This window comes from Spermophilus citellus (assembly GCF_964194105.1).
Source record: "Spermophilus citellus genome assembly, chromosome: 4".
Lineage (NCBI taxonomy): Eukaryota > Metazoa > Chordata > Mammalia > Rodentia > Sciuridae > Spermophilus > Spermophilus citellus.
Genome location: NC_138185.1, coordinates 142,650,907 through 142,722,995, shown reverse-complemented (window position 1 = coordinate 142,722,995; position 72,089 = coordinate 142,650,907).

The following is a 72,089-nucleotide window of genomic DNA, read 5'->3' as shown; positions in this document are numbered from 1 at the left end:
CTTTTTTGAGGAATGTTGCAGTTGTTAATTTTTAAAGAAAGGGGAAGTAAAAACAAAGGTAAATTCAAACATGAGCAGCCCAGGTTTAATTCTGTGACTTAGTATGAGGTAAACTGTTCCTAATTCCAAAAGAATTGAAACATTCATGCCTTCTATTGATTTTAGTGAAGTTCCCACATGAGAATAACCTTAGATTTGGGGTTGAAAGTGTCTTCTTTTTGCAAAGAAGTTAAAATGAAAGTCTGGAGGAGTGAAAGTGAAAAAAATTGAATGAGTAGGTTTTATTCATTAGAAAGTTTGCTAAGTTAAAAGGAAGGAGTTATTCATTCACTTGACAAGTACTTCATTTAGAAGGCAATAGGAAACAACTACAACATTTTCATGGTAAAATGTGAGTTAAAATATATTCTACAAAACATTGATTCAAAGTAGCTAATGAAAAAGTACTGAGTTTGTCCCTAAAATCATGAGATCTCAGGGTTGGTCAAAACATTTAAGATAATCTAAGCTTCTAATTCATATGTTCTCTCTATTAACACCTCTTAAAAGTGATTGACCAATCTTGGCTTGCATCAGTCATAAAAGGAAGTCAACTACCCAATCTTCAGAGCATTCTAATTGAAAATTTTTCCTCACAACAATGCTGTTGTCCCTGAATTTTCACTCATTTGCTGATGCATTGCCTCCCATATATGGTACCTGAGATGGTTTTAGGTATTACACAAGACAACTTCTTTTTCTGAAATAGTATGTATTTCAGCATACATTGAATCAAACTCATGATTTCTCAGATTATTATCGTTTAGTATGAAGGGGAAAAATGAGTCCATGTGAGGCTGAATTGAAAAAATTATTGTAATGTTAAAATGTATGGGGATGTGAATATAACATGCACCTCTTTGTATAATGTTGGAACTGTGCTGTCAAGAGATTGGTCAGGAAGTCATCTGTGAATGAAATGAGGCAGACAGAAGAGCTAGAAGTCAGATGCAATAATGTGGCAGACATAACTCTGGCCTGGACCATGATGAAGGCTGCAGAAATGTTAAGAGAGAAGTGTGTTAGTGGGGTATCATGGAAAAGAATACCATCCTGCACCACAGAAGTCTCAGATCTTATTTTTACCTCTCTTCCAATTACTCCTCCTTATACTTATCTGGACCTCAGAATTCTTCATCTGTAGAATGAGGACAGTTTCCTACATGAACATCAAAACTTCTTTCAGTTTTGATGGCCTTTGATTACATAAATAGTCATTGTAAAGTTTTGGACTAGCTATTGAATGAAAATATGAGAAATGGGATAAATAAAGAATCAATGATGGGGCTGGGGATGTGGCTCAAGAGGTAGCGCGCTAGCCTGGCATGCATGTGGCCCGGGTTCGATTCTCAGCACCACATACAAACAAAGATGTTGTGCCCGCCGATAACTAAAAAATAAATATTAAAAAATTCTCTCTCTCTCTCTCTCTCACACACACACACACACACACACACACACACTCTCTCTCTCTCTTAAAAAAAAAGAATCAATGATGGCAGTGAGATTTAAAGAATGGGCAAGTAGTATCACTTGTAAAAATAAAAAGGTCAAGGGGGGCAGGATGGTTTCGAATCAGTGGCCAAGGAAAGATTGGTTTGGGTTGTTGCAATGGAGATGCCAATGACATCTCTTCATGATGTCTCACAGGTTCTTGGACACTTGGGAAAATATGAGGCTCCATCTTCTCAGATGTAAAATAGGAACGAGGTGGTATATAGCAGTTTGGAGGTCCCTTACATAGAGAGAGTAGGTAAAGGCATACGATGGAGAAGATTGTCAACAAAGGAAGGAAGGAAGGAAAATTGCAGAGTTAAGGGATTTACCATTTACTAAGAAGCTACTATATGTCAGACATGTTATTTACTTTATCTCATTTAAACCTCACAAAAATCTTGTGAGTTAAGTATAATTCTTTCTGTTTTACGTATGGAAAAATGATGCTCAATAAGGTTCAAATCATACAAATGTTAACACATAGTTCAGGTTTAAACCTATCTGTCTGATTCTCAGATCTATATGACACAAGTCCCCTGGTGGTAGAGATATGTGAAACATAGGCAATGAGGAAAAGAGATGAGGACCCTGAGTAGGAGTCCTCGGAGGGGTTGGAGGAGAGCGCTTGAATACCTGATGGTGTCAGATCAGTGCCACCAAAGAAGAAGAAATAGAAAGGAGTGGAAATCAAAGTGCACCAAAAATTAAATGGAGTGAAAACTCTACAAAAATTGAATTATGCAGATGGTAGTTATAATAGTAAATATATAGTGAGCACTTACTACATACCAGATTCTTTTCTAAGTGACTTACATGTTTTAACTCTTCTAATAACTGGTTTACTGAATGAGCTAGGCCCAGTTAGGGTTCAAGGCAGAAAACAATTTCATTCTCTTCCAGTTTCTTTCCCTCAGTTTTCCATGATGGCCCTTCAACAATATATTGGGCAGATATCCTAGCTTTTCTTGATCTTTTTTAGATATTGTATTAGAAATTATAATCCATACAATCTATATATTAATATAAGAGATAACGAGTAGTGGCAAATAGAAGGAAGATATTCTTTGATACTAAGTGGGAAGAAAAAGCAAGAAGGTGAATATAATATCTTACAAATTTGCAAAAATGGAAAATCACCAGTGGTGGTCAGCAGTCCAGAGGTGTGCAGATGGAGCAGCCCCCAGTGCTGACCAACAGCTTCCAGAGCATCCATGAGGTGCTAAGGAGTGAATCCAGTCCCTTCATGTCTACTGGAAAGATCATCACCTTCTGTCCAGACCCCATTCTTGCCAGTAAACTCGTGTACCAGAACACCAGAAGGAGTTTCTGTGAGCCCCACAGCCAGAATGTGGCCAGGACACCAGAAAGCTGGTAAGCTTCACCCCAAAGCAGTGGGGTTCAGGCCCCAGGGCATCACTGTACAGTTCTTTGGTGCACAGAGGAAGCTTGGTGGGAGGCCCTGCCCAAGTGTGGTCTACCGAAGGAAAATTTGTGATGGAGACTAGCCTGGGGAACACTGAAGGCCCCACTTCCACTTACATCAGCAGAATGGATAAAGTACACCTTGTTTATTCCCCTCCCTAAAAGGGGTGAAATGAAACAGTGATAGGGGGCCCTCTTATCCTGCAAATTCAGGAAATGGTTGACATGAAATGCATGAGTGCAAGAAAACCCTCATCATTCTGGCACCATGACCTTAGACTTTGAGCCTGTACACATGTGAGAAATAAATTCTTGTAGTTTGTAAGCCACCTAGTCTATGCCATTTTGTTAGAGTAGCTCAGACTAAGATACATTTCATTGCAGGACCCTATCCAGAGGGGCAGAGAATTTCTGGGACATGTTCTTTTCATAGTGAGATCAAGAGCCTCCAGAGCATGATAGAAAACACTCATGTTTCTAACTAAAGGTGTAGGCTTGGAACATTTACCTTCTCCCTTCCAAGTCACATGTCTATGCCACTTTGTTAGAGTAGCTCAGACTAAGATACAGCTCATAGATAGTAAGAAGCACCTGGTCCCTTCATATGTAGAGCTCTAACCAGCTCTTTTAAAACAAATCCTTGAGAAAAGGCTTGATACAGACTTGGGAGAAGAAGTGTGAGGATCTATTTGGAAAGAGTTGGTTAGAGCTGGTTATAGCTATGCATATGAAGGTACAGGGTTCATTGTCACTATCAAGCTAAGTTGGGGAAATGGCTCCAGAAAATATTGAGGATGTGGAACCTGGTACCTGACATTCACCTTGAAAAACTTCACAGGTTGGAGATGGATAGTGGGTTAAAGTGGTGGAATCCAGAAGCATGGATTCCAGGGACATGAATGAAAATCTCGTTCAACAGTATGTTTCCAAAAAAGGAAAAGTGAGGCTCATACACTTTTTGTAACTTATCCTCTTTAATTGGATTGTAGCAAAGATCTACCTAGAATCTGTATTTTTAGATCATAATATAATATATTTTTCCCACTGAACCAAAGGAGGAAGTCTTTCCTTATGTTTAAATAATCCTCTTTTTGTGATTTAGATCTTTGCTTTTTGTTCTGGTCTGGAAAAGACCAGAGTAGAAGAACAGCTGGTCACCATTTTAATTTGTGAACATTATAAACATAAAGTCTTCCAATTCTGCCTCAAGGTCTTTTAGAGCCTCAGGGACTGATTTAAATCCATTCAAACCACACATTATTTTGGTTCTGAATATCTTCTTCTGAAAGATCCCAATAAAGAACTCTTCTCACAGTCCATTCTTCAGTTTGTTCCTCTGTAGGGCTGGGGGGGAGACAGGCAAAGCCAGCTGGACTTTGAACTCATTGTTCCTATGGGAAGGAATATTTCAAACCTTATACTTAGAGTCCAAACTCTTTTCTCTGTAGGAGTTGTATTACTTAAGTAAAATAACATTCTTAACTCTGAGTATAGCATTCTTAAATAAGAACATATATCTTTCCTTTTTCTATTTTTGGAAATTTAAAATGTATTCAGTTATTAACCTTTGAAAACGTGCATCTTCCCACTTCATTGTCTGTCAGTCTAAGTCTTCCCTCCCCTTTGTCACAGTGTCTTTCCCTATAAGGATATATTCTGCTCCTTTAGTGCTTCATTTCTCATGCTTCAACATTAGTGCCCCTTCTGTGCCTGTCTTTAAAGGCTTGCAAATGTGCATGTGCATACCCCACATTCACACGTGTAACACCGACAAAAGAACAAAATCTGTCTTCTGAGAAAAATTCTAACTCTTCTCAGGTACTGTAGGTGTCTCATTTCATATTCCTGGTTGAAAATATAAGAGGAGCCCAGAATTGTAATCTTGCATTATGCTTCAGAGCAGACCTTCTTAAAAGTACAATTCTTTCCCCAAAGGAAATGAGAGAGCTATTTAAAACAAGCAATCAATCCATTTAGAACTCACCACAATCTGAAGAACATTTCTTACAGTGATGAATAGAAGGGAAAGAGGCAAAGAATTTTTTAAAAAATGGATTTAAAAGGAGATTTTGGACCCATCAGCATTCACTGAGTCCAAACATAGAAATTCAATTCAATTTGTCATGTAAAGAAAAGATTAATCACCTGCAGAAATCTTGAATCAGTGTGCTGCCTTCAAAGTTGTTAAATGAGAATAACTTTTAATTACCACTATCTGCTCAGTATTCAACTTTTCTACGTCATTTGATTATCTTGCTGTAGCACAAGTCATCTTAAATTCCCATTCCTCTCTATCCCCAAATCAAGTCCATAGCTATCTGGTAACAATTTTTGAAAAGGGTTCAGAACAATCCCTCCTTTTGAAAAGTCAGCACTTTGTAGGCAATTAACTAGTTCAAATAGAAGCATAAGTATTATTCCAGTGATTTGATTATTGCTTTTCTTTTTTTCTTTATTCTTTATAATATACCTTTATTTGGGTATATTATATGTAAAACAATCATCTTCTATAAATACTATTTAAGAAATGTCATTTTCCATGTGCAATCTACCTATTTTATCTTCTAGCTATTTTTAAACTGGATCTAATTCGGCCATTGTCTCTAGGACTACATTTCTGTGGGTATTTTGGTGTAATTTTTTCTGTTTGATAGTTGTGTCTTCTAATAATATCAACTCAATGAGGATTGGGGAGAAACGGCTTTCTCTATTGCACAGACTTTACTAAGACTACCAATTGAGATGTCTTGGCTCTCTCTGGCCTAGGCAAAAATACGTTATCAAAACCTTTTACCTAGAATTTGACATGAGAAGTGTAACAAAACAAAACCAGAAACAGACAAACAAAAATACAACCTGAATATGGTAGGCACTTGTTCATCTCTGAGGAGACTATCCATCTGTCCCTGTTCCCTGGACTCCACAATGTTGTTTTGACCCCTTGCTCAAACTATTCCTTTAGTTTTCTTTATAATTAAGTGATCTACTCAATATCCTTCAAATAAATTTTGTTTTCTGCTCAAAGGTTTTTAAAAGTAAAACTGAACACTTTTCATTGATACATCATGAAATTCCTTTTTTTCCTGCTAAATATTATCCTCTTCATCATATCCTCTTCAAACTTTTCATAAAACTGGCATTCAACTTTCCATATTAACATTTCTTCAGAATTTGCATAGCACTCACATGCTATTTTCCAGATCCCAAAACTGGTTCTCCTTGCACAGAGATCTCTAGGCTTTTGCATCAAGATAAGCAGCCAAATGTTAAGCCAATAAAAAACTTGAGCTAGGCATGGTAGTATACACCTATAACCCAGTTAATTGGGAGACTGAGACAGTAAAATTAAGGTTAGCCTCACCAATTTAGCAAGACCTGTCTCAAAATACCATCTGAGAAAAGGATCGTCAATTTAGTTTAGTGGTAAAGTGCTTGCCTAGTATGCACAGGGGAAGAGTTGGGGGGTAGGGGTAGAAATTGAGCCACAGTGCATCTACACTTGCACTTTTTATCAACATAAACCAAAGACAACTTACTGGTTAGACAAATTCTGAATCACTGCCATCAAATGTAAATTATCCATAGGAAAACAATTATCAGAGTTCCCTCCAGCTCAGAGAGCAAGAGATAAAGTATAGTAGGGACAAGCAAAATATAGACAGTGTTTAGTGCACAAAATTTATTCTTTGATTCATACTGCCAGTATAGGCTAGCAAATGATTCTAGTGATCTTACATAACAATTAATTTCTTACTCAGACTCCATCTTTAACACAGGTTAGCAGGTATTTCTTTGTAGTATAATCTCTTAAAGACTCATGTTGGTAGAGACATCTTGTTGATGAGCAATTTTTCTACTTATATTTCATTGCAAAGTAAATAACATGGACATACTATCTTTAAATAGGGTAGGGAAATGAAATTTTTCCATCTGCCTGGAAAAGGCATACATAGTTGATACTACTAATGATTGTACTCTAGATGATTTCTTCTTGATCTGTATTTTCATCCCCTCACTATTCTCAGCATTCTTCATCTTAGAATTTTCTACTTCTTTCTTTCCAGCTACTTTCTCTAGGTCTCATATTAGATGTAGTCAGCCATTACTTGACCTCCATCAAGACATTAATTGATAAGGACACATTGAATTGATAGAACCTCTTGATTTACATGGTATTTCTATATGAACTAGCTCCTTTGACCCTCATAAGTCCACTCAGAGACACAAGTGGGGCAGAGAGTATTAATTCTACTTTATATAATAACCAAACTGGAGCATAAGAAAGCAAAGTTCCAGACTCAATTTCACAATGATAGAGCTGTAAATAAAGCATCATATCTTTCCACCCTATACCTGTTGTTGTTGTAGTAGTTGTGTGTATGTTGTATAGTTAGCAAATAGGGCATGTGACCTGTATCAATTATTACATTATAAAATTTGTCTCCAAAAAGATATAAATTCTTTTCAGAAACAAAGAAATGAAGCTATACTGATAATCAGAGCAACGCCTCCAACAGATTATGCCTAGTGGAGGGAGGCCTTGTCCCCTGTCCTTTTACAAATCACAAATGTGGCCACCTACTTTTCTACCTACTTCTGTGAATAGCTTGAAGCAGGGTGTCAGTACATAGTGTGTATCTTACTGTCAACTGACTATAAAGATGAGGGAGGGCCATATAGATTAGAACTGCTTTAAAGCAAAGCAAATAATCCTTTTGATGTTGCTAGAAAAATGAGAGATTAATTTCAATGCATAGTATTTTTTTGTCTTTATATCAAAAGAATAGCAAGGCATACACCTTTCATATCAACTTCTCAGGTTGGGAAATTGACCTAAGGCAGGTCAATTTAATTTCTAATTTGCTAGGACCTAGTTTATTGCAAAATTCATGGTAATTCTGTATTCTGGAATTTCCTGATCCAGACAGGTGTCAGTGATCTTGAGTTTTGGATTTGAACACCTAGCTTCTGTCATCAGGAGAAAGTGAAGCAGTTTGGCTGTGGACTAGGATTTGGCTTCCTCTTGCCATTCACTTGTCTTGTCAGCCTGGCAAAAGCATGAATTGTACTACAGCACACTGTAGACAGTACAGAAACTTTGAGGTAACAGAAAGAGAACAGTGGAAGTATATTGAAAACCATACACACGCGCACGCGCACGCGCGCGCACACACACACACACACACACACACACACACAAACCCAAAAAAACAACCCTTAAAACAGATGAAAATGTGAAATCATCTAACAACATTTACCCCTGACTATCAATCACTGCCAATCACTATTAAACTTTTCCAATAACTCAGGTTCTTGTTCCACATCTCCCTAGGAAGGGCCATCCATCTCATGGGCATGCAGCACACCTGCAGGCAGGCCTTTTCTGGCATTTGCCTACAGGAAGGTCATTAAAAAGCAGCACAAATTAGGGCAGCTCCCCCAGCAGCAGCAATTAACCTTCAGGAACCTGGCAGGCATAGGTATATTTTAGGACTGCAGAAACCATTAACCTTCTCATTATTTACAGGAATGAACAGTAGGAGGAAAAAATGAGATTTCTTTCTCCATTTCTCTTTCCACTTCTCCCTTCTTCATCTCTCCCCTGAGACACTCCCCTCTGTCTCCTTCATCCCATGGCCAGCTGTTTTGAGATGTATGGAGTGACCTCCTCACACTACAAACATGACATCATGTGGGCATGGTGACAGTCTATAAACCCTCAATGCAGGCAGCTGTAGGATGGTGCGTACAAATGATTAAGTGAGGTCTTTTCTGCTCTAGGTCCACCCTGAGAGGTGTAGTCCAGGAGGACTTGGTGTTGGTCCTGACACCTCTTGGCTTTGTTTCATGTGGTGACAGGTGCCACTGATGCCTGTCATACATACAGTGCTCCTGTAGGTGCCTCATGAATGCCCATCCATCTCCTTGCTGTCCTTCCCCTCCTGGCTCTCTAGAAAAGAAGGAAGCCCGCCCTCTCTGCAGGGGAGAGCAAACAGCAACTTGGCTCATTCGTCATTGCTTATGTCAGGTGCAAGCTGTGGACAAATGTTCAGAGACTGACATAGCACCCGTCACAAGCTATAAATGAGGCCCCTTTTCTTATTAGCTAGGGATTTTTGATTGGGAAGAAAATAATATCTACCTCATTTAAAAATGTTAATATTCAAGAAATAGCATCTTATCTTAAATATTTGTTAGACCAATGTCTATGAGCTAACTTACATTTGAATTCTAATGTTCAAAAAAGAGAATCTTTGGCTTTCATTTCACTTCACTTTCAATTAATATTGCAACAGTGAAGAAGCATGGTTCTTGAAATTCTTTTTTTTGGGGGGTATCAAATTCTGAAATTCTAATACCAAGTGTCATTGATGTATAGTCATTTAAGAGAGTGAGAAAGTCAAATTGTTTAATTTTATTAATGAAAAATGCTATTATTATATAGTTTTAAAATAATCCCTAGGTTTTTAGGAAAGAATATGAAAATCTCATCTGGCAATGTTTGTGATTGTCACAGGAAGACACCTATGAAGAAATTCTAAGGAAACAACTGATTCAGGATTTGATGTGGCTTCTGGCAAAGTGAAGAGATGCCAGAATTGCCCCAGCCTCTGAGGAAGTCTCTTTAATTTAAATGTGCATGCTGAGATGCAGCTGTGCGGACCAATGCATATTTATTGGACCTGGATAGGAGGCAAATGCGTAACTAATTAAACTATCCTGGTGTCAGCTACTCTGGCCAACATTCCCTTTGGAAAAAAAAAAATCACTGTTTAAAATGTATTTTGGAAGTAACAAGTTACCTCTCAAATTGATCTGTAAATACTATCTGTGAAAGTATGCTAAGGTAATTATATTCTAACTAGAAAACATAGGGTTTAAGAGATGACTTTAATTTAGAGGTGACTTTATGAAAGTTTACAAAATGGAGAACTCCGATCAACTATCTCTGCCCTTATGTTGAGACTGTCTTCTTCCCATTTTATGAGATTAAGAGAACACATGGTCTAGTAAAAGTATAGAATGGCATGTTAGAGCTCATCTAGTCTGCCTGTTCCTTTTATCGCTGAGGCAGAAGTGCCCTGGATATGAACTAAGTAAGCTTCTCTGGGTCCCAGTGGAGATGTCCTCCACTGCTTTGCACTACTGTTACTTAGCTGATGAAGAACTCAATTACACTCATCTTAACACACACACACACACACCACACACACACAGTTTAACAAAGAAAGTTCTTGAAATTTCCTTCTTTACAAAAAGCTACAAATGGATTTAACCAAGAAGAGGCAATGAATGGGACTGGATAGCATCAGAATGCTGGAATTTTACTCTGTACAGTTTCCAAGGCATTTATTCCATTGCACTATGCACATTTTGAATTTTTATTATCTATTGACTAAGTATACATTGATAAATATAGGTTATGGAGAAAATTCAAGTTTGGGGGATTTCTGAAGCAAAGCACTCTTCTCTGTCTTGCCCAGATCCTGAACTAATCAAGAAATAAATGAGAAGTGAGGAATGGCATACTGAAAGATCACCTTAATACTGATAATATTCAAGCAATATATTTCAGAGTATGTTGAAGTGGGCTAGCTGGGCTGATTTCCAAAATCCAACAGATTCACTAGTCACAAGCCATGACTGACTGATTTATGGAAGGTGGAACCTATTGTGGGACTCTATGTTGGTAAGGTCTATGTTGGCGAGCAATCCTGCTTCCTAAGCCAGGGGGAACAGGGCAACCTCAGATTTTCCAATCTGTTAAGTAAACCATTCCCCCTCAGTCTCTCTCCCCTGATGATGAAATGAATAGGGACTACAGGCTGAGGAACTATCTATCTGCCTTTGGGCAAGAGTGGGAACAGAGGAAAAAGGAAGCATTTAGACTCATTAAAGTGATAGAAAGTGAAAAAATTAATACACAATTTCTGATATTTGAATAAAGATTTTGTAGCCTTGAAAAATTTGAATAGAGTTAACATGAGAGCGAATAAAAGGATTATTATTCTTTTGGCATGGAAAGCATCAAGCCTAAAACATTTTTCTAGTCACAAGTATTTATTGAATATCAACTATGCATTAGAGGCTGTTCTAGGCACTGGGAATGCAGTAGTTAATAAAATTGACCAATATTGCTGACTGGGTAGACTGAGACCTAGCAGATTCACCATACTGCATGCTTTAGTAAGGTACTCAAAACACAGGCATAGTACTAAACACCTATGACCAGTAAACAGTTAAAGGATCATCACCAGGCCATAATCAAGTTGGAATGAACTACATCAAGCGCATCGATACTGACTTCAGACTTGAAGGCCAGTGAAAGGAGTAGTAACCAAGTGAAAAACAGACTGGACAGCAGAGACCAGAGAGGCCCCAATAACCCCTACAGAGACCTGGCAAACTCTCTCCCCCACCACACACCTAGATATCATTTTATGAAGAAAAAGGATAAGGTAGAAAAATCTGCATGTGCTGAATTTCCAAGAAAGAATACTTGAACCAATCCTGATGAAGAGTAAATTATCTGTGAACTGAATGTTTAAACTAAAAGGAAGCTTTATACTAGACAAACTAAATTATCTTTGTTTAGATTAAATTTATTTCTTTAACCCTCAGATGTTCTGTTAGGGAGATCATAAGGGCAAACAGAACATCTATGGAGAATGCGAACTGCATTTCCTTTGCCGGATTACAGTGTGGGAAATTTACTGCTGTGGAATAAATATTTGTGGTCCCCCCAACCCCCAGTTCACATGTTGGAATCCTTATTCCCAATGTAAAGGGACTAGGAGTTTGAGAATTACTTGGTCATGCAGGTGGAACCCTCATGATTGAAAAGAGATGTGAAAGGGACTGCTTCCTCTCTCTGTTCTCCACCATATGAGGACAAATGGAGAAGACAACCATCTGCAAACCAGGAAGAAGGTACCTCACCAAGAACCCAACAATTCTGACATCTTGATCTCAGACTACCAGCCTCCAGAGAAATATTTACTTGTTTAAACTACTCAGCCTTGAAGTTTTGGTATGGCTGCCCAAGCAGATTGACAGTCACATAATTAGCAAAGTTAGTTGGATGACTCACTGCCAACCCTCATTCTTGGATGAATTCTGAGACAAAAGAGATTCTTCCCTTCATTTTTTAAGTTGGTGGTCTTTATTAAATTTCATCTACTAGAGAGGAGTGATTTGTCAATGACTCTTATTATATATGTACCTTCGTGGTACCAGAAAAAGAAATAGTAGTATAGATACAATCCTAGAACATAGGACTGCATATTGTTTAAGATACTGAAGTTTGAGTTCACTTCTGAGCAAGTGCAAAGGTAACTCAATGGCAGAGAAATGAAGATCCTAGCTTCTCAGTTGGGTTGGACCAAGAAATTCCTATGGAGTTATGTTTATTTGGTCCAATGTCTACTTAATCTTTCTACAATGTCTTCAGTCCTTTCCCTTCATATCCTGAGTTCCACCACCAATTTTATCAGTTTGCATTTCTGAATGTTAGAAATGACCTCCAAATCCCAAACCCAGTGGTCTCTTTGAATAAGTCATCCATTATTTTCACATTGTATCTTGTTCTGGAGGCTTGTGGATGGCTGATACTCTGCTTCTTCAAGATTCTGAGAGTACAGTGCTAGTTCTTTCTACATTTGTAAAAATTCTTTTTTTTTTTGGTCTTTGTTGTGGGCTTGTGTTCCTCCAAAATTCATGTGTTGCAGCCCTACCCCATAGAATGGATCATATTTGGAGACAGGGTCCTTTAAAAAGCAGCTAAATCAAAGTGAGGTCATCAGGGTTGGGATTTAACATAATATTACTGGATGTCCTTATAAGAAGAGGAAATTAGGACACAGACATTTATGGAGGGAAGACCATGTAAAGACACTGGCTACCTACAAACTCAGGAGAAAAATCATAGAAGAAACCAACTCTATTAACATCTTGATTTTGACTGGTAACCTCCAAAACTGTGAGAAAATAAATTTCTGTTTGTATCTACTCTTTTGGCAGCCCTTAAAATCTAATAGTTTCCTTCATATTTATCTTCTTTGCTCATCTCTTACATGTAGGCATTTTCCAAACTTCAGTTCCTTCCTCAGTCTTCATATTTAGCTTTGTTAATTTTAGATACCTCTACATATATGATTATAATCTTCATGAAAGTGATCCTCAACCATATGAAATAGCTATTTTTGTAAGTTAACTATTTGGCTCAACCTAATATGTTTCTACTCTAAACTTTCTCTGAAGTTCTGAACCTGCATCTCCCCACCTCCCTTTAATACATATCAACAAGATTATAACAGAGGAACCTCTCAAATAACCCATACAAAATAGAAATCACCAGCTTCTTACAAAACCTCTAGGCTTAAAACCATCGGCTTAGCTTTGGTTCATCTCTTTCTAGCTCAGTGTTCCACACCCTGGTTACCACTTGTGTGGCCTTGTCTACCTTCCCACTTTCAAAGGACAGCTATTTGGGGGGAAGTGCTGAGGATCCTTCTAACACTTTGCAAGTTAAAGTGTGGTTCTTGAACCTGCAACATCATCATTACCTTAAAGCCTATTAGAAATGAAGACGTGCAGTCCCCACTTAGACTTATATAATCAGAATCTGTTTTTCCTTTTTTTTTTTTAATCCCTAGGTGCTTCTTATTCAAATTAAAGTTTGAGAAGTAGTACATTAGAATATTGTGGTGTCCATGGGGATTCTTCTAACTTTCCAGATAGATTATATCAATTTATTTTCCCACTTGCAGTAGGATAATAAAAGAAAACACAACTCACCATAGTGAGTTCATCAATAGAAGAACATTACTCTTAATTTTAAACAGCTGCACTTTTGATAGACGAACAATCATATTTTAGTTATAATGATATTTATCCCTCAGATTAGTGTTGAGTTTTTTTTTTTAATTAATATTTGCCCATGACTTCTCTGTGGTTTTGGTAGTTGCTTTTTCTGATTTAATTATCTGAGTACCCTTAAAATTTTCATTATTCTTTTCTTTATTATTTCAATGAGGACAACTGCTAGGACCTTTTGTTAACTGAATTTGAAATGAGGGATTCTCAATATTCCTGAGAGCCATGTTTTTTATCATGTAGGATTTGAAAAAAAAGTTGTTTTCTTCCCAAATGGATATAGCCAGCTATACAAGTCACAGTACTTGCTTAATTTATGACCACAATTTGAGGAAATTAGTGGATAATGATGATTTTATAGTGAGTGCTCCCCCTTACCCCGTCTAATATACAGTAGGGATGATTCTGAACTGAGTTGCAGAGCAGAAAATGTAATAAAGCATATCCCAACCAGCAACCTCTTCTCTAAGCCTAGTAGCTGCAACACACACACACACACACACACACACACACACACACACACACACTCTGTGGAGCCAGGTTGATCACTAGGAAATCATGCCCTTTCTTACCATTCAGAATGATTAGTGGCGATCTGGGCAACCTGGGAGGTGGCTTGACAAGGTTACTTAGGTCAAAGCAGGATAACAAGCAACAGAAGAAAGAGCTATACACTATTACAAAAAATAAATAAACAGCCCTGATCATGCTCCTAAAGCCTGCAGCTTCACTCCGCAGTTGAGTAAGCTGTACTTGTCTTCCTTGTTTCTCTTTGTTTATGAGGACTTCCAAGTCCTTGCTGGTTGATGGTATAATTTGCTTAGCCAGACAAGCAGGTACTGTACACAATAAGTTCTTCTAAATAAAGGGGGTGATTAATCAAGGAAAATCAAACTGTGAGCCCTAGTACCACTCCTTCCTGGCTGGTCTCAGACTCCCTGCTTGTTTATTTAGTGTCACCCATAGTCTGTCATGGCTGACCTAAAACTATCAGGAACAGCCACAATGGCAGCCAAGCATAAACAAAAACCTGAACTGAAGGTGCAGAGGGACTGCCATTCCACAGATAAGATCTATTGCTGTAATAGCCCTTGATTATGAAGACCAAAGGAGAAAAAACACCAAATATACAGACACTTTTCTGTTTATTTATACATGAAGAGGGAGGGGGAAGCAAATCATTTACAAAGAGAAGGGAAAAAAAGGGAATAAGGTTTCATTACATGTCAGTGTTTCTCAGTTTATAAAACAAGATTTTGTGATAGCAGGGGGTTGCTTCTGGTTTCCTTTGTTTGTGTATTGACATTTTGCAATGCTTAAAAAAAATAGCTTGCTGGGGCCAGAGATTTTTAAAAATTTTTTAAAAGCATAAATAAAGAGGAATTGAGGCGGGGAAACCTACTAGACTGTTACCTAGGGAAAGAATGTTTTCTCTTCTGTATAACTATTCCAGCTGAGCTATAGGCTTAGGTCAAAACTGAGTAGTTTGTTAGATGATTTTTGGAGTAACATGTTATGAAATTAAGCTTTTCAGATGGATAGGGTCACTTAATTATTACAGTTGTTCATTATGCGTGTTTTATATGCAGGGAGGAGTCTTTGGTGACATCCTGCCTTCTGTGTTGGTCATGGTACTCTTCCTGTGGTAGAACTCACTCATATTTTCAATTAGATTATTTAATTTTATAAAGTCTGTGAGTTACTGGGAAGTAAAGTCAGCTGGAGATGCTTTCTGTCAGAATGTGAGTGATGTAGACATCAGCTTCAGAGTCAATCTGCTCATGGCCTCAAGATGAAACATGGAAAGATTACTTTCACCCTAAAAGAAGCCCACAAGTTCTAGAAAGCAATGGAAATGGATCTCTTCATTGTTGTTTGTAGGTGCTACACTACTGTTGCTCATGTTCAAGGGGTCAAATTTATCCATTTAATGGAGAAGTGTGCTTGTCCTAGTAGCATTCCAATTTATAAAATGTGTAAGAGAGGAAGGGCAAGATGTTTCCAATAGGATACTGGTATTGAGGAATACTGCTTTATTGTTCTCTGTTGGTCAATTACTAGGACAAATGGCTGCAAGACTTCTCTCCAATCTATTTTCTTGCAGCCCATGCAGTATTACATTTCACTTGAAGAGTAAAGCTCTAATGCTTTATCACATTCCAATGCTCAAAAGGGAAATTGCTGGTAAGGTACTTAACACTAAATGCATCCATTTTGGGATACTGACATTGCGTGGGACAACAGATAAATTTCAACACATCACACTTGTACTCTAAGGAATTGGGAATTTACTCTCCGAGGCACTGTGGAAACAAAACTATGCCTTGGGAGGGCACAAAACGAGGGCTGGTGTTATCAAGATACTGCACTGAAAAGGTGAAATGTTCTAGCAACTACTGCAAAAATCCCAGTTGTGTTCACTTATATCACTGGTGCAAAGTTCATTTTCTTTTCTCTATTGAATGTTTTGTGGTAGAGAAAAACATTTGGGAAAGGCTGACATTAGCAATAATATAGGGTACACCCATAGTCACACAAAGGTGACTTCTGGGACTAACTAAGCTCAGTAGTTAGCACTCAACATCAAATTCAGTTCATTTTTCTGAAAACTTCTGTAAATTTATATTTCTACTTGAGCAGTCTGCTGATGATTTAGGATGCAAAGTCTTGAAGATGCTTCTGAAGTACAATTCTGTTTTGCTGTGCCTTTGTGAAATACAGGAGATGGCATTCTTTTGCTCTGGGTTTCTCCCCTTTATTATATGGCTCCCCACTCTACCCTATAGGTATTACTTGTACATGGTGGATATTTATGATTGGGATGCTTTTGTATACACAGATTATTAACCACATCCAGGCCATTTTTAGAGTAATGTGAGGAACAGAATCAAGTGGCTTATTATCATATGCATTGGTTATGCTCTAATTTTCAGTATCTGTAAAATTTTTTCTTCTATAATTTTTTAAGTTGACAGATGATTCACATAAAAATTCACCCTTGAAGTGTTCAGTCTGGTGGCCTTTAGGATAGTCACAAAGTTTTGGAACCACCATTATATAATTCCAGAACGTGTTTGTTTTCTCCCCCCACAAAAATCCTGTATCCATTAGCGGTCAATCCCTATTCTCCCTCTTTCTAGCCCCTAGCAATGCTAATCAACTATCTTTATAAATTTTCTTATTCTGGACAATTCATGTAAATGGAATCATGTAGTCTCCAGCCTTTTTTGTCTCACTTCTTTCATGTAGCATGATATTTTTTTCAAGGTTCATACATGTTGCAGCATAAATAACTATTACATTAATTTTGTGACTAAATAATATTCCATTATATAGATATAGACCATTTTGCTTATTTATTCATCAGATAATGAATGATGGATTGTTTTCACTTTTTGGCTACTGTGAAAAATATTGCTATGAATATTAATTTGCCAGTTTTTGTTTAAGACTCCACTTTCAATTATCTGGTATATAACTAGAAGTGTCATTACAAGTGTAATAATATGGTAACTCTATGTTTAACTTTTTAAGGAATTTTCAGTCTGTATTCCAAAAAAACTAAAATATGTTTTCATAACTGAATAAATTATAATTAACATTTGACAACTTTATTTCTATCAATCTATCTGTACTTTGTTGTAACTTTAACTCTGCTACACTAAATATTCTTAGAGAAAACCTTCATTTTTTTATATGGAATGAGTGGGTTTAATTTAGCTTAATCATTTACTCATTCCTGTGTCCATTAAACTTTTTCTGATTCAAAACTTTTACCATGCTGTTGCAATTAGTGTTAAAAAAACAAATGCCAAATAGAATTGCATTGATAACTAATATGCAGAACAGGTAATTATTTAGTCAATATTATATAATTGATTATATATACATTAATAGTTATTAGTAAGAAAAATATCTTGATGATTTATTAATTTTGGTTCTTTTTATTCTTGTGATTTTTTGTTTAAATAATATCCTGTTTCTTGAAATGAAATGTCAATTTTGTAAAAGATTACCTGAGCCCATATCCCTGCCATGAAATGTTCTATTTCATCTAAGTATATTAATGAAAATTAAACACCTTTTAATTTATAGTGAGGACAGAAGTCTTTGAAATAAAAGAAAATATCATAATTAAAAGCAAGTAATTATTAACATCAAGAGTAGAATAGCACATTAATCATTTTACTAATTGTTCTCTAAGCATGCAACAAATTATTAACTAATTGATTTTTTAACGTGTTAGATGAAATTATGTTGTTGGGACTAGTAAAATTTTGGAGGCTATATACCTTTTAAAGCATATTCAACAGATTTTCAGAGTACAAAAATACTGGAAATTAATCCTCCTGTTCATATTTCCACTAAAGGAGAAATGTTCTTTATTTTGGGTCTTTTGATTGTGTAATCATGTTATTTTTAATAAATTAAGAATGGGCTGTGGTTGAGGGAAGAATGGGCCAGATTGTCTGCTAAATTTAGGAAATTGGCTCTCTCCTAGCTTTATACTTAGGTCCCATTTGCTCAGCTCCCCAAATTTATAGTCAGTTTAGATGCTCTGTTCTTATGTACTGTTTAGTGATGAGAATGGAATTAAAAACCCACAAGAAATTGAATGAAGAAAAGAATCCTCTGGGAGAGACAACCAGGTGCATTTTAAAAAATATTAAGTTTCAGAAACATCAATAACAAGACATTTCTAAAGGTAAATAATATCAGACAGGAAGCCAACAAGCACCATTATGGTCAGTGGTCAGATTAGATACATATTCTCCAGTAAGGACCTTGTGGCACCAGGGAAACCAACACAGACTCTGTTAAGATGTTTGAGATTGTTTTTCATCTAGGAGAGTGTCTCATATAAAAGATCTACTGGAGTGTTTGAGACCACAGGTAGAGTGTGGACTTTCAGGTTTAAAAGGTTTGATTGTTATGTGAAAGTCTGATATACTTTTGTGGAGTAGCAGATTAATTTATATGAAGCAAATTAACAATGTAGATCTTCATAGCAAACTTAGGACAGACAATGAAGTCTTCCTAGGAAGAACTTGAAACTTTTTGTATGTAAAAATAATTAAGAATTGATTCCATTTTTAAAAGGGCATTATTCATTGCTCTGCTTGTATATGATTGATATTTATTATAATGTCATCATTATTTTTATTTCAGAGATGAAGTCTCTGAACAATTAGATAATTCTTTTGTTTTTGTTGTGAGTCACAGATGTAATAGAAAATAACTCTAGTAAACTTAAGCAGTCGTGGGAAATTTATTATAAAGACACTAGGACATCTCCTGGAAATCAGTAGTGGGGAAGAATTTGGGCTTCGAAAGGAGTTTAAGTAAGGAACTAGAAGGTTATATTTTTCTGTCTCTGAGAACTGGTTTCTTCTGAATAACAAGTGGGAATTTTCTCCCCACATTCCTAAGCCTATACCGCATAGGGCCAGACAACCTAAAAAAGTAGTACATATTAGTTCAAAATATAATTTTCAAGAAAGGGACTTCACTTGGCTGAAATTGAAGCAAGTACATACTCCTGGTCTAATCAACCATGGCCAAGGGGATGAGATTATAAATAAAATGGCAGCTGATATGTCTGCCATATAGATGGGGTGGCAGTGGATATAGGATGCTTGGCAATGTAATGTAGTATGTTGTATGTGATGTGGACAGAAATTGATCCAGGTGTATGTTAGCTAGAATGCATTTCAAGTAAATCACACAGAATGAAAGCATGAGCAGAAAACTATTTGTCCCAATCCCAAACAACAGGAAGCAAACAAGCACTATTATCTTCAGTGCTTAGGTTTAGAGACATCTTCTCCAGTAAGGAGCTTGTGGCACCAGGGAAACCAACACAGATTCTGTTAAGAGGTTTGAGATTATTATTCATTTACGAGAGTGTCTCACATAAAAGACTTATTATAAAGGGCTATATTGTGCTACTGTCCGAGGAAAAACCTTGTATATGATTATTTAAAAAAGAAAACAAATATTGACTATGTGTATTTTTTTTCCTTCAAAGTACAAATCAAAGGATGCATTCTTAAGGGAGAGCATGGTAGATATTGTTTACTTAATCTTTTGAATACATACTCCAACCAGGGGGTAAAATCAATTGCTTTTTAGTTGTCTTTATTAAAAGTCTTGTGAGGTCTTCAACAAAGAGCTGTAGGTTCAAGAAATTTCAGAGCCAAGTAACTATTTATTCAAGGGCAATGTATAAAAGTGCAATTGAACATAGCAATTGGGAGATTGTTGGAGGGACTGTCAAAATACTTAAAGTGCACAATGTTGTCTTTTCCCTGCACCCTTGAGGAATAAAACTCACATACGCTTTGTTCTAGAGGTACACATATTAGAGATATTTAGTATTTTAAAAATACTCAAATAAAAGGCCATAATGTGAATTAACTGTTTTCAGGAATGTATTGCTTTAGGATTTTGATATTTCTTGAAAATAAAAGACAAATTCTAGTTTTCCCTTTTTTTTTTTGGTCTATTCTGCCCTTATTATTTTATACATGTGTTTAGATGTATCCAATTTTAAACATGTAATTATCTACTTGAAAAAACAAAACAAAACAAGAAACCAAACCAAACACATATGATTTTACAACAAAATTATGGTATAAGGTGATTGCTGCTAATTTAAAAGGAGTATTTAGTATTTAGAAGGTAGATGCTTCAAAGAAGGGAATGAGGAATCGTCTATTGGCAAGTTGGAAATAAGAAAATGTCTTCATGGAGGAAAGTGCTTCTAAAATTGTAAGGTGGAATAAGTTATAGGGAAAGGAAAAATCATGATCAAACTCATTGAATGAGGAAGGAATGTTCTGAACACTGGTTTAAAACCAGTAATATGTACCAAAGATACTGCTAGGAGGATAAGACAGGAGTATTAAGAGTTCAAAGCCAGCCTCAGCAAAAGAGAGGTGCTAAGCAACTCAGTGAGACCCTGTCTCTAAATAAAACACAAAATAGGGCTGGGATGTGGCTCAGTGGTCAAGTGGTCAAGTGTTAAATCCCCAGTACAAAAAAAAAAAAATACTGCCAGGAGATATACAAATATTTTAAATTGGTGATAATAGTGAATATTTGATTGGAATATGGATAATCATAAAGAGTGCAGTATGGCATACCTTTGCATGGCAGTTTGGAATATTAAAAATGACTGTGCAAACCGAGGCCATGCAGAGTGATCTTAATAATCAATGAGAAAAATTATAATTGTTTAGTTCCTTATAGAAATTTTTGTCAAAAGAATAAAAGTTGTCTTAGTTTTAGTCACAAATATAGGGTGAAATAAAAAAAATGAATATATATGAGAGATATTAAGAATTTAAAAATGCATTAATTTTGGGGTAAAAATCTTCTAAGTAGTTTTTAGAATATTTTTCTTCTGGTATGATTTAAATGAAGAGAGTGAGAGGGTTTTTTTTCCCCTATGTATGCATTGGCATATTGTCATACTCCTTTTAAAGTTTTGATCAGCTTCCAAAATTTTATCCTTAGAGCTTGCAATGTCACAAAATATCTCTGAGAGTTTTTTTTTAACGTGAAGTTGTTTGCTGGCCTCACTTCCTCTGGGACATCTTCATCCTTTTTTGTCAAAAACACTTCCTTCATGTATGCTGATAAGTTCACCTTCATAAAGTTCCTCTGGTGGTATATTCTGTAGCCATGTACAGTGGATTTAATCTTTGTTTCCCCTCTAAATTTGTATGTTGAAATCTTTGCTCCCAGCGTGGTGGTATTAGGAGGCACAGCCTCTTAGAGGTAATTGTGTCTTTATGGCGGAGCCCTTATGAATGAAATTAATTCTCTTTTAAGAGAGACCTAGACAACTCTCTCACCCTCTGTTATGGAATGTTCTGCAAAACTCATGTATTGAAAGCCTGATCTCCAATGCAGAAAGGTTCAGAGGTGGGAATTTTAGGCAATGATTGTATCATAAGGGCCTAAGATCATCAGAGGATCAATCCATTTAGTGGATTAATAATTTGAATGGGACTATCAAGTAGTAAATGTAGATAGACAGGTAGACTTGGCTGGACAAAGTAGGTAGGTAACTGGGAGTGTGCACTTAGGGACTAGATCTTGTCCAGTTTCCTACCCCCATACCTCCTATCTGATTTCCAGTTGCCTTGTGCCGAGCAGCCTTCCTCCTCAGTATCCATCTGACATGATGTTCTGCCTCATCTTGGGTCCAGAGCAATGGAATTACCCAATCATTGACTGAGACCTCTGAAACTGTGAGCCAAGCTGGAGGGCCCTCCCTACCTTCATCATGGATCCATTCCTGCATATTCTGCTGGCCATCACCAACCTTCCTTTGAACAGGGTTATATATTCCTGCATCCCCCCAGTCCTTGAGCCTGGAGGAAATTTCCAGAATGTTTTGTCCATTTGGCTGATTTACATTTGCTCACCTTGGATATTCTAGATAATTTCTGATATTGTAAGATTTGTCTAGAGACCAGACTAGTGGAGCCAGAGGGAAAGGGAAGGAGCAAAGGATCATTTTGTAATAGTCTTAAACACTGGGCAGAGTCCTTTGGAACAAATTGAGTATGCAGTGGAGAGCCATTGAAGGCTTTTAATCAGATGAATAAAATGATCAAAGTTATATTTTAGAAAAGTCAATCCCACACAGTACAAAACCGGTTTGGAAGGAGAGAGGTCTATTAGAAAATGATTGTATAAATCCAGCCTAGAATTAATAAGAGCCTGACCCATGGTTGTGGGGATGGGTAGGAAAAGAGGGGCAGAAAGAGGAAGCATGGTCCCAAACCCTCCCACAGTCCCATTGCATAGTAGGTGATCATTAACTGCTGAGGTATGAGGCATATCCAGGACAATAGCTCAATTTATAACTGTTTCCAATAGTGAAAGAATGCTTATTAGATTATCCCATCACTGTTCTCCATCCTACTAGGAGGACATATTTAGCTGGTGTGTTCTTGGCAACTTTACAGGACAGGGTTGCTGTCTCGAGTACATCTGTATCCAATACAGACTGCACAAGACCTTTTTATTTTCATTTCCTGGTATAGGGTTCTTGACACTTTCTCCCTAGCTCCCCTTACTCCAGCTCCTCCCATTCATTATTCAGAGTTTGCCTGAAGCATCAAGACTGGAGGGAGAAATCTTAAGATTAGATGCTGTGAGAGCACCAAATTATGAAACTAAGAGGTAGTTGGTTGTGGCTAAGTTTTCTGTTACAGGATTCACTCCATTGCACTTTAGGAAAAAATGTCATGCTGAGCTGCTCTTTTAGAAACTTCAGCGCTTACCTGCTGTCATTCCTCTCAGCCAAATTCTAATGACCCCATAAAGAATAAAACAGGTGCAACTGAAAGCACTCAGGGATTCAATACTTAGACTCTCCCAGAAATTTTGCTGCCAAAGGAAAAATCTTAAAGAAATGGGTCACAAGGTAAGGTAGGGTGAATGTATGGCCAGCAAGCTGCTCAGCACAAGGCAAGTGAAGGGAAACTGTTTAATGAGAACAGGCTTGTGTGGATCAGATGCCAAGCATTTGGAAGACTCAGAGGGTCTGCATGACATTGCATGGAGTGACATTATCTGGTTGGAGAGTTTTAGTAATGAAAATGTAAATGTTGCTACTGCAGAAACCCTGGAGACTCTACAGAACCAGCAGTTGTGAGTCCTTATATGAGCCAGGCCTCCAGACCTCAGGCTGTTACAAGGCATGTTAAATTGGAAGCAAGTAAGGGTGTGTGTGGGGGGGTGGGGGGCATGTGATTTGTGTTAAGTGCAAATCTTCAGAGCACTTGGTAATATCATGGCATTGGGAAGGCACATAGATGTTTAGTAAACATTGTTGATTGTCGCAGTGACAAGACAGGCTGTCAAGCTTTGCCTTAGAACTACTTCTATACATAAAGTCCCTGCTGTTACTGTGGGTTGTCAAGAGCTAGAATGGATTCTTGGTTAAAATATTTCTATATGTTTAGAAATATTTTAGACATCTAGGTAACTAAGTGGTCGTTTTATGCTTTAATTTCCTAGACTTTATAAATTATTTTTTAGTTATTAAATTCCATTTTAAAGGATCTTGAATCCTATCTACTCACCATCTTTGAATTTCCCAGGTCCTGTGGCAACAGGATATAGATAAAGAAAAGTCTTTAAGATAAACAATTAGCATTTAAGTTGACCCTTAGTTTTCTGGTGAAGCCACCGCCCGCCCCCCCAGCTCATTTTGGATTGTGATAACCTAATCCACATGAATAATGGTAAAAATTGTTAGCATTTTTGTCATTTTATCTACAAGGGAAGTGGAAATCAGTGAATTTAAGAACTTGCTTGAGATCATCTGGTTACTAAGTGATGTAGCTCTGATCCTCTGACTTCAAATCCTTGCTTTATCAATTTTGGTATCACATTATGGGATGAATTGTTGATCCTTTTTCATTTTTGAAATTTTATTGCTTTGGAAGATTTCAGTTAGTTTTGTCTCCAGTAGTGTACATATTTTTTCTCCAAAAGGGATTTTATACTTCTTCAGAGCAGGAGCAATGCTTTATAATTCTTTAAATCTCTCATAGCAAATGATATTGTGCCTATAAGAGTTTAGCCAAGGTTTTTAGTTGGCTCAGCTGTCTCTTCTGGTTCCTTTATTCCTTCCTATTTCCCTTTATAGTCAATCAGTACTCACTTATTGGGTGACTGTCTCCTTTTTATCACAAATCTATTAACTTCTGGTCTGTGAGGCTGTTCGTTTGAAAGTGCTCTGAGTATAAAAAGAATTATCTTCATAGACATTTGAAAAGTACACATACATTTAATACAAATGCATACGTAGCCTTGCCAACCAGTTCCTTTTTGTGGGCATGGCCCTTCATTATAGCACAGTAGAAAAATGACAAAAAAGTAAGATGAGGAAGAATCACATAGCCTGGCTAATGATGGATTCTTCTTAAAAACAAAACAAAACAAAAAACCCCTGAGGTTACTATAATCATAATTTGTCTATGTCAGCATCTTGAGTCCAGAAGTTGATCTTTGGGTACTCTGATGAATTCTGGCTGCTTTGTAACCGTGAACCCCATGGCTTGCTAACTCCTAAAGTGCAAAGCAGTCAAAAAGAGTGTGGGGTTTCTTTATACCTATTTTGACTAAATGCGTGGCCATTCTTTCCCTCAGGCCCTCATTTGTAAAATGGAAAAATACTAACACAGGTCACAGGATTGTCTCATAGCCTGCTTTAAAAATAAAATATATAAAAAAGAGTGTGATTTTATTCTTCCTTATGGCTGAGTAAAACCCCATTGTGTATATACACATCACATTCTCTTATCTGTTTAAGGACACTGAAGCTGGTTCCATAATGTGGCTATTGTGAATGGCACTGCTATAAACATTAGAATGCATGTATTATTATAGTTTCTTGATTTCAGTTCTTTTGGATAAATATCAATTAATGGAATAGCTGGGTTATATGGTGGTTCCTTTCCTAATTTTTGAGGAATCTCCATACTGATATCTATAATGGTTATACTACTTTGCAATCCTACTTGCCTACCTACATACAATGTATAAGTGTTCCTTTATCCCCACATCCTTTCCAGATTTTCATTCATATATATATATATATATATATATATATATATATATATATATATATATATATAAATAAAATTATTTTGGTAATGGGGATCCAACTCAGGGACACCTGACCACTGAGCCACATCCCAGCTCTATTTTGTATTTCATTTCTAGTCAGGGTCTCACTGAGTTGCTTAGTACCTCGTTTTTGCGAGGGGGATTAAGGGAGAGAAAAGAAGGCAGGGAAAGGGGAAGAATGTGGGAATAAAATCAACCAAATGATGCTGTATGTTGAATACATCACAGTTAATTCCACTTTTATGTATAATTATAATGCCCCAATGGGAAATGTGTGTGTGTGTGTGTGTGTGTGTGTGTGTGTAAAATAAATAGAAAGAAGAACAGAAAAGTAGAAGAAGGGGATCAAGGGGAGAGAGAAAGGGAAGGAAAAGGGAATGAATTAAAGCAAATTATGTTATGTTCATGAATACATCACAATGAACCCCATTATTATATACAATTATAAGGCACTAATAAAACAAAAAATACTAAGAAAAAAGAAAATGAAACATTAGCAAGGTTATATATGGCACACATTAATGAAGTCATGGCAGAGAAATAGCACTTGACATGCTTACCATGCCCTGTGTGCTTCAGGCTTCAGCTTCTGATGCTCATTTCCTATTGATGTTTATTCCTCTATCCTATTTACAAATGGCATGAATTTATTTGCTTACATTTTTCACCTGTAGTTTTAGAAAACTAGAAAAATAATTTATTGAGTCTATTTTCTCTCTTTTTTGGTTTGCAATTTTCATCACTACACTTCATAGTTAGGGGTTTACAAATAGCCAGTGATTTTTTTTTTTCTAGACTGAAGGTCAGCAGATAGATCTCAGTTATGCTTGAAGTGTGAATTTAGTACAAATTTTCAAAAGCAATAGAGAGCTGTGTAGAATATGAATGGTGTCTAATTCACAGTAAAGACAACTTTGAAATCACTTATTTTAAAACTAACATGTTATGGCAGTACCTCTTCCAATATATTCTAATGGGTAGATAGTATCATTTTTATTAGGAGGGTCTGCTGGGCTTTTCAACCATGTAGGCTTTTATTCAATTATACAGTTATATTCTCATTTGTACCTTTATCATTTGCCTAAAGGGCTTCACTATAAATAAATATATATTAACCTGTGATGGGGAACAAGAACCACTTCATGTTATTTTTTTGGAGAGAATCAAATTTTAGAAATTATGTCTCTTTTCTTGGAGGGGTTTAAGGACAATAGCTAGATATACTAAAATACTATATACTATTTGAAAAATGAGCTTAGTATTGGTAGAAATTTTTTTCTTTAAATTTTCTTTGGTTTAGGATAAAAATCACATTTAGGCCTAGTCTGATAAGCTATTGTTTTGGAGGACCTCTTGGTGCTTCAAAGCATCACTACCAAGAAATTTGTTATTGCTCATCCACTTTTCAGGAAAGGAAAGAGACAGAATATTTAGATTAGGAAATCACATGACCAAAGGGGTCGTTTGAATTCAAGCATTCATAATCAGATATGAAAACATACGTCCTTCTCTCTACATCTTTATTTATGTAATATTTTTTTTAATCCAGCAAGTTTATTCTTAAAAATGACTGAGACTTCAGGATGAGTAAAATAATTTCCTATATCTCCGGGGAAAGGAGATTGCAGATTGAGGATTTGGCTCCTTCCACTTCAAAAAGACATATAAATTAATTACATTTTGTCAAATGCTGAGGTCCTTTCTGAAAGTCTCATTCTAATGATAAATTAAGTTCTATGTGGAGGAAAGAAATGGGATGAAGGATTTTCTGGATAAAGTCAAGGATAAAGGAGGTGGAAATGAAGAGAGGGGCCTTAAGAAGACTTGGGAGGAGTTGGGGGTAGAATGAGTGGACACATGTCTTCCATCTCTGAATGTTATTTACTAGGCAGCCTGTGATCAAAAGTTACTGTGGGCTAGGAGTCTAGGAGAAGAACTACTGTGAGGCTAAACACTCAAGTACCTGGAGTCTGTATATAGCAGGGAATTAGAACCTGTTCCAGAATGGAAACCCAAGGAGGATCCATCCTTGCCAAAATATTTTCCTGTCATCACAGAAATGGAATCAGTAACTTTTGGGGTGAATCTATGCTTAGCATATCTTTGGAACCTGGAAGAATATACTTATTTGCACACCAGGAGACTTCGAATCCCCAACAGGACCAGTGGAAGTAGAGAAGCTCTTGTCCTCCTACTTTATTGCTGGACTGAAGCAGTTCACACCACCAAAGCTAGGGGGAGCTAGCTGTGAAATCCTTGTCACATTTGAAATGTGAAAACCCTTGGTCCCATTTCTTAATTAACAACATAGGAATGTTATAACTGAAGTTTCTAATATACTTTGTTGATTTTCATAGTAACGTATGCTTTTCCTTTGTCCATGTTTTATTTGGTTATGCATTAAATCATTACTGAAATTCAGTTTTGTTTACAAAAATCATGCTAATTTTTATATTCTTTCCTCTCTTTTTTTACATTAGACTATCCTTGGAAATAATTAATAATGCAGTTCTCATAATCATCTATGTCAAATAGAACATTGACCATAATATTCTATTTTACTTTAGAAGTTAACACATGGTTATTTTATTTTTAGTTTCTTCAAGGATATTAAGAATAATTTACATAAAAAATAATGCCTGTGTTGTCTTTATCTACTTTGAATTATATTCTTAATCTTTTCCATGCATTTTAGGTAACAAATTTAGAATTACATTAAACAATACCAAATAGAAGAATGAAGATAATATAAAGGCTATCATCGTCATAAAGGTAAAATATCACTGAAAAGTGATTTTCAATTTCCTAATAATTTTATATCTAAAAGAAAGTAAAATCTTCAAATCAACTAGGAAACCTTCTAAAATTCATTTCATTTCAAGAAATACTCCTACATCAACTTTCTTCTCCAGCTCCACTTCCACAGGCCTCCCTTGGAAATACTAACATACACCTGCTAATGGCATCAAGAAGCCTCTACTCTTCCATTCTGTCCTGAATTCCCCTGGTGCTACAGATTGCACAGAGGGACTGTGAAGTGGGAATGGAAGAGCAGAAACCTACAGCATCATCATCTTTCAATTATATGCAGTGTAAAAGTCTTATCAATCCACACGTTCTTCCTTATGTTATATTTAGGGCTGGAAATTCCTTGACAAAATTGTTTTTGGCTTATTTAGAAAACTGGCATAAAAAATGAAGAGCTAAATGTTCATCATCCTTCATGGGCTGTTATTTGCTTCTTACAGAGCTGCTATCTAATCAGGGCAGGAAATCTGCTAAAGAGATATTTGTTTCTGTTAATAGATTGACCTTTCCTTGAATTACCCCTCTAAGGAGAAATACCAAACCTGAAGCAGACTCAAATGTGTTGCCAGAAAATTAGGTCTGACTCAGGGTGATTAAATGAATCCAATTCAAATTTATTGTCCTATCTCCAGGTCTATCTTCTTTTAACTCCTCCCTTCTCACCACAGTGCCCCTCCCCCAAAAAAAGTCGTTTTAATTTCTCACTTTTCTTCTTCAAATTCAGTCCATCAGCAAGTTGAAGTCATGTTACAAATCCATTCACTTATCCTTTATCACCAATACCACCATCCTACTCCAAGCCAAAACTATCTCTCACTTTCATTTCTGAATTGGCCTCCTAATCTCTCTTCTTGCTTTTCCTCTTGCTCTTCTTCAATCTATTCTCCAATGGAAACAGCCAGCATGATCTTTTTTCCCCTTGCCCAGAATCCCCCAAAAGTTTCCTATTGAATTTGGCATAAAAATCCCAACTTACTGTGGCCAAAGGTCCATGAATGATTTGACTTCTGTATACCTCTCCAACCCTTTCAATTTTATAGATTATTTTCTATGTGCTAGTGAATCAAGATACACTCTCCCTCAAAAACATTTATGTTTCAGGAGATGGAGGCCTACTATAAACAGAGAGTAAAAAGACTAAATACAGTGTGCTAGAGAGAGTCCCACTTGGATTGATCCATGAAGAAAGGCCTCATTTATAAGGTGGCATTTAAGTGAAAATCTGAAAGACAAGATGAAATCCACCATGGGAATATCAGAAAGAAATACAAAAGGAACTATTGGAAGGTTTTCTGTGGACCTATTTTGCATTTTTGAAAGATGATTCTGGCTCCTATGAAGAGAATATGGTTAAAGAAAGCAGAGTAGAAACAGGAAGTCCAGTGAGGAAGCTAGAGCAGTGGTCAAGGCAAGAGATGATCATAAGTTGGTCTATGATGGTGAATAGAAAGGGTGGACAGATTCAGGGTAAGTGTCCAAGCCAACAGGACATGTTGATTGGTGAGATGTGGGGTATGAGGACCAAGAGAAAGTGAGTAAAACTCCTATCCTTTTGGCTTGGATGATGGGTGGGGGTGATGTGGAAGAATGAGATGGAGAAAATGGAGAAGGTGAGGGTGAAAACAAAGAACCTTCATTTTTGCCCACGGGCTCACCATGCAGCAGTTTCTGGTATGCACACACATGTTGGTTTCTCCAGCTTCAGGCCTTTTGCACATGGCATTTCCTTTCAATTAGAATATCCCTCTTATGTGTAGGTATGGTAATTCCTCATCATTCAGACCCCAGTTGAAATGCCACCTATTCATCTCTGACCACTTGCCCAAATTCCATCATTCTCTGATAATTTTTAATTATTTTATTTGTAGATGTTAAAATTTTTTACTTGATTTTCCCACTACGGTAAAATTCCTTGAAGGCAGAAATACCTCCATTTTGCTTACCACCAAATTCAACCCATCTAGTAGAAAATGGTATATAATTTGGAATCAATCAATACTTTTTAAATTGCATCATGTAAATCATTATATTATGTAGACTATGTAGATCATTGTGTGAGCTTACTAATTGCATGTAAATACCCATGAATTGTTTGATTTCAATTGGATAGGGTTATATTACGTGACTCCTTTGCTTTGTATGCTGATAGAAAGTTTTGAACAAGTAGACTATTGATTTCTTAGAAAATAGATTGCCTTTCTACCACCTTTAAATTCCCACTAACCAACTCAGAATGACCAGGATGAGGCTTACTTTTCTAAGCCTCAGTTTCATAATCTGTAAAACAAATATAAATATAGCCTCTGATTTAACAAGTTTTTGTAACAAAGGGATAACCCACATAAAGCACATAGCACATTTCCTAGTATATTGTAAATGATTAATATGACTATTGTGATTATTATTAGTGTTCATTGTTGAAATAGGACATTTGTGATGATACCTAAGGACCTTATATATGAGCAAACAGGTTAAGATTTGTCCTTAACTGTTCATAAGTAAAAATCATTATGTCAATCCAAGTCTGCATTCTAAACACTATTTTACAAGGAGCTGGCATTTAACTTCATGGTTTTTGCTATGATTTGAGTAGATTTAATTAAAGGCCTGTTTTCTTAAGTTTCATACTTTAAAAGGTTTTAATGGAATTAGCCTTCTAGAAACTATAAAAATGTAAAAGAGCAAAATATTTGACTCTTCAGATATGTACAAGCAATAGTAAACAATCAGATCTACTAAATAGATTCAAAGTAGTATTCAACGTTTGTTAAATATCCTTCTACTTCCACTATGAAAAGCATGTCAGAATTCCACATAGCAGGTTGCTATCATGAGTCATTTATTTTCCTCACTAAATGTGTATAGTTTCGATGTTATGATGTCATCATGAATTAAGGTGTCAATATGCTTAAGGACCCAGCACTGAAGAAACATTTTTATATTTAAAGGTTTGTGCAATTTTAAATAAGGCAGAGCTACACAATATCATAGCATGCTTCATGAGAAAAAGATGCTAAATTTCCTTGACCTACTTTCATCTTCATGTTTAGGAAACAGTGCCTAAGAAGTAAACAAAGTAGTTGCCTCACACAAGAGATGATTATTGTTTGAATTTATGATTCATGCCTTGAGCAAAATTTTGTTTGTGGCCTCATTTGCAACCATAATTTACAACTTTACCAGAGATATGCTGTGTATTTGGAAGGTAATATATCAGACTTGCTTTGTACTGGAACAGTTTTCTAGCTCTGGGTATAGTATTTTCTGTGTTTCTGTTAGCTATAAAATTTCTAGGCATAACATTTATTGTAGCAAATATGGAAATTTTTTAAAAATTGTATTCCCCTTAGGAATGTCTTATTGTATTTATATTCTTATTATGGCGAAATCCGACTAGTGTTTAAAGGAGTTGTTAATCCTGCAAATATCTGGTTGCAAATGTAGGAAGATTTAACCTTTGTGGATTTTTAAAAAATAAAGATTGCATCATTTTTGCATTTTGTGTACTTCTCATCCAAGAAGCTAATAAACACTATGTGACTCAGACACAATGTTTGTGTGTGTCCTTAAAAATCTAGATTTTTTTCCTATTGCAAATAATAAGTAGACTGTGATATTATAAAATGAGTTTTGCCTGTTCTCTTTGATCTATGAGTTAGTAAAGAATTTCCTACAGTATTCATTGGAAGTTCTGTTGTCCATTTTAATTTCAATCATCTTAAGCATTGCACCTAGAATAGTGGGAATTTTATAAATAATAAAAAAAATCTGTTCCAAGTTGCAGAGATGCTCAACTTAATGTAATATATTTTCTAGCACCAACTTATTTCTTTGTATCTTCCTATTTTATAATTTTTATTAGGATGCTCTTTTGTAAAAGAGTAATGCTTATTCCCCCAACTACATTAAATTAAAATTCCATTAATTTTGAAAATTCTCAGGTTGCTTGATTTTAAAAATAGCAACTTTAGAATAAATACAATCCTAATATAATTTTAAATTACTAAAATTACAATTCTATGTTGATAATATAAGTTTAAAGCACAGTTAAAAATAGAAAGTATTTCCGTAGTCTTTCCTGTCTTCTGATATACTTAGTGAGAAAGGAAGTTAAAAGCCTGAAGGAAGTTTAAAACTTTGGGGAAAAGCCTAATAATGAACATTATAGCTTCACATGCTTGATGCTACATGTGCTTACATCATGAAAAATAGATCAACCTAGAGTCAGACTCCTCCAGAAGTTTTTCCCTCATCAAGTTCTTAGCAGAGTTTTTCTTGACATAAAGGTAAGTAGACTGGATAGTCTACTGAGGAAGAAAGCAATCACTTTTATTGACAGGTGCAGTAGGGAGGGAGAAGTAGGGTAATGCCTTTAGTCACGATGCTGGGACTTCAAACAGAATTCAAATTCTGTTTAGTAGTATGCAGGCTCAAGAATCATTTCAGCACTATTACTTTTTTCTTTTCTTCCCCAGTAATTATTCATTCAGCTATTATAACTAACCACAGTAATTTTCTTAGAACAAAGGAGAACATGGCAACAATAGCTTTAAAAATGACGAAGTTTAAATGCCCAAGGTCAGAGTGTAACATTTTGATTTCCATAAGTATTTCAAATGCTACAGGCTTTATGTAATAATTTTAATGTGAAAAATATGCAGGCCACGCTTCACTGCTCTTTGCATATACTGCGAAGAGGGAAAAAAAAACCCTTAAAAATTGCTTAGCTTTAATTGAGCAAAAGGATTCACATGTGATCTGAACTTGTGGCTCATAATTCCTCTAGACAGCTTCGGTTGCCGTGTGATGATCCTAATTAAATTACGTAACGGCACTGAACTAGCTAAGCTAAAGGGCCTGTTCTTTCATATCACCTGGTGGCTTAACTCTTAGCAGGATTCTGGGTTTGGGGCTTTGGTCTTCACCAGGATCTTGTTTTTCATTGTTAAGGTTAGGAAAACCCCATTATTGATGGAATCCGCTTTGAAAGCTTCGGCCTGAAGGTGGCAGCATTGTAAGGTTTTGAAAGTCGTGAGCTCTGAGGACTTGCTCTAGCAGCCTCACCCCCACGACTCACCCCCACCCCCACCTCATCAGACCGAGCTAACATCATTACACACTCATGTCAGGTAAAACTAAAGTGGGGAGAAATGTCATAGCCAAAAAATTAGGCTTTGTTCACTTTGGTCTGTGTTTCATTATATTTCTGATAATATGGTACATTTGTAATTCTGACTTGAGATTCAGCTAAGGGAGGCTTCTTGGTAGTCAGGCATTAACCCATTGCAAACCATGCTCCTTCAAGATAGGCATTTTACCAGGTACAAGAAGGGAAAGTACACTTTGGGTGAACAGTTGATTTAACTTAATCACTCTTATTTTAATCTCTTGGGAGCAAGTTATAAGACTTGAGAGTCCATGTTAAATCACTTCCTGAGTTCCCTCACACAACTCTGTCCTTACAAAGGTTGCTCTCCCTCCCTTCCTTCCTTTCATCTTTCCATCCTTCTGTTTCTGTGCATGGTCAGCTGTTTAGTTATTATATGATTCTTTTCTACTCTGGCCAAAGCAGAAAAATAAACAAAGATTTATAAAAGTTGATATATCTGATTTAAATGTCAATATTTATTTGGCTTATGATAGTATATTGCTTTATGCAATACTAATATAATTTAAGATTATATCAGAATAATATATAATACGTGCATATATAGTAGTTCTTCCTTATCTGAGTGGAATATGTTCTAAGACCTCCACATGGGTGCCTGAAACCACACTCTGTACTGAACCCTGTGTATGCTATGTTTTTTCCTATGTATACATAGTTATGATACAGTTTAATTTACAAATTAGGAACAATAAGGAATTAATGACAGTAACTAATAATAAAATAAAACAATCATAATAATGCACGGTAATGAAAGTTATTTAAATCTTATTGTTTACTTTTGAAATTTTGCATTTGTGTTTTCTAACCATGTGGACTGCTAGCAACTGAAAACCCGGAAAACAAAACTGTAGATAAGGAGGAATAATGTATACAGATCCTAGCATGGATTTTATTGATTGTGATGTTTTTCATAAGATCCATAGAGATCTTACAGTCTTGTCTTACACACTTCTCTTCTCTGAAAGTTACGCTCCAGAAACTTCCCCAGGTGATAATGGAAACGGTATAGGGCAAGTACATTGGTTTTAGGCCTTGTATGTTGTCTTTCGTTAACTGAATCCTTAGGGAAAATTGTTTCTGAGGTCAAAATTGACAAAATTGTTTAAGTATTATTGAAAATATAAAACAAAATTGTTTCCTCAATAAATATAATTAGCTATATATATTGTACTTTCCAAGAGCAAGCACTGATGTTGGGACCAGCTCTTTAAATAAAATAGGACCTCTGTGGTCTCTGGAGGGAACATGCATAAAGCAAAGTAAATGATTTTCTGTCAACACTAAGTAGACAGGTGCTTACATTGAACAGCATTCTAATATGTCTCTGAATATTTATGTCTTCTTTTTCAAATGCATTGCCCATGAATGTCACAGCTGTCAAACGTCTGTACACAAGAAGATAAAAAATGAAATTAATAAAAGGCAGATCAACATTTCATTTGTTTGGAACACTTCCCCCCTGCTTCTTTTTTTGTTTTCTTTTTTCTTCTTTTCTTTTTCTTTCTTTTTTAAAAATTTTAACTCAGTTATGTTTTAGGATTTGGACACATCTGCATTTTCTAAAAGGCCAAGGGAAATGTGAGTTGACTAGTTGTGTTTGGGGCTGGAACCAGGGCCTGTCTCAGTATTTAAACACCAAAATAATCAATGGAATTAATGACCGAGAGAACCAAGGCCTGAGGATTTTTCTAGCCAGTTCCTCTGTCCATGTGCTTGGTTTGTGTGGGTGCCACAAACGAGATTCTGACAGGTTGTCACTGCCCTAACCTGAAACTCAAGTTTGTGAGGTGAGAGGCTCTTAAATCTTTCTGCTTCTGTAGTGCAGTTTTAACTTAACAGAGGTAGTGCCAAAACAAGCCATCATGTGCCCTCAGAGTTTCAGAGGAACTTGGTTTTCAGAGCAACGATGACTAAATAGAATTGGTGGTAGATAAACGCAATGGAAAAAAGGACCATTTAGTTGTCAGATCCCTGTCTCTGCTTCTCTTGGTTACTAAAAGAGTGTGTGTTGGGATGAAGTTGGTGGTCATTGGATGAATGTTTATTCATGAGAAGCAACAAAATTTGAGGTATCTGGTTATTGTTTATTACTAAGTAGCTCTCAGCAAAAATATTCATTACTCACCTCTCTTCCTCCCAGCTACTTCCACATCCACTCTGAAGTGTCTGAATGAACTCTCTGTTGCAAAGAAAGAATACAATTTAAATATTGAACTCGGAATTTAAGCTTAGGGATACTTTGCACTTGTTTGGCTCTCAATGAGAATTGTTATAAAATAAAAACTTTCTCTAAACTGTCAAATAGCTGTTGTAAAAGTCTCAGGTTAGTAAGACTTACAAATTAGTGCCCAAATTTTAGTGATCTAATTGGCTTTTATTGATAATCACAGATATGAACCAGATGTAATGAATAGTGGTTAAATTTACATTTGATTTGGAGAATATGCTGGTTGCTCTGATTTTGTTATATTTATGAAAGTAAAAACAAAAAACCCCATATAGATTCAGTTCTGATTTAAAGTGGGTTACTGGACGTTTTTTTCTTTTAAGAAGATTTAAGTTCACTTGGCAACATTCTGATTAAATAAATATTTGAGTATAGTTATATTAGGAGTTCTAAAAAATAGTTTGTTACATGGTTCAGTTCAAGTGAATTTGTTCGATACAGTACAATTGATAATGGGTCACTTCAATAAAATACCAACTATTTCAACACAGTAATTTAATCTTTTATCAGTAAAATTCAGGAGTTATCATATGGACATAGATTTTAAGGATTTTTCAGAGGTCATTGCTGATGCTATGGCTGGAGCTTAGAATTTCTCTCCATCTGTCATTGAAACTCTAGTCCTTTGTTAAGATCCAACACAAACATAACTTTTTCCAAGTCCTCCCTGATTTTCCTTGAACAAAAGTATTTTTTCTCTCCTTTCTTGTTACCTAAGGTTTTGTATATTCTTTGATTATTATATTCTGCTTCAGGTTTTAACTAGTTGTTGATGTGTTTCTTTCTTCCAGTGTATGTATCATGGACTCTTCCAGAGCAGGGGCTTTCTCTGTGTTCTGAGGATTCTAGTACTCTTGTTTGCAGATTATTTTAAAATGTTGTGGCTTTCACTGTTGGTTTCATTTTTATTGTTGCTGCTTTTTTGTTTTGTTTTGTTTTGTTTGTCTGTCGGTTTTGGTTGGAGATGGTCATTTGGCAGGGAGAAATGTAGTTATAAAATATCATCTAAAAGCTTGCTATTGAAAACCTTCTAGGGCATTTCATAACTATACATAGACTATCTGCAAAATGTGCAATCATTACCAGCGGTTCACTCTTAAGTTCACATTTCAAATAGATTGCATCTGTTTCTAATCAGGTAACTGAATGATTAGCAGGAGAAAACATATGATTAGAAAGCATGCAACCCTTGCTGATATGTATTATTTTTAAAGTTCTCCAAAGCTAAGGTCAATAAAGAATAGTATATGCAGCAAGAAGAGCTAGATTAGAGGAAGAGTTTAAGCTGTCAACCCTTTTGTGAGCTGTTATGAAAACAGAACTAATTTAACTGTTGGATTGAGGCACTTGGAGCTGACATGAAAACTAAGGGACGCGAAAATAACTGGAAAGAATGGTGACTAGAAAAATTACGAGAGTTGTAGTTTAAGAAAATAAAGAAAAAAGTTTGTTGAACGTTAATGAACAGATGCTTTCATTGCTTTTAATGGAGCCATACTTTTCACTCCAAGAAAGCTAGTGAGAATAACAGGGGAAAGACCCCAAATTTGATAAAGGAAAATAAACAGAGATTATTACAAATAAGAAATGTTGTAAGACTCTTGGTTTACTTTCATTCCTAATGGGGAAGAAAAAATGACTTTCTTGAGGTAATATATCATCTTAGGCTCAGACTTATCTCTTACCTTAATACATCAAACTGAACTACCTCTCTTTTTGAACAGTTTTTACACTGTTGAGCTTGACGTTCACAGAAGGAAAGAACAAAAAGCTCTATTCTTTACTGATTCGAACCAGACACAACCTACTTCAAAACTGCATGTCCTTTAGTTAATTACTCTCCCTTTGAATTCTATCAGATGTCCCATTTTCTTCGAGTTACAGAGAGTCTGTGACAGGGGAAAAAAAAAGTATGGTGACTTGCTTTGTGAATTGACTTGGTGTATTTTTCCAAAATTTATTACAGAAATTGGCTATACTTTCTTATGGACCATCTCTATCAATGTAGTAAAGGCTAATTGGCTTAACAGAACTTTATACCTATACTACTATCCTAAAATAAGGGAAACATGGTTTGATATAAAAGTTCACTGTGTGCACAGTGTCTTATAACACTATTTTATTGTTATTGTCATTGCTATTATTATTATTATTGTTGAATTGGGACATGAAACCCAGGTGAGACATAGAGTTGCAAGTTCAAAAGAACCTAAAGCCAAATAGCCTTTGGGAAATTCTAGGGAATTTTGGAGGGCATAGACCTTCCAAGAGTCATGGAATAGAGACCTTGAGACAACTTTAACTAAATGTAAAGGACATATTGGCCTTACCTGGTATTTGGCTAATCTTTGCCATAATATATATATATATTTTTTATCTTCTGTTTTTTTATAAGCCTACAGTTTAACTAATGCCATAGTTGATGAAATTAATTCAAATAATTACAAATTATAGTTTTCATGAAGTTTACTTTTCTAATTAAACTCAAAGAATTGATAACAAAAGTCTACACAAATTTTTAAAACAAAATTTTAGTTATGGTTCTATATTTTGTTTGAAATGGTACTCTTTTTTAGAATTATAGTGCCTAATTTTAAAAATATAACTTTAAATTTATTGATTCTTGTTATTTCCATCCCAAATTATTTCAATTGCAGCTTTTTCCAATTAAGCTCTATGTTCCTGTGCAAATAGAAGAGTTAGTTGTCTATTTCCTATCAAGATTTTCATAGGCTTGGACACCAGGTTATATTAAGTCCTCAGTTTCCATGCCCCAGCTCAAATAATTCCACATCCCTCCAGCTTTTCCCAGGGATCTTGTTTTTCATAACAAGTTCAAAGTCTCTGAACACATAAAAATCTCACAAGCAGAGTCTTCTATATATTTACTTTCTCTTCTTTTCTTGGTGGTAGGAATAGAGACTAAGAAATGCATCTTTAAAAGTCCTGGTAAAACAGAGCAAGTAGTATTTTACTTTTACCTTTAAAGTGATAGATTTTCTTCATAGTTTATCTTTTGCTCATGACATCCTATAAAACCTCTTTTCTAAAATCCAGACTTCAAATTTATGTCAATCAATTCACACTCTGGAAAACAGACCAGTTCACCACTCAGATCAATCTCTAAGCACATAAGATTCCAGGCAACAAGCACTTGTCTTTATAGAACAACTTAGTTTAAGCAATTAACAATCAAGACCTATACACATAAACACACTATAATTAACTGTTTAATAGTGTAGGCTTGCTTTTCAAATTTTTCCCTTTGAGTGTAGTCAAGGTGAATTACTGGATTTTTCCATCACTAAATGCTGCAGCAGCCCAGTCTTTTGCAAGTCTCCTGTCTCCACATATTTTCCTATACCCACTATATTTGACAGTAAAACTGCCAAGCTCCATTATTTCCAACTGGCAGCAATTTAATACATAGTTGAGTCAGTTATTTAACTAAATAAATTGCTTAAAGTTAACTCTATTTGTAAGACCACAAGGTGTTTCTAAAATGTGCTGCCCTTTTATATCATAAACCTGGATTAGGTTTACAACCCCATTTCCCCTCAGCAGTTTATAAATCAAACAAAGAACATAGAACAATGCATAAAAATCCCTGTGAAACCACCCTCAGAGTTTTTGTTAATGACAAAAGCATACTGGGAGCTGGATTGACTCTGAACAGTAGAGAATAAAAGTTTGGTTTAAAGTAACCAGACTTTGTAAGGATTATCCAAGCTCCTTTAAGAGTTATCAACTTTGAAATTAGAGTGAATCCAACATAATTTTCCTATGCATATATATGAAAACATCACAGTGAATCCCACCATCATGTACATCCACAAGAATGGAGTCCTAATTAGAATAAGATATGCTCCATGCTTGTATGATTATATCAAAGTGGATTCCACTGCCATGTATAGCTAAAAAGAACCACCACCACCAACAAAAAAATTTTGTGAAGTCACAAGCCATGCATTTGATGCTTTCAGTACAGGAATGGCAGGACATGCTAAATGGCTTTGGGCATACCTCCTGTCTCTTTTGATCCTGCTCATTAACAAATAATCTGCCAAATGTTCTTAGAAATATGTAGGAGAATAAATATTAACTTCCTTATGATGTCTCTCCATAGGTGTACATGAAATATAACTTAAAAATACACATACACACAACAACAACACACAAGGCCCCAAAATGAGTGTCATTAATCTGACCCAGCTCTTGTATTTTCCTTTCCCAATCAGTTGGGGTAGGGGTCTCAGACAGATTAAATATAACCATTAGTTTAACTGAAGATGTATTTTTTTAAGAGTAGAAAAAAACTGACAATTGAGCATTTTCTCTTTGAGTCCATGACTACCTCTCTTCTAAAAGAGGACAAATTAGTTTTTATGACTTACTTCAAGATTTGTGTTTAGATAGAAAAAATGGTATAAATTGTTCTGTCTGCAAAGAGTAAAAACCATAGATTAGAAACCATTTTCATATTTAAATGTATGTAATTTAGAATTTAGAATTCTAATCATGACAGTGTTTTTAGGGAAATTTATTTGCTAATTGCATCTTCCAGGCCATTTAGAGCAGAGTCTGGCATTTCTGGACTTGCTATTTTCTGAATGGATAAGAACTGCAGAGTTGATAGCCCCAGCCACCAGGCACTGTCAACTCTTCCATATTTATACTAATTGAAGAGACAATCTCAATGGCCTTTGTAGTTGTCCCTGGAGGGACATGGTTACATTCATGTACATTTGGATATAAATATGTTGTACTCTTGAGAGAATTAAAGGTGATCTCATCTTGTCTCTACTCACCAGAGCTTAGAAAGACCATCACTTTCTCCACTTGTCTGCCCTCCATCTCACTTCTTTCCTTGTTTCTCTTCATGGCGGGTTAGACTGATCTTTGGGAAACTGAGCTCCAATTTAAAAAAAGAGCTGCATAGTTTATTTCTGAAGTTCACATTTAGGAATACAGACTTTCAAGGAATGAACATTTCTTGAAAAAAAAATTATGTCGAGGCAGGACAGATTCCTCAAGGGAAATGAAGGCTCCAGCTGTTATTTGCCAGTAAACTTCTCTGTTGTGTTGTGGGCCATGGCTGGGGATAAGCTGTTTCTTAAGTCAGAAGAGATAATGAAAATTCATCAGAGAGATTAAGACAGAAGTACCACAGGTTGTTTCAATTTCAGGTTACATTGGTGAGAGTTGAAAAAAAAAATCACAAAGCAGAAAACATCTATAGCTGATCAAGACTGTACAGATTAAAGAGTGAATCATTTATTATATATAAGAGGGATAAAAATAAAAATAATTATGACAATAAAAATTTTTAAAACTGGGTTAATTAATAATCCTGATTTTTCAGAATATTTACCAAACCATGAATATACCAAATAGAGCCGTCTGTCTGAGATGTATCTTCTTTTAACCTATCTTGAGTCTTCACAGAGAGTTAAAGAAGTGAAAAATTGTCAGAAACTAAAACTGGAAACAGTAAGGTAAACAAACGATAATACCTAACTCCATAAAATTTTTGACCCAATATAAGTTATCTCCATGAATTATCTCATTGCCTTGAGAGGATGATGCTTGCAAAGGAGAGAAATTAGCACAGAAAGTAGTACATGTTAGAGATATTTGACAAAATTGGACATGTAATATGAAGAAATGCTTTGGATCTCAGAGTAGCTGGATCACAGTTCCATTTGTTAAGTTTTAGTATAACTGAAGTAAGCAATATTCATAGAGTAGACTGATCCCTAAGAAGATATACATGAAAATCGTAATTGGGAGCCACCAGGAGGTGAAAAAGTCTGGGACCTCAAAGTTGTACCCCTCTGTTGTCTCCTTCCTCTGAATTACTTGTTGACTTTCACCAGTCAGGTTACCCTCCATCATCACCTATTTGTTCCATGACTTTTTTTTTTGTATTTGTAATTATGTACCAATTACATAGAACTCTCCATCTTTGTAGTTTTTCAAAGTCATAGTCTATAGCACAATAATTTCAAGTGTTTGCATTTATTTCTATACGTTAGTTTTTTCAGTTCTAATTTGTTATTGTGCTAATTCTTTGAGATAATTGAACTTCAAAATCGTTAAAATCCTCTATTTCTGCAAATGTGCCTACTATCATTATCCTTAAATACAATCTGTTTGTGGCTCTGGTAGAGAGGGCTATATGTATTCCTGCCTCCTTCACAAAGCAGGAGTCCCTTGAATGGCCTCTTTAGTTAAAAGCCATTTAGATCATATTTACCACACTATAAGATTTTTTCTTTCTTTTCTGTGCTGTCATTTTAGTTTAAATTGCTTGCTACTTAACTGTTTGTTGGACTCATCTGAGTTATCACATTTTTTTATTCATTTAATAAATATTTATTAATAATCAACTGTTAATGATTCAGCCAAGTTATAAACTCAGGCTTTGGGACCCTGAAGCCATCCACTAGATCAAAATGCTTGCTTTCCATGTATTTAATATCTAGAATGTAGGATGCACACTTCATTCAATGCAGAAGATGATCCTTTATGGAACCAGTTTCCCATATTGTTTTAACAGATTCTGGGCATTTTAATTTCATAGCCAGGATCCATCACTTTGCTGGTACATATGCTCTAGGGAACTCAGTGCTGAGAATTTTGTTTTCAAAGGTGATGTTAGTTTTGAGAATGGATTGATATTTGTTTTATTGTTTGTTTGTCTCACTGATCACTTGTGTGGCATGTTTTGATTTAATTGTGTTAAGAATTTCTTTATTTTTTTTCCAAGTCTGCCTAAGGGCCGTGGGGATGGGTTCACTGAGAGACACAAATAGAAAAATACTAAATTCAGAGCAATTTGGTTTTGTACTGCCCTTTGGAAAATAGCTGCAAGAATGACTTACTGTACTAGTATCATTTACATGCTTGAAATGACATCCATCTTTAGGAGCAAATACTCCATACTGTGGGGGTTTTTGTTGGTGATAACCAACCATAGACATTAAGGTTTTTTGGCGTCCTAAATCCTCAAAGAACTTTATAAGCAGAATTTCTAAGATTTGTTGCTCAGCCATATACATTTAATCTTGAAGTTTGATGCCAACCCAAGGTTATCTCTTTCTCATCTAAAACCAACTTCAATCTTTCTAAAGTATTTGCCAGATCCTGCTATAATAAATACATATTTCTTGAAATTTTGCATTTGAGACCTTTTGTGGCATCAATTCCAAGTTTGAATTCTTGCCTGGAATTTTTGGTAAATTGTTTGTTATTAGGCTGAAGAAAGATATTCTTGGGGCAGGGAGAAATAGATGGCTAATTAATACTTATGAGCCTGGCACTATGCTAGGCAGTTTACATACATTATCCAAAGTAGTCTTCAATACTAGCCTTTTTCTTTTTCAATGAATGGAAAGTTGTTGTTTTTTAAAGCACATTTGTTTTCATGTGAAATATTTGCAAATATTTGTCATCTTTTTATATTTATTTTTTAGTTATAGTTGGACACAATACTTTTTTATTTATTGTATGTGGTGCTTAGAATTGAACCCAGGGCCTTGCACGTGCTAGGTGAGCGCTCTACCACTGAGCCACAACCCCAGCCCAATATTTGTCATCTAAAAATATGACTTTAAAATTGAAAAATTTGGTAAGTCATAGTCATATTCATGCTCACTTATATGAACTTACAGAATTGCTCCATAACTGGCAATATAATGTTTTTGTAAGATTCACAGATCCCAGGTGAGATTAATTAGGATTTTAACCTCTAACTTTGTAATAATGCCAGAATTTAGTTTGCTGAGCCAAGAAGTTCAAGCTATTTCACAGTTCAAAATCTGAAACTCTATACAAATGATAAGATAACTGCCTATAACAACATAGATGCAGTAGTTCTCAAAGTGTGGCTCAGGTACTCTTAGGGGTCCTCAAAGACCTTTCAGATATCTGCAGGGAGAAAACGATTTTCATGCTACTACTAAGATGTTAGTTGCCTTTTCACTCTCATTTTCTCATGAGTGTACAGTAACATTTTCCAGATGCCACATGACTTGTGCTGGTGTTAGTGATCTGACAACTAATAATTGTTTTCGTTAGTGAATTCTTGTGTTAAATAGACTATGCTAAGGTAGTGGTTTGAGGATAAAAATTCATGTATGGTTTTAGAAATTAACTCTTTGTTTTCAGTTGCTCCTACAGTACTTTTACCAGTTATTTTTGGTTATGTTTTCTATAATCTCTGTAATTCATTAATGTTATTTTTAAATGCCAAAATTTTCTTTCTACCTCTACAGAGTATAAGAAGTATAAGTCACAAGAAGTAGAGCTTGTGACTTGTTTTACAATAATATTAAGAAAAAGATTTTCAAATACTTTGCAAATGTTAAAATTTATTTATATTGTATTTAGTATTTAGTAACACTTATTCTAAAACAATATGGTCTGCTTAAGATGTCAATCAAAGGGCATAAAGTTTCAGTTTTGCAAGATAAATAAATTCTATAAATCTAACAACCAGCATAGTGACTATAGTTAATAATTATTATGCACTTGAAATTTGCTAATAGCACGATATTAAGTATTCTTATCACTGAAAAGGTTTAGCTATATGAGGTTATGCATTTGTCAGTTATCTTGATAAGGTAATCATATCACAGTGTACATATTTATATCAAAACACATTGTATAGTTTATAAACATTTAATCTTTATTTGCCAATTATACCTCAAATTAAAGTTACAATTTTAAAAAAAGTAAATTTTTGTATTTAAAGTTAGGTTACTGGCTTTAAAAAGGAGATTATAAGACTAGATTTTTTGATGTATTATGCTGAGAAGTTGCATGCTTTGTCTAGCATTGCAGAAAAAGATAAAAGCTATGGAACAAAAGATCTACTCCAAAGAAATTGGAAAAATGTAAAAAAGAAAATATGATGAAAGCTTACCCTTGGCTTTATAGATGTTAGAAATTTATATTATTGTATCTTCTGCACTAGAATATGTTTGAATAGTATTAAGGTGCCAGTTACACTGCAGCATGATTTTGAGATATTAAATGTAGACATGATGAGCTCATAAAAAGCAGAAATTGTTTATTACAGTTTTTCAAACCAGAAGTGAAATATGACTGGAGAAGTTCCTACAATAGCTTATACAGTTGACATTGTTGAATGTCTGCTGGATGAAAAATCAGGACAAAAGGAAAATCATGACAGTACCAACTGACTTGTTGAATTAAAGATTTAGCTGTTAACCTGAAGGTTAAGTTAATATCTCATGGGCCAAATTGTATTTTTTCCTTCCAAAGTATGACTGTTTGGCCATGGCTGGACTTGCTGTATTGCTTAGGTTTGCCTCTTGTTTTACTCTTTGAGACCAGGTAGGGTGTGTGTGTGTGTGTGTGTGTGTGTGTGTGTGTGTGTTTTGTGAATTCCTGAAAAAAAAAGAAGTGGTTCAAATATTCAAAGTGTAGAAGTTATTCAATATATCAAATATTCATCATTTTTGTATCTTGTGGCTTATAGCATCAACTTTTTTTTTTGACATTTGTATGGATGGCACAAAAACATTGCTGGGTAAAACAGCTAATGCCTTTGCAGGAATTGATGTAGTGGCACTAAATTGTACTTGTAATGATTATATTCATCACTAACATGCACACTCAGTAAAATACATACATTTCATTTAATAATGTACTGTAAAGAAAAAAAAGATGGTTAATTTTGCTAAATATTAATCCTCCAGTACATTTTTTTCCTAGTAATCTATAGGACACGCATAAAGCACTTCTGTTTCACAAACTATAGTGGCTATCTCAAGGTAGAACACTTGTGGGACTATTGTATGATTTGGAAACTTTATAACCTCTGCAACAAGCTTAATGACTTTCTAACAATTATATATCTTCTTATAAGATTCCTAGTGACATAGTCAAATGTGACTTATGGGTATTGTACAGTAAAATGCAACAGCATTTGAAAGATCTGCTTAATTTATTGAAATGTATAGATATGTGTGTATATATACATACATATATGCATATACATATATATGTATATATAAATATACATATATATTTATATAAAGTGATTATATATATGTATACACACACACACACATACATACACACACATGATCTCTTTATATATCCTTCACAATACTTATTTGCTGGCTCAGCTATGAACCAGAGTAAAAGCAAAATTAATCCTAGTCTGGATTGTCTTTCAGATAATCCTTAACCATGATTTTGCTCTGGATCTGTTAGGTCAGTTATGTAAAGACTTGGCTTAAAGTGTTTTTGAGGCTGGTCACTGGGAAAAGGAAACATTGAGAGTAAAAATGAGTCATGTTCTTTTATAAGTGCAAACATGAAATCCCTTAATAATTTGACAAAAACCAGTTTTGTGAATTGGGAGCAGTTTGCTTATTCATCTTTGCCTAACAGTGGAAACATGGAATGGTGTACACGGAATTCAAACAAAAGTCTATTGATGTGGCTGTGTCACTGTAGTATGCTGTTTTTGAGTTCTTTGGGTGTAAACCAAGGAGTGGGATAGCTGAGTTAAATTGTGGTTCCATTCCAAGTTTTCCAAGGATTCTCCATACTGCTTCCCATATTGGCTATACCAGTTTTCAGTCCCACCAGCAATGTATGAATGTGCCTTTCCCCCCACATCCTTGCCAACACTTATTGTTTGTATTCTGGATAATTGCCATTCTGACTGGGGTGAGAATGTTTATAGCAGCACAATTCACAATAGCTAAATTGTGGAACCAACCCAGATGCCCTTCAGTAGATGAATGGATAGGGAAACTTTGGTATATACCCACAAAGGAATATTACTCACCATTAAAAGAGAATAAAATCATGACATTTGCAAGTAAATGGATGGAGTTAGAGATTACAATTCCAAGTGAAGTAAGCCAATCTCAAAAAACCAAAGGCCAAATGTTTTCTTTGATATGAGGATGCTGACTCATAATGGAGATGGGGGGGGGACATGGGAAGAATGGAGGAACTTTATGTAGGACAAAGGGGGGACAGGGGAAGGGAAGGGGCATGGAGATAGGAAAGTTGGTGAAATGAGTTAGACATCATTACTCTAAGTACATGTATGAAGACATGAATGCTGTGAAAATACTTTGTGTACAACCAGTGACTTGAAAAATTGTTTTCTATATGTATATTATGAAATAAATTGCATTCTGCTGTCATATATAACAAATTAGAATAAATAAAATATTTAAAAATTAAATTAAATTAAAAAAGAATGGATTCTCATTGGGAATTTCATTTAAATGTCTGTGATAGTGATGCTCAACACTTTTTCACATGGTATTGACCACTTATCTTTTTCTTTGCAAAGTGTCTATTAAAAGCATTTTATGACTATTAGAGCTAATAAATGAATTCAGCAAAGTGGCAGGATATAAAATCAACACGCATAAATCAAAGGCATTCCTGTATATCAGCGACAAATCCTCTGAAATGGAAATGAGGACAACCACTCCATTCACAATATCCTCAAAAATAATAAAATACTTGGGAATCAATCTAAAAGAGGTAAAAGACTTATACAATGAAAACTACAGAACCCTAAAGAGAGAAATTGAAGAAGATCTTAGAAGATGGAAAAATATACCCTGTTCATGGATAGGCAGAACTAACATCATCAAAATGGTGATATTACCAAAAGTTCTCTATAGGTTTAATGCAATGCCAATCAAAATCCCAATGGCATTTCTTGTAGAAATAGAGAAAGCAATCATGAAATTCATATGGAAAAATAAAAGACCCAGAATAGCAAAAACAATGCTAAGCAGGAAGTGTGAATCAGGTGGTATAGCGATACCAGACTTTAAACTATACTACAGAGCAATAGTAACAAAAACAGCATGGTATTGGTACCAAAACAGGCGGGTGGACCAATGGTACAGAATAGAGGACACAGAAACCAACCCACAAAACTACAACTTTCTTATATTTGATAAAGGGGCTAAAAGCATGCAATGGAGGAAGGATAGCATCTTCAACAAATGGTGCTGGGAAAACTGGAAATCCATATGCAACAAAATGAAACTGAATCCCTTTGTCTCTCCATGCACAAAAGTTAACTCAAAATGGATCAAGGAGCTTGATATCAAACCAGAGACAAGGCATCTGATAGAAGAGAAAGTTGGCTATGACCTACACACTGTGGGGTCAGGCTCCAAATTCCTCAATAGGACACCCATAGCACAAGAATTAATATCTAGAATCAACAAATGGGACTTGCTCAAACTAAAAAGTTTTTTTTCTCAGCAAAAGAAACAATAAGAGAGGTAAATAGGGAGCCTACATCATGGGAACAAATCTTTACTCCTCACACTTCAGATAGAGCCCTAATATCCAGAGTATATAAAGAACCCAAAAAATTAGACAATAAGATAACAAATAACCCAATCAACAAATGGGCCAAGGACCTAAACAGACACTTCTCAGAGGAGGACATACAATCAATCAACAAGTACATGAAAAAATGCTCACCATCTCTAGCAGTCAGAGAAATGCAAATCAAAACCACCCTAAGATATCATCTCACTCCAGTAAGATTGGCAGCCATTAGGAAGTCCAACAACAACAAGTGCTGGCGAGGATGTGGGGAAAAGGGTACACTTGTACATTGTTGGTGGGACTGCAAATTGGTGCAACCAATTTGGAAAGCAGTATGGAGATTTCTTGGAAAGCTGGGAATGGAACCACCATTTGATCCAGCTATTCCCCTTCTGGGTCTATTCCCTAAAGACCTAAAAAGAGCATGCTACAGGGACACTGCTACATCGATGTTCATAGCAGTACAATTCACAATAGCAAGACTGTGGAAGCAACCTAGATGCCCTTCAATAGACGAATGGATAAAAAAAATGTGGCATTTATACACAATGGAGTATTACTCTGCATTAAGAAATGACAAAATTATAGAATTTGGAGGGAAATGGATGGCATTAGAGCAGATTATGCTAAGTGAAGCTAGCCAATCCCTAAAAAACAAATGCCAAATGTCTTCTTTGATATAAGGAAAGTAACTAAGAACAGAGTAGGGAAGAAGAGCATGAGAAGATGACTAACATTAAACAGGGATGAGAGGTGGGAGGGACAGGGAGAGAGAAGGGAAATTGCTTGGAAATGAAAGGAGACCCTCAGGGTTATACAAAATTACATACAAGAGGAAGTGAGGGGAAAGGGAAAAATAATACAAGGGGGAGAAATGAATTACAGTAGAGGGGGTAGAGAGAGAAGAGGGGAGGGGAGGGGAGGGGGGATAGTAGAGGATAGGAAAGGCAGTAGAATACAACAGACATGAGTATGTCAATATGTAAATCAGTGGAAGTGTAACTGATGTGACTCTGCAATCTGTATACGGGGTAAAAATGGGAGTTCATAACCCACTTGAATCAAAGTGTGAAATATGATATATCAAGAACTATGTAATGTTTTGAACAACCAATAAAAAAAATTAAAAATAAAAAAAGCACATTTTTTGTTGAAAAAGAAAATTCTATTGAAAATGACACTGGAATTGGGTGAAGAAAGAACAAATAGAAAAGCATGTGAGAGCAGCAGGAATACTGACTCTGGCCCTATCCTCATTAGAGAAAGTGCTTATTTCTTATATAATATTACTGCTATGGAAAAAATATTTTCTAGACTTGAAAAGCTGATAACTGATTATAAATGGGTTAATGATAGTACAATTTCAGGGAAGACATGATTTTAACTTGATAATGAAAATATTTCTTATTGAAAAATCTGCCCCCTCTCTGCTCAAGAAAATAAATAAAATGACCAATTTTGGCAAACAATTTCATTACTTAATGCAGTGTAATAAAATAGAAGTTGCAGTTTTAATATTTTCTTTCCCTCCTCCTCCCTGCTTCCTTTTCTTTACTGGGGAGTGTATACTAGGCATGCTCTCTACCAGTGATCTATACCCTTCAGTTTATCACTTCTGCTTTTTTTTTCCCTTGAAGAAGAATGATGTCACTGAAATGAAATGGTACCATTGCTATTGTGTGTGACATTATGATTTTTAATGTTAGACATTACTGGTCTATAAAATCGTACTCTTCTTTTCCACTGAGGTAAAATGTATACGTGTATATATACACACACACACATATATATGTGTGTATATATACACACATATATATTCACACTATATAAATAGTGTGTATATATATATATTTTTTGTTGTTGTTTGTTTGTTTGCTTTGTGTGTGGGACCACATGTTCTGTGTTCTCTGAGGAGAAGTAGATGGTATCTACAGAGCCCTCTCCTATTTTTGGAAACATAGCAGGTCATGTCATTTTGTGGAGATGAATAACAATAATGGAAATTAATCACACCACCCCCTAAAAAAGTGAATGAAAGAGGAATGAAGGGAATTAATTAGTAGACTATGGGAAGTTATGTATTCTAGACATCTTCCTAAGTATAAAACAAGTTGATGAAGTACCATAGTAGTGAAAGGCACAGATCCTGAGTAGAGTGGCCACACAAGATGCAAGGAAGACTTGGGGTGTGATTAATGACTATCTCATACAATGATTCCGAAGAGACCTGGTTTGTGCTGGGATGAAAGGTAAGATAGGTGAAGTTTGTCTCCGGATACCAAAAACACTGCATGCGATGATTCTTTACAAACCATTTGAGAAGCATAAGAAACTCTTACTGGTGTTTAAACGACACTCAGTGGGAACTTTCAGGACAAGAATGCAGATGGTATTCCTATGTTATGCAGATTTCATAAGTCTCACAGAAGTTTTGGATGTTAGACTTTACCCAAGTGTCTAGTTTGTTGGCTCTCAACATTGCCTCTCAGCCCTCATAAAGATGCTTCAAATCTTTTTTTTATGGTTACAAAGACTTTTTAAAACTCGATAAACTAACAGAACTTGTTTTGAGAGCCCTCCTAGGTAATTTAAAATTTCTATTTCCATGATGCATTTCTAAAGGTAGAAGCAATTGAAGAAATGACAAGGGCAACATTCTCGATTGTAAATATTTCTCTTTCATTTGTGGCTTAATTCTCTACAATTAGGACAGCTAAAGGTGTTTCCACTGCTAACAGTTAATTATGTAGGACAAAGAGTAAGTTATAAGCATAAAACTTTTCTCCTTGCTGAGTTAAGAGTCATGTATTTGATGTGCTAATAAACCCTAAGAAACAATATTGATTAGCTAAATAAAACATGTAACAAGTGTCAAAGTAGAATTAGTCTGCTGATACGTTGAGGATGTTGAATATCATGTTAGCCTGCTTTGCATTGCTGGGACCAAAATATCTGACAAGAACAACTTAGAGGAAGAAAAGTTTATTTTGGCTCATGGATTCAAAGGTATCAGTGCATCGGTGGCCAATTCCATTGCTTGGGCCCAAAGTAGGACAGAAAACCATGACAGAAGGATATGGCAGAGGGAAGCAGTTTATGACATGGCAATAAGGAAAAACAGAGTTCCACTCACCATGGAAAAATATAAGCCCCAAAGGCAAACCCCTATGTGATCCACCTTCTCCAGCCACACCCTATAGTTGCCATCCAGTTAATACATATCAATGAATTAATCCACTGATTAGGTTATACCTCTCATAATCTAATAACTTCACCTCTAAAAACTTCTAAAAATGACTTCACCTCTTGCATTTTTTCACACATGAGTTTTTGAGGGACACCTCATATCTTAACCCTTACACATAACAGAAAACTTTTTACATATTTTCCCTGTTAAAAAAAATCAAAGAAAGCAATGGAAAAATGAAAGTTATATAAGTTTACTTAAGGAATATTGACTTAATAGCTCTTTTCTCTTCTATAATACATAAAGTAAGGGTTAATTCTACTAACATTTTTGTATATATTTGAATAGTAGAATATATTTACAACTGGACAGTACAATTTGAATATTTCATATGTTTGAGAGTAATAGATGAGATTATTGCTAAAAAATGACTCATTATCAAAGAAAACTCCTAATTTTGACTTTAAATAATCTTTACATCATCATGCAATTCTTTACTTTTTTAACAAAGGTTATAAGTAATTATTATACTGGCAAGAATTGTTATCAGTTATAACAATAATAGCTATAACTCATGGAGTGTCTCCCAATCTTAATCACTATACCAAGTGATTTACATTAATGTTGATGTAAAACTTACAGTAACCTCATGTATTAGGTATTATTTAAATCATCCTACAGATGAGGAAACTGAGGTTCAATGAAAGAAACTATGTCCATAGTTGTACACATCAAGTATGAATCAGTTACTTTTCATCTTTGTACCTGGACACCATTGTTAAATTTATTGTCCTTAGATATTTCAGAGGCCTATAATTAAGCTCATTATAGTTATATGTAGTTTTTAATTTCAAAGCAAATTTACTGAGATTAAAGTAAAATAAAATGAATTATAATTGTTATTAGAGAATTAGTCAGGAACAGTCAGATAATTTAGTAAAATACCTTCTCCACCAAAGAGATATATTTGACCATCTTTACCTTCATAATGTTTCAAATATCAGTGTGTGTATAACTATGCTCTACTTTTCCTTTTTTTAAAGATTCTAGTCAGAGATGGGAAAGGAGAGATTATGCCTACTGTTGTAGTTACTCTGGCTCAAAAGTACATTTTTTGACAAAAATATTATCACTTAGAAGAGAAACTAGTAGTAGAATTTTTTAAAAATTAGTCATTTATTAAAGCTTCTGTCCACAAAGCTTCTGTCCATAAGTGAGTGTCCCCCTCGATACCAAAAAACAAAGGAAACTCATTTTCATAAGGCAGCACTTAAGCACAAATGCACAACTATTTTTCTTATATTTTGAGTCTGTCAGCAAGCAATGTGACATGCTGCCTTAAAGGGCTGATGTTTTTCTTGTGGGTGGAGACTCAGCCAGCTTTGATTGGAGTTGTGGGTGGGGAACAGCATGCCTGGCCTTCTGTGAATGTTGATAACTTAACATTGACAAATGATCACATTATCATTAATCGGGGTGTTTGATATGAAGACCTGCATATTCATCATGTAGACACTGGCTTTAAAGTTGAAGCATTCCTAAATAATCATATATATATCAGGTTTAGAGGAGGGGTAGAAATGACATGGATATATGGACAATAAATTTAAATTACCCTTCTAAGTTGAAAATCATTTCATTGATTTGGAAAGAAAACCACAAACTCCATCTAGTTATTCATGAGCTGAAGTAAAATAATAAGAATGGGAATAAAGAAGCACTCCTGCTCCCCCATCACCAATGCCCTGTACTTGGCTATGTGGTATCTACCATTAATATTCATACTTTTTAAAAAGAAAATTATCCTTATTCCAGTGACTTCAATTGCTTATTGAGCATATAAGAGATACCAGATAGACTTTATAAATGCAGTTATGGGCTACATGGAGTCATCAGATCAAGTAACTAGATGTTAACTCTATAATGTTGCCCAAATGTGGTGTTGGTTCTGGTGTACTCAGAGCAAGTACCACTGATACAGGATGATGTTAAAAGGATGAAGCAGACTGCCTATTTTTGTGTCCTGGAGTTCTTGCTGAGACTGAGACTTCGAACAAATTTCCTTATCTTTTAAGTAAGAGTACCTACCTTATAGGGTTTCATGAGGTTTAAATAAGCTAACACATGTAAATACTATGCCAGTCTGCAGTAAAGTCTTAGTAAATATAACTCCTTTTATTTGTCATATCTCTTTCATAGAGTTAATTCGTCTTTATTGAACAGATCCTCAGAGTAAGGATTTGATGAAGTTTTGTTCATATCTGCATTCCTAAACCCGATTCTCAACCATCTATGGTCTGCAATTATGTATGTAGCTATGTTGTAATTATCCTGAGTCTTCCTACTGGTTGAAATGCCAGAGTCCTATGTACTATGTGTTTTAGGGGAAAAAGATGTTTTTAACAAAGGCATTTTATTTATTTTATTTTATTTTTTTTTATTGGTTGTTCACAACTTTACAAAGCTCTTGACATATCATACTTCATACATTAGATTGAAGTGGGTTATGAACCCCCAATTTTACCCCAAATGCAGATTGCAGAATCACGTCGGTTACACATCCACAATTTTACATACTGCCCTATTAGTAATTGTTGTATTCTGCTACCTTTCCTATGAATAGTTGCCCCAACTTTTTTGTTATTTATGAGGAGCTACTTGCTTTTCATTTGAAACCTGGTAGATGGCTGGAATTGGGATGACAAGGTGTGTTATGAATTTATTCCGCCACAACATAATTATTGAACACTGACTATGTGGTAGGCACAGTTCTAGGGCAGTGGGGACGTGCAGGTGAATGAGACACATGAAGTCTTTGTTCCTGTGGAGAGTAGGAGTAGAAAGAGAATAAAATAATTTTTGTAAAATTTATTTGTAAATTAATTTGTAAATGAATGTATAGGAAAATTGTCACATTGGAGATAATTATGTTCTATCAAAAATGAAGAATGTACTGAAATATTGGGTGGTTGAGTAGCCATTTATATTCACTGTTCAGGGGCATTCTTCCTGTGGAAGTGACATTTGAGCTAAGCATTGAACGACAGGGAAGATATAAAGAACATCCTCAGTAAAGGAACCAGCTTGGGCAAAGATGACGAACAGGAGGTATTGCAATTGTTTGGGGGAGTTTAAAGATGGTTGGGCAAAAAGGGGACAGTAGAGTAGAGTGGGGTTAATGATGAAGGCAGAGACTTTGTAAACCATCTCTTTTTTTAATATTTTTTCTTTTAGTTTTTTAGGTGGACACAATACCTTTATTTTATTTTTATGTGGGGTTCTGAGAATCGAACCCAGTACCTGACACATGCTAGGCAAGCATGCTACCACTTTAGCTGCATGTCCAGTCCTGTAAACCATCTTAAGGAGTTTGGATTTTATTCTGAACACAGTGGGAAACATTGGAGAATTAACACACACACACACACACACACACACACACACACACACACACACACAAAACCCCAGCAAACTAAAAAAGAAAAAAAGGTCACTGTGGCTTCTTGGTGGAAAACCAGACATTGGGGTGATGAATGTCAGTTTCTGGCTAAACTCTGGGCTGGTGTGGATGAAAGCGGACTGCAGATTAATAAAAACCCAGGAAGAGCTGAGGATCCAACCCATCAGAGAGCCGGAGAGGCAGGTGGTTTCAGTCATGCCTGAAAACCAGTCTTAGAAGCTATAAGGTCTGTCTCCCTTTAGCTTTTTATCCTACATCCCTCATATAAACTTTATCTTTTCTTAATCCAGACAGAGCTGCCACCAGAATGGATTAAATCTGTCTCCAGTCAGAGGTTGAAATCTCAGGGGAGGACTGTAATCAGCTACTCCTGAACTAAATAACTGTGTTCATGAAATGGGCTCATAGGTTACCACACAGCTGATGAGGAGTTGGGGGTATGGCATAGATATGAGGAGAAGTAAAAGGGAAGGGACGAAGCAGGCCATCTCACACCGCCATTACTGAAAGGAAGCATATTCTTAAAAGAAAGAAAGGTGATTCCTAAAGTTTACTGGAGAATGCAAGCAGAACGGACAGGAATCCCTGTCCTCATGGAGGTACCACGGCAAGACCCAATGTTCAGCGTGCTTTGTGTGGCGACTTCTAACAGTACTGTTCCAACAGGTAGCAACACACCAAGGAAGTGAAATAGGCATAGCTTCTCTGTCTTCAAGGGGTTTAGAATCTGCAGAGAATGATATAAAAGGAGAGACAGAGGAGAGGGAACAGGCCCAGCCTGATCCTACTTTATGTACAGTTCTCAGGGATGGAAATTAAGAGGAAAGAGATTTTAAAAGTCAGTTCTTTCCTTGATGTCCCTAGTCACCCATCATTATTGTCAACAGTTCAAAATGAGGAAGGTTGCCTAGGCAGAAGCTGCGTAGTAGTTATGGTATCTTCCCTGTGCCTTGCATGGCCTAAGCCTGAACAGAGCATCTGGGGCTTTGTTGCCAGCCTCTTCCACAAGCTGTACGTTCCAAGTGCCATGATGTAGGGAGCCACCAGGCGAGCAGTTAGGGCAGCACCTGTTCTGACTGATCTCAGTGGTGAATCCCTTCTCAATCTAAGTATTGGATTTGTAAAAGCACATGTTCTGGGTTTAATGTACTGGGGTTTTCACTGCCATATCCAACAGTCAGTTTCAATACTTGCCAACCAGGTAACAGAGCAAGAAGCCAAGAACCTGCCCAGGGCAGGAAAAGACCTAATGGGTTTGTCTGTCAAGTGCATCTTAATCCCCTGTTTTATTGAAATGTTTTTAGTGAAGTAACAACCACAGAATGAATGAGTCAATTTTTCTTTTTCTTTTGAAAAGGAAAAAAATCAGAGGAAACTGTTAAAGATAGAAATACACTGATGGAATAAAGGCCAAGATATTAGATTAACAGCTTCAGAGCCACAGTATTCTTATTAGACCAGTGCAAGGATTAGGCAATTTGACCTAAGGCTATATTTATTCTGATCAAGACAATTTTATGTTAGATCCTCAGTAGTAGTGTGATAGTTCCTCCATGAAAACTGGAATAAGCCAACTAATGTTATTAAATGCCACTTTTTCCTCAGCCAAAAAATTAAATCGAGAAATAAATGTTAATGAGGTCAAATCTGTGAATTTAAGTTCTATTTGGGCCTATGATTTTACACCATTTCAATGTCATTGACCTTTGTTCCTCATGCCAGTTATCAATTCATTGTCCCATTAGCTCCAGATCTACTCATGATTGATTGATCTTCAAAAATAGAGGTAGACCCTTTAATTATTTTCCCTTGTCTTGAGGATACTGAAAATATATTGCAGGATGAAGGAGTTTTCCTTCCAGATTCTCTTATGCTTCTATTGGTAGACTTCTGTAGTATGGATAGTTTCTCTACCATCTGGCTCCTGCAGCAGAGGTGTCTTCTCAGCCCCCAGTTGCTGCATCTGGAGCTACTTAGTTAGGCAGGCAAATTGTGCTTGTCAAGGCCCTTGTGCTTGGTTAGTGCTCTGTTGTTGCAAATGCTTAGTACTGTTTTGAACCAGGAATCTCATATTTCCATTTTAATACAGGCCCTGAAAATTATGTAGCCAGTTTTGTTTCAGTTCAGGGTAGCTTGACCAGTGCCAAACTCCTGCAACATGGATAGTCTTTCCAATACCCACTTCCTAGTGTTCAGCAGCACCCATTTGTCCAACAGCTCTCCCCAATACTCTCATGGGTGGTTTTATAGCAGACCTCTTCTTATGAATAGTATTTGTTGACATCCTGGGTTTGAAGCATTTTCTGTCTCCATTCTGCCAGGACATTAGTTTCGACTGAGGGTACTGAGCCCTCTTTTTGTCTTGGGCTTGATAAACCAGGTAGCAGCATTCCTCTGAAGGGTTACTGTGAGGCAAAGAGTCCTGAGGACTGACATGGACATCAAGCAGTCCTGCAAAGGAGAGACAAATAGTAAATGGGAGAACAAAGGAAGGAAACAGAGAGAATGCTATGAGCATCTGAAGAGTCAGGCATCAATAATGGGGAAGGCTGGGAGAAGCCATTCAGGGCAGAGGGAGGACATGTTGGATCTCCTTTCTGGTGATGTCAGCTGTTGAGGTGGTTTTGAGATCCTAACCTTATAAAATAGAATAAGCCCATCCTGTCTTTCGGGAACACTTTCACATACTGACACCAGAATAGCACTCACTGTCCTATTCTGTCCTCTCTGTCTTTCCTCCCTTCCTCTAAACCCTAGGACAGAGGGTAACTTTATCCTGCTTATTTTGCCTTCATGGATAGGCAATCACAACAGATAAAATACCAGACCCTCAAATGAACTGAAATAAAATGCTGATTACCAAAGAACTAATCACCCTATATAATTTATGATTCCCTTGACTCAAGTGTGTTGACTTATATTTATACTTTTATTAGCTGAATTTTATGACTCTAGTTTTTTTAAAAAATAGATAAAAATCTCAATCCTTTCTGGCTAGTATCCCCTCCATAAAAATTTGGTGAGGAATAGTTTCACATGCATTAGAAATATCTTAAGTGCTCTAGTAAATAATGCACCTTTATTATTTATCAATACAGACTAACCAATTTTCTATCCTATGTCTCTAACTGACTGGCTCTGAACATTTGCTTATTGTATTTTGTTGACTTAAATGGCAGTGTGTGTTAATCGAATCCTGGGGATTTAAAGTTTGCAACATGAACAAAAGTTGATGCAAGATACACTTGACACTGGAATAAAAATGAAAATTAATTTAAAATGGGGACTCATTTTACATGTTCTCTTCAAAAACTGGCCATAGTAAAGGCAATTTACCAAACAAACTTGTGAGAAAAAAATTTTTAAGGGAAAAAATTAAAATTGAAATATGTAGAATATATTCAGTAATGAGATAGAGAGGTTATGTAAGCAATTTCAGATTCATTATCCTAGCTTCTTCTATTGTTGAAACATTTTGAAACTCTTCAAAATGACATTAATTTTTTAATATACTGTATTTTAGGCTGTTCATTTTCCCCAACTTTGACATTTTTACCTGTCTTTAACCCTGGAATATTCTCAAATATTACTTTTTAAAATTTCACTTCTTTACCATTCTACCAATTTCTTTTACTGAAATTTTAGTGAAAAGTACACTGAATTCTCCTCACAAGTTAATTTCCTTATCTCTTTATTACTACTTCATATTTAATTCCTTTATCTTTTGGTCTTACATTCTGGGATAATTTTTTCAGTATTTTCTTCTTATTTACGTATTCTGTATATAGTATAACTCATGAGATTTTAAATTTAAATTATTTCATGCAATTTTTTCATTTTCTGGATTTCTAATTCTTTGAGTTTTTTATGATTTCTTTATGAAGTTTGAAAAATTCCTGTCTGAACCCTAACCATAATCTTTTTTTTAAAAAAATAATTTTCAGACTTTGCTGTTATTTTCATTTTGTTTGTAGTGAAAAAAAAAATTCCAACTATAGATTTGGTTTGCTGTGGCCCACTTTCCTTCCTCCCCCACTCTTTTCCTTCCTTCTTTCCACATCTGTTCCCTTCCTCCATTCATCCCTTTTCCCTTTATGTTCTTCTCCTATGGTGTACTTATCTTATGGTTGTCTTCACTTTATTTGTTAGGTCTTCCAATTCAAATTCAGGTTTTACATAAGCAACCCAGGGCTGATATTACACAGCTCAATTAACTATTTCTTAGGCTTGATCACCAAGCCAGTTGGTGAGTTGGGCCAGGATTAGGCAGCAAGAGTGTCTGCTCTCTCTTATTCTTTGTAAAATGTGATCCTTGGCTGCTGTTAACAGCAGCCATTATTCAGACTCTTTTCTTGAGTGGGGGTTTAGTAATATAGGGAGATAAAGGCAGAAAAGGGTCCTACTAAGTAGTTGTTCTTTAACAACTTTTTGTTCTCTGCCTCCAGAGGTACAATTTTAGCTCCCATTTCAGTTTCTCTGCAGAAGTTTAGGTAAATTTGTTTGAAGATGCCTCAGACTTTGGTCTGATATTGACCATTGAATAATGGTCTTGACAAGAAGTCTCAAAGTTTTCTATAATATTCTTCAAAATAGAGATAGAGACAAAGAGAGACATCAACAGAGACAGAGACAAGGTATGTGTGTGTATTTCAAACCAGGTCTGGGGACTAAGTGGTATATAATGTTAATGGCTCTTAAACAGAATTTAATCCACAAGTAGAACAATCCAATCACTTTAGGAACAATTGGTCACGGCACACCATGAACCAAGTAGAACACAGGTCCTCTGGGTATATAGAAAAAAGATAGGGCCCCCTCCTCTATATTCTCTGAGGCTAATAACCTGGGCAGAACAGACAACCTCCCTTCTCCCTGAATTTGCTGAAAGTTTGACCTCTGCTATTTCTGCTTAAGTTTGAGGTTTTAGGAATTGCTACAGTCCAAAAATACATGCCCTGTATTAGACATTTGTGAAATGGTCTCTAATGTCACTTATGTACATGAAAGGGCAAGGTCATGTGCACATGTGAAATGATTGCATGAATTCTGTCAATCTTTTTCTCATCTGTTCTAAACATATCAGCATAGCTCTTGAAATACTTATGAAAATAACCGAAACTTTGAAACTTCAATTTTTGTGTTTTAAAAAAAATCAGACATAACCAGGATTAGCAAGCAACATTCGGATTAGCTTTATTAGTAACAAATAGTGAGTCAGAAGGGAGAAGCACCATCAGGAAGACCAGCAGCTGTGCCCAAGATGTGTTATTTTTACACATTTTTATCTTTGACATTTTGTTTTCATAAAGAGGAAAGCAAGAAAGGAAAGACAGAAGAAGGACACCAAAGGATCTGAAGGGGAATGATTGCAGAGGGAGAAATTACTCCAGAAAACAAAGAGCAGAGAGGTTTACTTGGGAAAAGAAAGGAAAGGAGATAGGAGGTCAAGAAGAATGGGTATAAGTATCCTTTCCTTCACGTGGATGAAGTTACTCAATGTAAAAATATCATTCTGTAACTCACTCTTCACCATCTTATATTTTCAAGAGAAAAACATACACTGAAACATTCACCTACTTTCAATATAAACAGGAGGATAGCTCTCAGATAAACTTCTCTCTCATTCTCCTTGTTCCCCCAAGTCTTAAATGGATCCATTCTCCTAGGAATAGAAATTATAGAATCTAAGAGTAAGACAATAATCTGGAAAAAGAGAAAGGAGAGAAAGGGCAAAATTTTCTTTTGTTTGCAAATGTAGTGTATTAATTGCATTCCTGGGAGACTTTCTGGACAGAGCCTCTGGTAAACAAATTAGATATAAACCGAAGGCGAGGGCACCAAGGTCACCGTGGTGAGGGAACATCAAGTGACAGGCGCTGGGACCCCCGATGCATGGCTTGCAGAGCAGATGTTCACAAGGATGCAGTGATTATTGAACTGGTAATAAAAAAGCATCAGCTTACAGGCAGCCACGATGGATGCTGGTAATTATAAAGCATCCCCTGGGAGGAAAATGACACAAGTCAGCCACAACTCCGCAATCACCGGGGCATAATTAAAGCTCCAGTAACAGTTGTTAATAGGGTGCAAATAAAACAGGGGGAAAATTTGAACACCACCTTTTTTTTTTTCTTTTTTCTTTTTTTAAGAGACGGCAAAGGGCAATGTAATTACAGGGACAGCAGATTTTATAATATTTCTCCACATAATAAAACAAAGAGTTGGGGCTGTTAGGTAGATATAGATATGTGAAATATGGAAATCCAAATACACCTATGTATTATATATATATATATGTATGTATATGTACATATATATTATATTGCACACACACACACACCCCAAAGGGAAAAAATTGTGTTTGCTCTTTGAATATGTAGTACGTGGGGGAGAACAGATTTTTAAACAGAATGTTTATATTCTAATTTTCAAAATGGTAGAAATACAAATATGTAAAGAAAACGGAATGCATGTAAATATTTGGCCATTTCATCCTTTCCGGAAGATCTGTAGTGGTATAATGTGCCAAGCTATATGATACTGTTGGTTAAAATGGTTTAGATATTGTTAAATTAAAGTCAGCAAATCACTTACAGTGTTGAAAGTGTCACTTTTTCACAGAATGCTGCCAGCCACTCCCTAACCTAAAACATTAAGCAAAACAAGGCTTGTTTTCCATGGGCTAAATCACTGAAGCTATTTGCCAGCAGAGAACCTCAGAAAAATACATCTAGACCCATTGCGACCCAGTTGCTTAGGCGATTGGGCAACTAACTATGCGTCTGCAAGTGCATTACCAATTAGGCCTACATAAAGATCTATTTTATGAGGCACTTGGGTAGTGGGAGAAGGAAAGGAACCCTAGTAAGTTTCTATTTAACTAGTTTTACATTTTTTGAAAGATTATGTTGAAGGTCTAATATAGAAAAACACACTTTATATTCTTGTATAGAACTTTATGTTAAAAGTATATGAGTTCCAGTATGTGTTATGTTTCAATACAGTGTAGTAGTAATAAGAGGAACGTGAAGAGCAAACTACAGTAGAACTTCCACTTTCAGATTTTAACATGATCACAATTAGCTACCAAGAATGCTTTCTCCTGCTTTCTTTTGGTACACAGAGAGCTGGCCTATTAAAACATGAACTAAATTCTGACGTGCTTGGTATGCACTCAGAATGAAACATATTTAGGATTGAATGCATGAAGAATAAGTTATATCTCAAATATGAACATAGATTCTTATTGCTGGGTAGGAGTCAGAGGCCAAGACCCTCATTACACTTGAGTGCCTACTGTGTGCAATGCACTGGTAAACATTATAAAACGTACTAAAAGGCAACATCTGTCCCCATAGAAGAATCAACACAGGCATAGGAAGAATTAGCTAAGGATATAAAGTGAACTTAATGGCTTCTCCTGGGTCCTCAGGCCATGGGAATTTAGTAAATCTTCATGAGAAGCTTTTGTTATTCCAGAAGGATTCATAGGCACAAGACATACTATCTCAAAAGGACTAAAATACTAAGATATATGAATATTTTGGCTTTGGGGTGGTAAAAGGTTTCCTTTAATTTGGAATTAAGATCTAAAGGGGGCAAAATGCACAACTCTAGGATCTGTGCTGAAAATAGAACAAAGAAGGACGAATGAGAGAGAAACAGGGAAATCTGTCCTTACCTAAGGGTAGACAGGAAACAGTGTTCTCTGCATGTGTCTCAGGATCTGTATAGAAAAGGGGGATGATAAATGAATGAGCTGTATGTTGCATTCCCCTCTTGCAGATTCACAATCACATTAGCCTATTAAATTCTCTGATACAATTCTATAGGAAGATCATGTAACAACTGATTGAAGGTACAGCTTAGTTTTGGAGTTACGAAGTTCAGTTGGAACCTTACTCCTCCCCCTAACTAGGTAAACTATTTAACCTATCAAAATCATAATTTAATAAAACTTTATCCTTAGTTTCCTCAACTATAAAATAAAGAAGTTAATGGTATCTACCTTCTTGGGTTGTTGTGAATATTAAATAAGTTATTTTACATGAAGTGCTTAGCATAGTTCCAGGTGCATATGAAATGTTCAAAATATCTTGCATATTATTAGACTCCATATATTATTATATAATAAATAAACAAATCTGTTTAACTTTGCTCACTTTAGTATTTTATACCTTTTGCCTATGGAATTGGCAAAACCTCTACAAAGGTCTGAAAATATACTACTATTTTGTGATTGTGAAGCATTGGCCTTGTGAAGGAACCACATGGTCCAAGGGAGATGCTTATGACTTATAATGTGCTGGGATGGGAGGGACATTAGCTTTGGAGTATCAGAAGTATGACAAGAAGAAGGCAAGGGGAGAAAGAAGTCTGAGGAAGCAGTAGACGTGTAACCTAATTTTGTTTTTGTAAATTTTCACAATAATTGGACAACAATTATCCTAATGGAGTAAAATTTTATTGGGGAAGTTACCATTGACTGTTCATGTCTGTCTCTGAAAATTTTATCACCACTATATTAGTCCATTTTCATTGCCATAAGAAAAATCCCAACAGAATAACTTTATAAAGTAAAGAAGTTTATTTAGCTCACAGTTTTGAAGCATGAAAGTTCAAGATCAAATGATCCCGTGGATTTGCCCTCTTGTGAAAGCCTAATAGCATATGGCTTTATAATGGCAGGAACATGTATGAGAGAAAGAGATCACATCTCAAAACAGGAAGGCAAAGAGTTTTGCGGGGTTGGGCCATTCTTATAACAACATGCTCTTGCAAGAACTCAGAATCCATACTCCCTTCTGTGGGAAGCACACCCAGTGACCGAAGGCCCCACCATATAAAGTTTCTACTACCTCCCACATAGTCACAGTGGGAACCAACCAACACATGAACCTTATGGAACAAACCGAATCCAAAATTATTGCAACTGCAATGTCTGAAGACAGTCCACTACTCATCTTTGTAGTCTTTACTTCCCAAAGACCTCAATAAAAGCTCTCAAATCCTCACCTGGGATCTCATTTCAGATGAAGGAAGCAAGCCACTATGCTCCTATTTTTTTTTTTTTATTTTAATCTGTTCTTGTACTTCATGGAACCTTCTTTTCTCTTTTATCTTTTGCCCAAAGTATGAAAACGTAGAAGGGTGAAGAATGTGAACAATGTTGACTTGGTTAAAAGGGTAAGAAGAGATGAGAAGATTTGCCAAGATAGGTGAAACCATTTCCTTGATCCCAAACCAAAGTAAACTAAAAATGATCTCTCACGACTTATTCTACAACCGCCTAAGAGGATGAAAAAATCTATGCACAAATCCAAGTGAATGTGCAAATGTGTAAAGAAGAATTGCCTTAGAATATTATATAGTATATCAGATATAAATTCAGGGGGTTTCCATTTCTTTTTTAAAAAGTAAGCTTTCCATTGATATTATAAGGTATTTGTGAACAGCAGATTTCAACTAATATATAAATGTGTACCTAATATCTGTTTTCAACTTAAAAGAGTCCTCGGATAAATTATATTAATCTTAGGGAAGGCTTTGGATGAATTGTAAGATTTACAGCCTCTTCTAAATAATGGACAATACTATAAATTTCCCTTATTTTGTTTCTATAATAGTTCAACTATTATAGTTGCAGACTATTTTGGCATCAAAGAAACAAGAGCTAGATAAAATGAAGAGAACATATAGATCAGATTATTTTCAATTTGTAAAAGTGTTTCAAGAAGTGGTCTGAAAGATTTTTCTCTCCCATTGCCTACAATTTCAACCACTCAATGTGCTTAGGATTCTTGCCAAGAAACTTAGCCAAATTTGTTTTAGATTTCTGATAGGACATCTTTATAGCAGATTTATTTTTTAATTCTTCCTCTAGGGGTTTTGTGCTCTATTTTTAAAAACATTATATGTATCTCCTTGGAATGTTACTAATCGCTAGGTTCATAATATAAAAAGTATCTTGGCTGCTTATTGAACAGAACTAAAAGGACACAGATAACTGCTTCTACCTTATATTAGTAAAATCTTTAAATAATAATATGCATTTTTAACTAACATAGGTAATAAATTCATTTATTTTGGCTAACAAAGTTATAATTACTTGTATGTTTCAATAACCATAGACTATAACACAGATATAATGATAATTAAAACAGCACCAACCTCAAGAAGTTTCCAGTCTACTGGCATGACAAGAAAACCCAGTATGTGCCATTTGTGCTATTGCAACGATCAGTACAGGATGCTAAGAAGCCAAAGATGGCAGTGAAGTTTTGACAGAAAAGCTACTGTTTAAGTTGAATATTGAAGGATAAGCATTTAGTATAGCAGTGGTTTGTTAACTGCAGTGAAAAGAGTAATTTACTGGTTCCTTTGTTTGGCCCTTTTGTCATTTCTAGGTACTATTACATCCTATGTCATCTGTAGTTATGTGACTATCAATTTCATTTATATTCATGTTATTAGCTCAGATTTATTTCTTAAACTCTGACTTTCCCTATGATTTCTAGACTGTATTTCACTGCCTATCTAACATTACACCTGAACCTTCAATATCACTGTTTATTTTAAAACTGTTTAAAATAGAAAAGTTTTTTAACTGCCTGCCACCAATTTGTTCATTCTGTAGTGTTTCATGTCTCATGAAATGGCACCCCACTTCACACAGTTCATAGATTTCTTTCTTGTTCCTTATGTCCACCTATTAGGAAATTCTATTGACTTTACCTTTATATTAGATCTTGAACCTGACCCTTTGCTGCTCTGTTCTGCACAAATCACCTCTGCTATAGGAACTTGCAAGAGACTACAAAATGGTCTTCCTCCTTTCCTCTTTCCTTGCCCCTGGAGCAGGCTAAATGAATCATTTGAATCATAGGCTAGACCATGTCAAGTCCTTGCTCAAATTCTCCAGTGGCTTTCTATTATGAAATAAAATCTGGAGTCCTGAGCATGGCTTTGAAACCTCTGCATGATCTCCCTACATGCCTCTCCAACTCCTCTTCTCACTCATCTGCTCAGGCCACATTGCCCTTCCAGCTGTTTCTTGAACCTGGATGCACCTTAGGACCCTCACACTTACTATTCCCTTTCTCAAGTGCTCTTCCCTCTTACAGCCAACATGCTGGTTCCTCTCTTCAAGTCTCATGTGCAGTCACTTCCTTAATTAGCAAAAGTACTGAAAGTTTCCCTCTCATGGTCTATATTCTCTCAACCCTAAATCATTATTCTTCATCATATTTATTACTATGTGATATATATTAACTATATGACTACATATGCTCCATGATGGAAGCAGCTCAGTCCATTCATTCACTGCCATATCCCCAGTACCCAGAAGAGGACACAGCAGTTTCTCATTCTCTTGGGACAATCAGGTAGAAATGCTTAGTTGAATATGAAATAGGATATGAAATTAAGAAGAAATATCTGGTTAGGAATGAGAAATACTCAACACAGTAAGTTACAGAATTCAGGGAGAAGGTGAATACAGGTAGTATAGGTAGGTGAATTCCTAAAAAGGTGAGAAGGGAAGTCCATAGTGGTCCACCTCCCTCATTTAACGGATAGTCTGCTTAAAAGCAGAAGTTACACTAGAAATGTTTTAATTTTTTTTTCCTGCCTGTATAGAGAGGGTTCTCTCTCCTTCTCTTACATGCTTTCTGTCTAGTCCTCTCTCTTTCTTCCTTAGACATGTTTTGGGCTATACTTCATTTCCATGTTTCTCATCCATCTGGCACAGCATGGATCCTGCATCTCAGTAGCTCATGTTCAAGTATGGACAATTTTTATGTATTTATAATAGTATTTACATTAACATTCATGTATATGACATGTATGTTTATAAATACATTTCTACACATATATGAATGTGCATACCCACATACTTAATATTAATTCAAGTTAGAAAGTATATGTCTTCCAAGTCATAATCAAATAGTAGAAAAATTTGGAGGGAATAAGCTGGAGCCTCAAGGGAGAAGCAACCAAACTGTCTCCTATATTGATAACCATGAGTTATCAATACAAATTCCCAGAGATAGGTAGGTTATAGGACACATTTGGGAAAACATAGTCTCAGTTGGTCAAATCATAATCTAAGCATTTTATTTTTGAAAACTGTAATTAAACTTAACTTTGCTCTTGTTCACTTTTTCTTTGCATGATCAAAGAAAACTAAATATGAGTTATTTTTATTGTATTTAAGGCATCATTATGTGTGACAAAAGGATATGGTTTTATTTAGCCTGTGTATGTTGGCAAATCTGTGTTGCAAATTCATAAGTTAGATGGCAAAGACAAATCTTGATTTTCTGTTCTTCCATAATTTCAAGGATTATTCATATACTGTGCTGAAGGAGGTAGACCAGTGGTAGTTTATTAATAACATTGTTAGTATTACCCAGAACCAAGGCCATACAAGACAGAGATTTCTGGTATGATTTGAAAAGTGACACTTATGGTTTGGATCTGTAATGTCCCCCAAAGTCTCATGTTGAATTTAAAAGGTGAGGTTTCTAGGCAATGATTGGGTCACAAGGACTCTGACCTTATCAGTAGATTAATCCATTGATAGCAGAATGGACAACTGGGAGGTGGGATCTAGATGGAGGAAGTAAGTTTCTGTGTGCATGCCCTGGAAGGGTTTATCTTGTCCCTGACTCCTCCCCTTTCCCACATTCTCCTTCCTGGCTGTCATGACTTGAGCACTTTTCTTCTACCAGGGCCTCCTGTCATGATGATCTGCCTCACCTCAGGCCCAAAGGTATGAAGTTGGCCAATCATGAACTCAAACCTCTGAAACTGTGAGACAAAATAAATCTTTCTCTCTTTAAATTGTTCTTGTCAGGTATTTTGGTCACAACAACCATAACAACAACAACAACAAAAACTGACTAACACTATGCCAAAGGTCTGTCTTTTAAGAAATACCTCCCTCATTGCTCTTCTTGAAATTCTAGAGGTCACCATTTTGAGTTATAAGTGTTTTCTATGACAGTGATTCATTAACTCAGTTTTCTAATTTTTGTTAGAATAACCACGGGGGGGGAATTGTTTAATATGCAGTATTTCTAATTCAATAAATAGGTCTCTAAACATGAGTGTTTAACATAGTTCAGGGATCCAGGGACCCGACTTTGAGAAGCACTGCCTTAGAAGGCAAGCAGTTTATGAGGCTAGTAATTCATACCTTTAGTATGAATTTGTTAAATAGTTTTCTTTCTAATAGCAGTTTCAGACCAAGTAAAATTGAAAAAATAAGGATAAGGGGTGAGATTATGGAAGTAAGTGTGCACTGCAAGAGCAAAAACCTGAATGAGAGTGATGGGCACCTGCAAAGACAAGTACATATGGGATATTCTTACAAAGGTTAAAAAAAAAAAAAACTTAAGATGCTTTGACTACTTCACAGCTTTGTTTATTTACTTTTTACTAACTTCTTCCAATAATTGTTTGATTTATTTCATATGATTTACATCTTCTTTCCACCGGGCATTTCATATATAGCTTAAACCATTTGGGAATGTGCTGAAGAAGCATTTGTTTGAAAATTGAATGACAGTGTTTTGGTGTGAGAAAAACTATACTGTGGAAATATTTCTGTTCAGTCTACAAATAGCTAAGTAGATTTAGAAAAGAAAACTATATTTGTGCACAATACTTCTTCTGGTCAGTTCTCTGTAATTTGTTGAGAAAATATTGTAAAACATCATGTTCTATTTGTTATCTTTTTTAACATTGCTATTCCTCTCTGCTTGGGGACTAACAATTACATGAACAGATGCATGCCTCTTAAGACCTAGTTACTACTCTTTGGCAGCCCTGCTTGTCAAAAAGACTTATTCACTAGTTTCTATCAGTTTAAGCATTAAGAATAATGTCTTTCGTTTGACCAGCAAGCTATTTTATTGTCTAACTAAATGTTTAATCTCTGCTAAAGCTCTTCATAACTCCCACTTCATAGCAGTGCTGGTGACACTTCTTATTTTAACAGTGTCAAATTATGCCCAATTTATTTTGTTTGATTTCCTTGTTGTGAACTGTTATCTGTTCTCCAAACCTTCTTTCTGGAAGTTAACCCACAGCAGGGAGACACTTGTCACAAGGTGACTTTACTAGCAGTACTTTCTCCTCGGTGATAGAATTGGCTCACCTGCCAGCTTCCAATGGCTTCTCCCAAACACATAATGGCTGCCTCCCACTGAGATCTGAAGCAACCCCCCTGCATCTTGGAACCTGGCCAAAATGACACTGCTAAGATACACAGCTAGGAACTTTGCTATGTTTTCTGATGTGGAAATGGGACAATGGAACACTGAACAAATCTTCCTAATTTGAGACTCTTCTTTATGGGTGTATTCTGATTCTACATTTAGTTTCAAGTTTAAAAATGGGGATAAAAATCTTATTAAAAGACATTTGACAAAATAAACAATTTATAAATATCTGAATAAAAGTCCTTAAAATACACAACACATAGCATTACCAACTATTGGCTACTCTTGTAGCTCTGGGATTTTTGTTCAGTTGCACTGAAAAAAAAAAGTTTAATTATTTCTATAATAGTTGAGAAAAGGTAATTTGTTGTCTTGAGGAAGGTATAATGCCCTACAAATATAATATTTATAACTATAACATTTTGACTTGTAATTTATTGTGTTAAAATCACTATAGATTAATTCACCAAATCTGGAATTTTTGGGACAAGAGATTTTAGAATCTGAGTTTTAGAGAGTCAGTTTTTTTCTTTGTTTGGTTGTTTTGCTTCTCATCTCTACAGTGATGATTTTCAGTTTGCTAGAGACCAAATTATAGTGATATGCATGCACAGTTCCCATTAGTGTCAATAGGAATTACGCACAGTGACGGAAGAATAGACCCCATATGTTTATGAGAAATGAATGATTTGAAGCATCTGTGAAACATTCTTAAAGGCATCTCTATCACTGCATGCAATCCCAGCAAGGTTTTAAAAAAAAACACAAAAAATTTCCCTCATTATATAAAGACTTTAAGGAGCTTATCACTGTAACTAAATTATGCTTTTAAAAAACTGTACCTTTAAACAAAACACTACATATAACACTTCCATAAGTGTAAAAATAACTTTAAAATATGGGCATCCCATTACAAGGAGTGTTTCTTTTTGTGCTAGTTCCTGTATGTGTGTTTTAATATAATACCAGCATTTTATTATACATAATCCTACTTATAGATTATAGAGTCATGCTTGGCAGATATTTTTAAAATTTTGAACTTCAGAATAATTTTAGATTTACAGAAAAGTTTCAAAGATAGTACAAAGAATTCTTGTGTGCCTTCCCCTAATTTTCTCCTAACACTAGCATCTTACATAAACATGGCACATTTGTCAAAATTAAGAAGTATATAGGAACAATATATTAAAAGGATTTATTCAAAGTTAGCCATGTCCTTCCTTTTTCTATGTTAGCATCAGATCCAAGGTTTGATGTTCTCTTCTTCATCTAATCCTCATGGCAGTTTTTTTCAAGTTCTTTTTTTTTCATGACATTGTTAATTTGGGGGAGTATTGGTCAGGTATTTCATGGAAAGTCTCTCCCTTGGTTTGGATGTATCTGGTGTTTTCTCATGAAGAGATTAGGAGTATAGGTTTTTGGAAAAATATCAAGAAGTAAAATGTCTTTCTTATCACATCAGGGAACATATGGAATCAACATAACTTACCACTTACCGAGGGTGATATTAAAATTGATCACTTGATTAAGGTGATATCTACTCAGTTTCTGCACTGGGAAGGTACTAGTTTTTCTTTTATACACTAAACCATGGCAATGAGTTAGTAAGTCTTGCCTATTGTGGAGGGGAGAAAAATACCACTCCATCTTTTGGAATAAAGACATTATTTAGATCTCTTCTGCAAGGATTTATCACTTGTTAATTAATTAATTAGTTCAATAATATCAGTGAAATTTACTATTATGTGTTCATATTTTACTTTTTATTTCATTCACTCTGTCTTCTTTCTGGGATTTTCAAACTATGTGTGTTAGACCCTTTGAATTACCCAGTAGATCTTGTATTCTCTGCTTCTTTTTTCTTTTATCTTCTTTCTTTCTCTGTTTCCATTTGTGAAATTTCTATTGGTATGTAGAAGGTCATTGATTCTTTCCTTTGTTTTGTCCAGTCTACTTATGAGATCAAAGAAATTCCTTTTTTCTGTTACTGCGTATTTGGTTTCTAGTATTTTTATTTTATTCTTTCTGAAAGGTAATGGTGTCAGAGAGGTGAGAACTATCTAACATTGCATGTTGTCTACTTTTTCCATTACAGCCTTTAACATACTAATCATAGATGTGCACATATGGTCATATGTGAGTCTGGTTTTGATGATTTCATTGTCTCTTGTTTTTTTTTTTTCTTGCCAATTTTATTTTTAAACTTTTTAATTCCTTGTTGAAAGCTGAACATATTGTATAGGACAATGAATACTGAGGTCAGTTTTATTTTCTTAGAGATGATTATGCCTTTTGTTTTTTTAGAATGTTAGTGCTGGTGCTTAATCAGGATTTGTAATGAATGTGGAGTTTGTTGAGCATATTCTCTATGTGACTCTGTCTGCTAGCTTCTCCCCTTGGCTTGGGTCTTCCCTCTGTGCTGCTTCCCAGGGACAGTCTGTCTCTTCCAGCTCTCTCAACTGTACCCATTGCTATTTTTCTACAACAGATAGTGTGATGAGGTGGGTGAAATAGAGGGATGTTATCTAATGTTATGTATGATAAAAGCTCAGAATTAGAGAGGCCCAGATCTAATGGTGGGCCTAGAAAATATTCATGTACTCGCCCCAAGAAGGGAGTTCCCCTCTGTTCCTCCAGTGTAGATTTCTACCAGTGTCTTCAGGTGACCATTCTGATGTCCTTCACATTGCACAGTAAGACCTTTGTTCTTCTGGGCAGATGTCTCATACAAGCTTCTGTCCTTTTCCGCAAGCTAGCATCACAGGCTAAGATTTCTCAAGAGTCTTTTTGAGAGTTTCCTAGAGTAAAATCCTGAAAGAATGTACAAACTCCTTTATGTCTGTGAGTCCCTGGGATTTTGCACTCTCATACTAGACCACACCAAGCATTTAGTGTTTGCTAGAAATGTTCTAGCCTAATCTTTTTACCAACATATATAATGTACTGGAGGATCTTTCCCAGGTAAGCAAAGGCTCTGTTTCTTCCTAAAAACACCAGTCTCTAGACTTGATATTTGTGTTTGTCTTTCAACCTCAATGCTATGACAGGTTCAGGAGGTTATTAATGCAGTTTTTCACTATTGTTATTGCTTTAAAAGGGAAAAGTCACTCTCTTTACAGCTTTTCACATCCCTGATTTGAAACTGGAAGCCTTATGTCTTTTTGAAACTC